Source organism: Delphinus delphis, chromosome 2, assembly GCF_949987515.2.
Source record: "Delphinus delphis chromosome 2, mDelDel1.2, whole genome shotgun sequence".
NCBI lineage: Eukaryota > Metazoa > Chordata > Mammalia > Artiodactyla > Delphinidae > Delphinus > Delphinus delphis.
In genome coordinates, this window is record NC_082684.1 from 42,521,777 (window position 1) to 42,593,865 (window position 72,089).

Consider the following 72,089-nt stretch of genomic DNA (forward strand, 5'->3'; position numbering starts at 1 on the left):
AGCTACTAGACCTCATCAATGAATTCAGGAAAGTTGCAGGATACAAAATTAATATACAGAAATCTGTTGCATTTCTATACACTATCAACAAACTATCAGAAAGAGAAATTAAGGATACAATCTCATTTACCATTGCATCAAAAAGAATAAAATACCTAGGAATATACCTACCTAGGAAAGTAAAAGACCTGTACTCGGAAAAATATAAGATACTGATGAATGAATTGAAGACAACACAAACAGATGGAAAGATATACCATGTTCTTAGATTGGCAGAATTAGTATTATTAAAATGGCCATACTACCCAAGGTAATCTACAGATTCAGTAAAATCTCTATCAAAATACCAATGGCATTTTTCACAGAACTAGACAAATAATTTTAATTTTTGTATGGAAAGACAAAAGGCCCCAAATAGCCAAAGCAATCTTGAGAAAGAGGAACAGAGCTGAAGGAACCACTTTCCCTGACTTCAGACTAGAGTACAAAGCTACAGTCATCAAAACAGTATGGTACTGGAACAAAAACAGACACATAGATCAATGGAACAGAATAAGAGAGCCCAGAAATAGACCCATGCATTATGGTCAATTAGTCTATGACAAAGGAGGCAAGAATATACAATGGAGAAAAGATCATCTCTTCAATAAGTGGTGCTGGGAAAACTGGACAGCTGCATGTGAAAGAATGAAATTAGAACATTCTCTAACACCATGTAGAAAAATAAAATCAAAATGGATTAAAGACCTAAATGTAAGACCAGAAACCATAAAACTTCTAGAGGAAAACATAGGCAGAACACACTTTGACATAAAGGTAACAAATTTTGGGAGGATCTATCTCCTAAAACAAAGGAAATAAAAGGAAAAATATCAAATGGAACCTAACTAAACTTAAAACGTTTTGCAAAGCAAAGGAAACCATTGACAAAATGAAAAGACAACCTACCGAATGGGAGAAAATATTTGCAAACGATATGACCAATAAGGGTTTAATATATAAAATAACAAACAGCTCATACAACTCAACGTCAAAAAAACAAACAACCCAATTAAAATATGTGCAGAAGACCTGAACAGACATACTTCCAAAGAGGACATGCAGATGGCCAACAGTCACATGAAAACATGCTCACTGTCGCTAATCATCAGGAAAATTCAAATCAAAACCACAATATCAGGGCTTCCCTGGTGGCGCAGTGGTTGAGAGTCCTGCCGATGCAGGGGACACGGGTTCGTGCCCCAGTCCGGGAAGATCCCACATGCCGCGGAGCAGCTGGGCCCGTGAGCCATGGCCGCTGGGCCTGCGCGTCCGGAACCTGTGCTCCGCAACGGGAGAGGCCACAACAGTGAAAGACCCGCGTACCGCCAAAAAAAACACACAATATCACCTCACACCTGTCAGAACGGCTATCATCAAAAAGACCACAAATAACAAATGTTGGTGAAAATATGAAGAAAAGGGAACACTTGTACACTGTTGGTGGGAACGTAAATTGGTGCAGTCACTGCCTCTTAGGCAGTTCCAGAGTTTTTCCCGGACTCCCTCCTGGCCAGCTGTGGCACACTAACCCCCTTCAGTCTGTGTTCACGCAGCTTACCCGAGTCCTCTCTTGGGATCTGACCTCTGAAACCCAAGCCTCAGCTCCCAGCCCGTACCCATCCTGGCACGTGAGCAGACAAGCCTCTCAGGCTGGTGAGTGCTGGTTGGCACTGATCCTCTGTGCAGCAATCTCTCTGCTTTGCCCTCTGCACCCCTGTTGCTGCGCTCTCCTCCGTGGCTCCAAAGCTTCCCTCAGCCCATCCCCCATCTCCACCAGTGAAGGGGCTTCCTAGTGTGTGGAAAATTTTCCTCTTTCACAGCTCCCTCCCAGAGATGCAGGTCCCTTCCCTATTCTTTTATCTGTTTTTTCTTTTTCTTTTGCCCTACCCAGGTACTTGGGGAGTTTCTTGCCTTTGGGGAAGTCTGAGGTCTTCTGCCAGCGTTCAGTACGTGTTCTGTAGTTGTTCCACGTGTAGATGTATTTCTGATGTATTTGTGGGGAGGAAGGTGATCTCCATGTCTTACTCCTCCACCATCTTGAAGTTCCCCTCATTCTTTATATTTTCTAACTCTGTTAAAAAGTAACTTCTTGCTCTGTGCATCCATTCTTCTCCTAAGTTCTTTGATCTTTACAATCATTACCCTGAACTCTTTCTTGGGTAGATTGCCTATCTCCACTTCTCTTAGTTCTTCTGGGGTTTTATCTTGTACCTTCATTTGGAACATGTTCCTCTGTCACCTTATTTTGCCTAAGTTGCTGTTTGTATTTTTATATATCTGGTTGGTTAGTTATGTTTCCCAACCTTGGAGAAGTGCTCTTCTATAGGAGATGTCCCATGTGTCCTAGCAGTGCACTCCCCCATCATCACCCAAGCTTTATGCTCTAGGGTTCCCCCTATGAGGGCTGCATAGGTCCTTCTCTTGTGGCATGCTGACTATGTGGGTGGTTTGGTAGATTTGGTTGGTCCCTAGTCCAGTTGGCTGCCAGGCTCTGCCTTGTGCAGAAGCTACTGGCTCCTGATTGGCAGGGCCTGGTCATGAGGTGGATGTCTGCTGAACCCCAGAGGGCCCTGAGGCTAGTGCTGGCTCACTGGTCATGGAGTCAGGGTCCAGAAGACTCTGAGACTGTTGCCCACACACTGGTGGGTGCAGCCATGTCCTGGGGTTAGTGCTGGGCTACTGGCAGGCAGATCCAGGCCCTAGAGTCTGGATGCAGGGCTCAGGGATCCCAGAGCTGGTGTCAGATTGCTGGTGGGAGGGGGCCAGTTCCTGACACAGTTTGGTATGGGGTCTGGGGTGTCCCGAAGCTTGTACTGGCCCAGGTCCCGCTGGTCCCAGGGCAGTGTCTGGTCTGCTGTGGACAGGCTGAGGGATTGTGGTTTTCTTGGGTCTGGTGTCTGTCCCCTAGTGGGTAAGACTGATCCAGAGGCTAGAGCACACTTCCTGGAGGGCAGTGCTGGTGCCTGCCCACTGGTGGGTAGAGCTGGGTCCTGGCCCTCTGGTGGGCAGGGCTGTGTCTAGAGGCATGTCTAGAGGTGGGTGTGGGCTCAGGAAGTCTTTAGGCAGCCTGTCTGTTGATGGGTGGGGCTGTGTCCCCACCCAGTTAGTTGCTTGGTCTGAGGCTTCCCAGAATTGGTGTCTATAGGTTATTGGGTGGGGCCAGGTCTTGGCCCTAATGAGCTAGAGGGAGGATCCCACAATGGTACCTGCCAACACCGGTGTCCAGTCCACACGGTAGAAGGAGCTCCCAGGAATGGCTGCCACCAGTGTCTATGTCCCCAGGGTGAGCTTCAGCACCCGCTCTCCCAGCCTCTCCAGGAGCCACTTCAAGAGCAGCCAGTAGGTCTGTCCCAGGCTCCTATCAAATTATTGCTTTTGCCCTGGGTGGTGGAGCATGTGAGATTTTGTGTGCACCCTGTAAGAGTCTATTTCCCAGTCCTGTGGGACTCCTGAAATTAAGCCCCTCTGGCCTTCAAAGACAAATGCTCTGGGGGCTCGTCTTCCCTTTGTAGAACCCCTAGGCTGGGGGGGACCATCATGGGGCTCAGAACTCTCACTCCTGTAGCAGAACCTCTACAATATAACTATTCTCTAGTTTGTGGGTCACCACCTGGGGGTATGGAATTTGACTACACTGTAAATCCACCCTTCCTATCCACCTTATTGTGGTTCTTTATGTCTTTAGTTGTAGAAGATCTTTTATTATAAGTCCTGGTATTTTTCATCAATGTACACTTTCATCGATGTACACTTTCATCGATGGTTGTTTTGCAAATAGTTGTCATTTTGGTGTTCTCATAAGAGGAGGTGAGCTCAGCGTCTTTCTACTCCACCGTCTTATCCGATCCCTCTCAGCTCTTTTCAAAATTGCTTATTAGCACAGCCTTGACCTCTTTTGTCTTTTATATTTTCTATTTCTCTTCTGGTTTTAATTATTTTATTTTCCCTATTATACTTATTTATTCTTAGTTTTATTATGTCATTTTATATGGTGTTTTTTCACATGTACCTGGACTTTTCAAGTTGAAGTATATTCTCTTAGCTATTTTAGTGTGTAGTTTTATAACCTGTATGTCCTATTTACCACTGGAAAGTACAAAGTAACTTCTCTTCTGCCAATATTTTGGTCAAACCGCTAGAGGCCCTATCTTAGTAGTCATTAAAATTGCCTCCTTCCCTTCCTGGGGTTGCTCTTCTACAGATGATCCCCAGCAGTCTTTGTGAAGCATTTCCTGTGCAAAGGACTAATCTTGGTTCTTCTTGCTTTGCCCCCAGAACTGCAACTCAGACATATCCCCTTAAGGCTGTAGGACATCTCACCCCCCACTAGAAAATATATACCAAAGATACACTCAGGGAAGCACCTTTCTGGCCATGGCTGAAGCACTTGTCCTCAGTTGTGTCCAAAGTGACCCCTTTGGTCACTTTGAACTTGCTCTGTTCCCTGCCACAGGCTCCTGTGTGGATTCCTGCCTGAGTTGCAGTAGATCTTCAAAGCTTGGTGGCAAATCAGCCTCATACCTTCCACTTCCACATACTCAGGACTGTGAAGTGATCCAGGGTGAACCTGGCCTGGGCTCTAATATTACATCTCTTTGTGTTCACTTATCCAGATTATTTCTCTCAGTAAAATGGCATCAGGACAAGATCCTCTGTTTCATGCGGTGGGAAAAGATAAAGGAAGGAGTGCTCTAGGTGATATTTCGTCACGTCTGGTGACTTGACCTCTTCTGCTCAGCACTAATTCCTTCCCAGAAAAAAATCCAGTGGGGAATACCGAATGGTACAGGACCTCAGGGCAGTCAACGAAGCCACCGAGGATACACATCCTGTAGTCCCTAATCCACTGTCCACCAGGACGTGGCATTCTGCATTAGATTCAAAAGATGCCTTCTTCTGTATTCCATTAGCCCTGGAGTCACAAGAATTTTTGCTTTTGAGTGCCAAGACCCAAACATGAAACAAAAACGGCAATACTGCTGGAAGTCCTGTCCCAAGGGTTTGAAAAGTTCCCCACCATCTTTGGGGAGACTTTAACTAAAGACTTAAAAGATCTAAATCTGGAGGAGGGAACTCTTCTCCAATAAGTAGACAACACCCTGATTGCTGGCCCTACTAAGCAGGCCTCTGGCAAAAATACTGTTACCACTCTGAACCACCTAGCCAATAAAGGATATAAGCTGTCCAAGAAAAAGTCTCAAATATCACAAACTAGGGTGATACCCTAGTTTGATACCTAGGCTTCTTTCTCACAGAAGGTCGGAGAAACCTACCCCAGGAAAGGAAAGGAGCCATTTGCAGCCTCCCTCCTCCTAAAACGAGAAGACAGTTTAGAGGTTTCCTGGGGATGGCTGGCTTTTGCCACATCTGATCGCTAACTATGGTCTAACAGCTAAGCCTCTATATGAAAAGTTGAAGGGAAAGGATGTTGATCTTTTTGGATGGAATTCAGCACATAAAGGGGCCTTTCAAGAATCAAAAAAGCAATTACTTCAGGCCCCTGCCCTGCCCCTCCCAGATTTAGCTAAACCCTTTGACCTTTACATTGATGGGAGACGTGAAATCACCTTTGGGGTATCAGCTCAAAAACTGGGACCCCTTACTCAGTTGGCTGCTTATTTCTCTAAACAATTAGATCAAATCACTAAGGAATGGCCTCCTTGCCTACAGGCAGTAGCAGCTACTACAACCCTAAAGGAAGCTGAAAAGTTAATGTTTGGTCAGCCAATCACTATATGGACTTCACACCAGGTTCAGGCTTTAGTAAGTTTTAAGGGAACAGAATGGCTATCCCCTGGAATCACGCCATTCCCCTGATTCAAGTTCAAGCTATGCTTTTAGATAACCCAGTGGCTACCAAAAAACCTGTTACATACTAAATCCTGCCACACTGCTACCCACAGAAATGGGGTCCCTGGTGCATGATGGTACAGAAACCACAGACGTGATCTATTCCAGTCACCTTGACAAGGGAAGTGAGCTTCTCCCTAATGCCAAAGAGGAATGGTTCACAGGCAGGAGCAGTTTTAACAGAGAGGGGAAAAGGCTGGCGGGATACACAGCAACCTCCCAGACCCGTCTTAGAAGCAAGAAGCCTACCTCCAGGGATTTCTGCCCAAAGGGCAAAGATGATAGCCTTCACCTGAGCCTTAGAGCTCAGGACAGGGAAGCTTTTAAGTGTTTACACACACTCTCAGTAGGCACATGCCATCCTACATGCACATGGGGCTATTTGGAAGAAAAGAGGTCTGCTTATTGCAGAGAATAAACAGATGAAACATGGTTTAAGCATATTGAAGCTCTTAGAAGCAGTACAGCTTCCAGAAAAGGTGGCAGTGATTCACTGGGGGAGTCACCAAAAGGTGGGTGCAGAGGTAATAAAGGGAAAAACAAGGTAGTTGCAACTGCCAGAAGGGCGGCCCTAGAACCAGTAAAGTAACTTGGCCACTACCCCTCATACCTCCAATTATTCCCCAATCCACACAAGGAAGAATTAGATAAAACCCAAAAATGGTGCTTCCGCAGAGATCTAGGAGGCCATGTGTGGCTAGTTAATGAACATGGGCAATACTTCTTTCCCCAGACTGCAGCTTGTCAAGCCATCAGGGAGGCTCATCAAGAAACTCACTGCAGAAGGGAAGACCTATGTAATTGGTTAGTTGAGGTCATGGTAACTCCTGGCATGAAAAGTATAATCAGTCAGATAGTTGAGACCTGCCCCCCCAGAGACCCTAGATTAGGCCCATTCAGACCAGAGGGACGTCTCCCGGGGAAGACTGGCAGACTGATTTCACATGCCGAGAGTACGGGCAACTTCAGTTATCTCTCGGTGCTAGCAGACACGTGTTCTGAGTGGATAGAAGCATTCCCTGCTACAACTGAAATGGCAGCTGAAGTGGCTAAGACATTACGAAAGGAAATACTCCCCAGTTTGGGGCTCCCAGGATCCCTACAAAGCGGCAATGGTTCAGCATTTGTGTCTCTAGTGAAAAGGGAATAATGAGCGCCCTGGGCTAAACCGGACATTGCACTCAGCCTGGAGGCCCCCAGTCATAGGGGAAAGTAGAGAGATCAAATCAGACCTTGAAACAGGCCTTAGCCAAGCAATGTCAGGAGACTCAAGAAAGTTGGATTAAGTTGCTTCCCATTGTCCTGCTCCGCACGCAGTTAGCCCCAAGGGATAAGTTTAGTGCATTTGACTCATGTATGGTAGACCCATTCCCCAATCCCGAGAGGAGGGACACTTTAACCCCCTTGAAATAGAACAACTCAAGTATGCTCTCCAGATAGGAGCAACCACGAAAGCCCTCACGAATATGGCAACCAGGTGCTGCCTGCACCCACCAACCTGGCTCTGCACCCGTTCCAGTCAGGAGACTGGGTGAACCTAAAACCCTGGAAAACTGGCAGCCGGCAAAATCAGCTCACTCCTAAGCAAATGGACCCCACTTGCCGATCCCAACCGCCTGTTCTGCCCTGAAGCTGGAGGGGTCAGTCCAGGGGTACCTCACACTCGAGTGAAGAGGCCCCAGAACTCCAATCTCCGGAAAGACAACCTGGGGCAATGGACCCCCCGACTGCTGGTGTGAACCTCTCTCTCTCACCTGAAGCTTCTCTTCCAAAAAACAAAAGTGTGACCAGTGATATTCAGGCCAGGGCGGTGAGCCTCGACAACAGGGCACACTTGTGCCTTCAGGCAAAAGAACTAGATACTTTCATGTTTAGGAAAAATTTGACTTGTGACCATTATTCTCTTGCTAGTATATGCGCCAAGCATCTGAAATTGTCTCGTGTCCTTTGTCTCCGAAAGGTTAACTAATGCTGGTCGCTCAGGGATAGAACAGTTTGGACTGAGGCCAAGAGACAATCACACACATCTAAAGGCGGCTGGGGAGAAGGTCTGCTCCTCCACCAGGGGTTACGACGATGCCCAGACTCTGCAGGAAGCAGTTACAGAAGATGAACCTGCGCCCCTCAGCGCCCTCAAGAATGAGGACAAAAGGCACAAGAGAGATGTGTCACTGACAAAGCCCATTAACAATTCCCAGGAAATAAAGATAGAATCTGGGAAAGAAAGTCTAACCTTTTTTTTTTTCTTTTCCTTGGTGCCTCTTCTAGTTTCCTTCGCTCATGGGGTGCTGTGTGCGGAGGTCTGGCACCCGGCCCTTCAGACCAGCGTTCTTGGTGTGAACTGGCTGTGACACCTCAGCGCGGCGGGCCGGGCGCACAAGCACCGCGCCCAGCACTCCGAACTGCAGCGTGAGCAGGGTAGCTGCGCATGTCCTGTGTTAACTCCTCCCCCTCCGCATGCGGATAAGACCCCTATGACGCATCCCCGCCCACAGCCAGGAAGAGCGTGTGCTCTAGGGCGGGAGCTGACACTTCTCCGTTCTCTGATCCAAGAATAAAACTTTCCTTTGCTTCTGAACTGAACTGCCCAAAGAAGAATGCTGGGCTGGGCATCACGAAACAGTCACAGATCTGTAAATATAGGTAGGTCTGGGGACTCCTACCCACCACTGCTCTCCATTTTGAGAGGCTGAATATACAAACAGACAATGGCCAGACCACATATGACAGCAGAACTCTGACCCACAACCTCTGCAGCAAGCAGCCCAGCGTGGTCAGGCTTTGACCAGTGACTGCTAACTTACCTAGTTTTTTTTTTTTAATTAATTTATTTTATTTTATTTATTTTAGTTTTGCTATGTGTAGGCTTTTCTCTAGTTGCGGCGAGCAGGGCCTACTCTTCGTTGCGGTGCACGGGCTTCTCATTGAGGTGGCTTCTCTTGTTGTGGAGCATGGGTTCTAGGTGCACGAGCTTCAGTAGTTGTGGCTCGCGGGCTCTAGAGCACAGGCTCAGTAGTTGTGGTGCACGGGCTTAGTTGCTCTGCAGCATGTGGGATCTTCCCAGGCCAGGGCTCGAACCTGTGTCCCCTGCACTGGCAGGCAGATTCTTAGCCACTGCGCCAGCAGGGAAGCCCCCTTCCCTAGTTTTCCTCCCTCCCTGCTTTCATCTCAGGACCAACCAAAGTAAGCCAAACATGTTCCGCCAAAGCTATCACATGAGATGCCTTGCTTCTATTGCAGGCACCTCCCATGCCTACAATCTTCAATCAGAGCACACCTGAAGTCCTCACCTCTTTTCACTATAAAGCTTCTCCATTTCCCTTGCCTGCCTTTGAGTTTCTGCCAAACACAAGTAATGGTGGATGAGTCCCTTGCTCTAGTAAACTCTGAATAAACAACTCTTGTTTGTTCCCAGTAGAGTGGTGTTCATTTATTTCCACAATTCTTATTGGTTAGGCAAAAGATTCATTTTATTAGTAGAAACAAACAAGTGTGTTTAGGTGCCAGGCATTCTGGCCTTCTATGCAGCCATTTAGGGAGCTGTCTGGGAACCACAGTTGCCTAGTACCTGGAGATGTTGTGGAAAGTTGCAGCCCCTTCTGAAGATGGGGTCGAGGGATAGGAGAGGGAAGCTCTGGTAGAAGGGGAGACCCCCCTATTCCCTGTCGTCTTGGTATCCATGCTACCTGGGCATAAGTTCCCAGGGTCACTGTTGGACAAATTTGGTTATTGTATCATAGTTGCATTCTTGTTATAACGAAGTAGGCAGGGGGAAAAATAGGGCTTTATAAACATTTCTGAAACCAGAAGACAGAAATTTGTTGCTTCTGCTCCCTCTATACCTTACCTGTAAATACCTCCCAAAGCAAAAAGGAGAGGGCTGCACGGCTCCCTCATGGTGCATCACCTGATCCTAGGAATCTGCTTGGGCAAAGAGGCTTCCCTGTTGGCATTCTGGTCAGACTTGACAGGTGTGTTTCAGTCCACTCGGCTGCTACAAAATATCACAGACTGGGTGGCTTATAAACATCGGAAATTTATTTCTCACATTTCTGGAGGCTGGAAGGCTGAGCTCAGGGTGGCAGCATAGCCAGGTGAGGGCCCTCTTCCTGGTTCATAGCTGGCACCTTCTCGCTGTGTCCTCACAAGGTCGAAGTGTTCCCGACCTTTTCGAGCCGGTCCCTAACAAGGGTTCTCCTGACCAGTGTTACTTGAGCCATAGAATAAGACCGAATTTTGTTCAGAAACAAAGGAAAGCTCTATTCTTGGATCAAAGAATGGAGAGGCGCCAGATCGCTTTAGAGCACACACCCAGAGAGGCCGTGGGCAGGGCTGCTTTACAGGGAGCTCAGCAGCGGGGAGGGGGAAAGGATGCGGTTCTGGCGGGGTTGGTGCAGCTGTGCTGCTCAGGCTCCAGCTTGAAGTGCTGGGCGCAGCATCTCTGCACAGGGCCTTCCGAGCTGAGGTGTCAGTGCAGCCATTTCGTACTAGAACTCTGGTCTGAAGTGCCAGGTGCAAGGCCTCTGCATGCAGCACCCTAGAGGCAAGTGAAACTAGACTAAGCACAAAAGAAGTGGTTTGACCTTATCATCTAGATTCCATCTTAATTTTCCCAGGGATCCCAGTGGGCTTTGCCTGTGACAGAAGGGGCCGGGGTTCTCTATGAGTTCTCTTTTACAAGAGCACTTGTAAACGAATCGCCCAAACCAATCACATCCCAAAGGCCTCCCCTACTAATAACATCACCTTTGGGGCTTTGGAGTTCACCATATGAAACTGGGGGAGGGCACAAACATTCAGACCACAGCACCATGATTATAAAGGTCACCTTTGAGGGTGGTTATTAAACAAGGCCAACAATTATGGTTGTGCATCTGCGCCAAGCCCAGAATAGGAGTAGGCAAAAGGCAGGCCAAGAAACCCAAATAAGATTCTACTGGGCTCTGAGGTTTAGAAGGCCAAGGAGTGTTTGGGATGCTCACTGCCTCTTTCAGCATCAGTGATTCCTTTGGGGCAGCAGAGGTGGACTGAACCCGAGCCTAAGTCCTCCTCTGGGCCAAAGGAACCCAGATGCCAGTAGGGGGGTTTCTGAGACCTGTGTCAGAACCGGCCTTGCTGGCAGCACAGGAGTCCTTGGGGATTTTCTTTAAGCAATTTCGAAATGTGGTTTCCAATCATTCTCTGAGTTTTTGACTCAGAGGATTTGGAGACTCTGGGCCCTGGGGACTAGATGAATAGCCCTAGTCTCTAAAGACGATTGAATTTCCTTCTCCCAGGACCTCTTGTCCAATGTCTTTCGGGTGGCTTTCTCTTCCTCTTTGGATGATTTCTAAATGTTTTCTATCCCTAAACTTGCTCTGGCTCTTCTATCTTTCAAGAATTTGTATAGGTCCAACCCTGATCTTTACATTAAGTGTTTTTATGTCTCTGACTCACAAAGGCACTGGTAGATGTCCTGGAAAATATGGCCCATAGCCAGAAACTCATTTTCCGAGAGCTCCTGTGTTCTTTGCAGAGCAGGCTGTCTGTAAGCAGCTACACTCTCACTATGGTTACCAGCGGGGAGAGGGAAGGGAGGAGGAACCAGGTATGGGTAAGGGATTAGGAGGTACAAACTATTATGTATAAACTAAATAAGCTACAAGGATATATTTTATAACACAGGGAATAGAGCCAATATTTTATAATAGCTATAAATGGAGTATAACCTTTAAAATTGTGAATCACTATGTTGTACACCTGAAACTTATATAATACTGTACATCAACTATACCTCAAAACAAAACAAAACCTAATGCTGCTCTTTCCTCCACAGACTAAAGACTGGGATCTAAGGGATGGTGGTGGCATTTCTCAAAATTATGTGGAAGGATCCACCCACAAATTTTTTGCTTCTCATCTCTATCACCCTGGCTGTACTGGATGCAGATTTTATTACCCAAGGGAGAAACTCTTCCTCTAGAGGACACCTACTTCCCTTAATGTCTTCATTCCTTCCTCTGCCGTCTCCTACCATTTTTTAGCTAATTCAAGCATTTTTCCCTTTTTCATGCAGTGCTTGCCATCTATGTATGTTTATATCGATATCTATACTCATATGTCTTTATAGAGATAATTCATACTTTGGTTTTTAAAAAACGTCATAATAAGCAATATTTTATAATGTCAAAGGCTAAATTTCTTTGATTTCCATAAAAAGATATTGCTATAATATATGGATCATACCTTTGAAAAAAACAAATCTCTCAAGCCATTCTTTTGGGTTAATGTATTTTTTGTTTGATAGGGCTAAAAATGTATAAAATATTAAGAAGCACTGGATTGCTAATTAGAAATAATGTGTACAAGAATCAGAACCCAATGAAATTAGCTCTATATACATGGACATTTTGTACATGCACACTTCTTTTACTGAAATACATGGTAGAAAAAAAAAAAGGGAAACACAGCTTTCAGAATAAGATTCTACTGTATACAATTGCCAGCATGAAACCAAACAGGGCATGAGACTGGTGTGGGGAAGGATAAGTGAAGTTGAGATTTGCATTATATTTTAAAATTATTTTTTAATGACAATACAAAATTAAAATAAATAAATTTCAATATGGAAATGGAACTCACACAAGAGATTTATGGAGAAACACCTGATTGTTCTTCTTTTCCTCCTTCCTATTCTGACACTTCTAAAAGGGCTCTGTGGAAACTCTCTGCAGTTCAGATGGAGGAAACCTACTAAAAGTACTGCTATTCAGAGCCTGACTCCTTTTCTTCTTCAGCTTCTGTTTCAGATGTGTATTTAGTTAGCTTTGATTCCATTTCTTGAAAAAAGCTGGCTATCAAATTAAATAGAAGAGCAATCCAGGCAAGACCATGGAGATCCCAAATTAATAATAAGATTGAGTAAGTGATGTCCTGATTGTCTTGCATAGGATTTGAAACTAAAGACAGGAAGCAAATAACATGCAAATAATTAAATGGTGACTTTTCTCCATAACATATTCTTTCGTTCATTAATACCTAGAAACATGCCTCCTTTTAGAATCTGATCCTGAGAACAAATTAGAAATTAAAATAAAGCATATCTAAAATTATCACTGCTTTTAAGGAAAGAATATAATTTAAATTATAAATATTCAGATTCTATTCACTTTTAGAGCACATCTGGAGGTTGAAAAATTCTCTTCCCCTTTGAACATTATCCTTTTTTAATATCCCAGTAAGTATAATATTTTGCAATGAGGTAATATTTTTTATCATTGCTACAGCTAGGAAACCTTTAAAACAAGAGAAGAAAAAGATAAATATATAACACAAAATCACTTAAGATGGGATTCAGATTTTGTTAACAAAGATACAATGTGTTTCATTGTGTCAGGTCTCTGTATTTCTATGTTTAAAATTCTATGAATTCATTACCTTTGTCTTTAGAAATCTTGAGAGAACTCTTTGCAGAAGGAAAAGAAAATCACTCATAATTAAATCATCCTAATACTGTAATACTATAACTTTTACACTACCTTCAGGTCTTGTCATTTGTATTTCATGATTGTAGTCTACTTGTATAAGGAAGTGTAGCTGAAAGTGCATGAAATTTGAAGTCAAAGAGAAGTAACCAGAGACAAATAACACAATAAACATGTTGTGATTTATCACAAGAATACAATTTAACTGTGCTTATTAGAGCATGAAATAACAAGAAATATTTAAAATTATCAGACACGAAATGATTAGATATTTATCTATAATTTAATAAATTAACCAACATTTATGAAGCATAATGATCAGAGAATAAATTGAATAAGTATAACTGGAGGGCTACACTCACTTTGGATTTAAGATGACACTTGGTTAACTATCTCTGATGCAGCTTCTTCCAAACACTGCCTCTCAAAACACATGTGCGCAGACACACACACACACACACCAATAAAAGCAAAATCCTAAGCTGAGATTCTATTGACACAATCTGAGTGTGTATTTTACTAACTAAAAAGCAAAGTACGGACCTTCTATTTTAGTATGTAAAAAAACACAAGAGATGGTCATACCCACACTAACACAGAGAAAAAACTGGATACACTACAAAATCACAGTTTTATCACAAAACAAAGTCAGAGAGCTGAGGACATGAAAAAGAATCCTAAATGAACTAAATTTTAGAAAGTGACAAGTCCTTCCTAGGAGAGACGATGTTCATGGCTGCTTGCTTACCTAGAGAATGATACCCACTGTGGGTACCCCAACTGCAAGCGAGGTTGTCCACTGAAGTCTGGAGGCAGGGCAGGGCAACTGAATGAATCTGCCTACTGCACACTGGGTCTTCACTGCGTGAAGGCAGCAGCTGGCAAAGGGGAGAAGCTGGGGGCTGGAGAGCAAAGAGAATACCCAGGAACCCAAATAACTATAACCAGGCTGTAAACTAGAGATCTCCCGTGATTGTTTAGATCCTCACTGGTACTCAGCTCCCAAGCCTGGCTGAAGGGTAGTATATCTGACCTCAAAATAGTCCAAGCCCGTGATGGACCGAATCTAACTAAAGCTGCAACAAAGTCGAGACCCAGATCATCTAAAGAGTCAATAGCTTCACCCCACTCCTGACACTACCAGCCCATACCAGTAGCCTAGAAAACTCAAACTATTTCATATCCAGTTGTTTCAATAATAGCTCAAATAAGCAGAGTTTTAGCCATTTAGAGCCTGCCTGCTTTGCACATCCTATGAAATTGCGTCTAACATCTGGGAGCCATAGATAAGATAAACACTATAGCTGTAAAAGACTCCAAGCCACTGCTGCTGTTTGGAGCTCTCTGACCCAGAGACTCCCTGTCAGGTTGCTGAGCGATACTACCTAGACCCATAAGCCCCTCTGATTGTCCTCTGCCTCCCGAAGTTCCCTAACCCTCCTCTCCTTCTGGTAGTTTCCCCCATGCTATAACCTCTGGATGGCCTCATGCTATGAGGGATTTACCCCACGTGCAAACCTGTCAAAGTGTAACCCAAATAAAGCTCATGCATGCTACTGCAACCTCATGGTCGTATCCTTTTCCTTGATCAGCTCTGAGATCTCCTGAACTCAGTACGGGAATTGACTGTAAAGGATCATAAGGGTACTTTTGAGGTGGTGCCATGTAATAAAGTCTGATTTTATTTTTGGTATTTGACTGCTGACAGTTTCCAAGCCTCATCCCTCCTTCTTTCCCTCATCTGGGCAAACAAGCTCACACACTCCCTCAGTGACTGTGGGAAATTCAACCATGCAAGCCCTGGTCCAAACATGGGAGCTCTGATGCCTTTCCCACACTCTAATCACATAAAAGGCAAAGCCAGTCACTGCTCTTGCTCTCTCAAGAAATTTTCAGACCTGCTTGAAAGTCACCCTGCTCTGCTCAGAAAGCCTCATTATGTGAGTAATAAATCTCTTTTTACCACTACTACACAAAACTCTACATACCATACTACACCACTACTACACACATACATTCTTGGGGTGTGTGTGTGTGTGTGTGTGTGTGTGTGTATGTGACCATCTCAACATCCAGACCAATTTTGGTTGCAAGGTCTATCCTGCCTCTGTAGAATGATCACAACATGGACATATTCTGTTTTCTCAGTGCTTGCCCTGAGGCATGTTAATCAAATCTCATCAAACTAAATACTATGATCTGTATACTTCACTCTAAGTAAATCTGTTTCAAAAGAGAGCATATTTTAAAAATCCCGTTTATGGTATTGGCAGTCAAGGATATTTGGACAAGTTATCCTTGCAGAAAACAAATAAGTAGATGTGATTACATGTTTGAAAATTATGTTAAAGTCATCAGAAAACATAAATGTTTGGGAAAATACTAGACCACATTATAAGCACAAGAGTACCTAAGCCACTTTTTCCTTAAAGGCATTTTCCTATTCTAAAACACTAGGGCTTTGGCTTTGGTAGCCTCCTGTGGTGTGGTGAAAGCAACATAAATCAGTCTCCAATATGAAACGCCCCTCACATTAAGCTGGGATCCCAACGGGCTATAACTCTGGGGAATATTTGAATCAGAAATAGTCTCACCAGGCATGCAAAGAAATTTTAGAAAGCATGGCTAGGTGTAAATAAACAGGAGAAAAATCATAATATGATCTTAGTAGTTTCTGTTATCATGTTATCTGAATTCTATGCCTTTTAAAAAATGTTCACCTACTTGACATCATTAGTATATATTATTTTGTATCCTGTAATGTAGCCTTATGTTAACAGGCTTCCCCTAAGTCATTAAAAGCTCTTCATAAATTGACATGCCATGCTTTCTAAAATTTCTTCAGTGAGCACTGGAAATGTTTATTTCTTTAAAAATATTTTCATTTTAAATTATCATTCTTTTTACTAATAAGAGAAGATAATTTTTAAAGAGATGAGTAGTGAGCTTCATAATGTAAGATGAAATTTTCTGTTGTCAAATTAGAAGCAGATTTCTATGAGAAGGCCAAGGAAGTACTATCTCTACTCTGGGAATCCAGAAAAATGTAACAGAGACTCTTCTGAGTGATATTTAAAAATAGTTCTTAGATTTTTAGGTATGTATCCTCAAAATATGCTTATTTATATAAAATTATCAATCTATATATTAAATATTAATTATTTAATTATTAGTCCTATTTAGACTAAAAATAAATATAATAGGGACACTTTCATTTCTGGGTAGGATGCAGTGGTTTGTGATGGAACAATGTTCCAGCTGAGAACAACCAGAAAAGTCAGATTAATTAAAAGCAAATAAAACACAATCATGTTTAAAGGCACTAGAGAGCTACTAAAGCAATCAAGACTAGAAGGCTAATATTCCAGGTAGGAGAGATAGGCAGAAAGTCTGAAACTGCTTTTCCCCTTGGGTTTTTTTTTTTTTTTTCCAGAGTCTGGGCATAGGCAAAAGTCTGTTGATCTGGGATAAGCAGAAGAGCATTTTAAGGAACAGAGAAAGTGGCAGAGCTTCTGGTAGTCCTTCCAGGTTGTATTGACACATTGGAGATCTGAAGGATTTCAAACCTATAGCTTGTTTTCCCCTCCAATGCATTGCCAAATTCTGAAGCCACATGAGGTTGAAGGCTAAAAAGGGTAAGCTAAAAACCTTTTAAAAAGCAGAGCAGAGTTTCCAGTAGATTCAAGTGCAAGAAAACAAAGAATTGACTTCAAGAACAAACTAGGAGTGGTTTTGTGAACATACCAGGCTTTCATCATTTGAAGTTTGTAAAGAACTATGATTTAGGAACAGGAAGAATCAAAGGGAAACTAAGTCTTTACCAAATCTGCAATCTAGTCTCAAATCATATAATTCCCTGACCGGATTAGGTGTTCAGTTGCCCTCTGTACTTCTGTATCTCTATTTGCCTAGCAGAGGAAAGAGTAAAACCTCTCTGGATGAAGATAACATTACCTGAAGCATCTATAATTTTTAAAATATACAACATCCAGCATGCAACCCAAAATTATCAGGCATGTCAAGAGACAGAACTATATGACCAAAAACCAAAGGAAGAAAAAAGACTATAAAATAGACCTACAGGTGTTCCAGATATGGAAATAAGTAAATAAGAACTTTCAAATAACTATGAATATTATGTTTTTAAAAATATAACATGGAAAAAGAGATGAAAAGATGAAGGCTTTCACCAGAGAACTGGAATTTACAAAAGAAAGCCGGGGGGGGGATTAAATGGACATTTTATAATTTAAAAAATATGATATTAACATTAAAAACTCATTAAATGAATCTGAAATCACATTACATACAGCAGAAGTTACAATTAGTAAACTAGAAGACAGGTTAATAGAAAATCTCCTAAGTGAAGTCAGAGAAACAAAATGGAAAATACAGAAAGTCATTAGAACATGCGAAACCCAGTGAGGAAGTCTTACGTTAGAAGTAGGAGAGAGAAAACAAGGAATAATTTGTATTTGAATAGATAGTAGCTGAGAATTTTTCAAACACATGAAAGATTTCAATTCCTCACTTCAATAATTTCTGTGGTCTCCAAGCAGAATCAATACAAAGCAAACCACACTGAAGTAGGTAATAGTTAAATTGCTGAAAACCAAAGACAAAGATAAAAGTTTAAAAGCAGGTGGAGTGGGGATTGGGGGGAATGCAAGGGGTCGGCTCCTTACCTCAAAGGATCAACAATTAAACTAACAGCTGACTTGTCATCAGAAATGAAGGAAGCCAGAGACAATGGAATAGCATCTTTAAAATACTGTAAGAAAATAACTTCCAATTTAGAATTCTATACCCCCAATAATTTAGGAATTATTTTAACTTGATTCACAGGTGTTTATGAAAAAAAACCCTAATGTCTATGATTCTATCCCTCTCCTTTCTCCATCTTTATTTTAGGGAGGAATCTGAAATACATTCGGAAAAGTTATATATAAGGTATGGGATATAGGGTTCATCACTTAAGTCTAGTGTTTTGATTGCATATGCCTTTTGCTTACCATGTGTGATCAAGCAGAGATATTTAGTTTAAGTGGAATTACTCTGTATCTTATTCCCATAGTCAGTGATCACTGTGGGGTGAGGAGAGAGGGAGGTGATGATGTTGGGTTTATTTATACAGTGAGTTTTTATTTAAAAGGGCTTGAACTTTATCTTATCTCTCAAAGAAATCTGTTAACATTTCCATTTGATTCTTTATTTCTTTATTTTCTTTATTTTATTTTTTTGCAGTACGCGGGCCTCTCCCGTTGAGGAGCACAGGCTCCGGACACGCAGGCTCAGCGGCCATGGCTCACAGGCCCAGCCACTCCGCGGCATGTGGGATCTTCCCAGACCGGGGCACAAACCCGTGTCCCCTGCATTGGCAGGTGGACTCTCAACCACTGCGCCACTAGGGAAGCCCTGATTCTTTATTTTATATCCTGTTTCAATCTGTTGCTCTGATAGTGAATCTTATTTCAGGATTATTAAGACTCACCTACTGTAGAGTCTCCAAAACCAACAGCACTTATGGTGTTGAATGAATAATAAATTCCTTCAATATAACTCCAATTCTCTAATGACATGAAAACAAATGGTGGTAATACCAGAAAAAAAAGTGATCCAATTACGACGAAAAATAAGTTCTTCCAGAGGTAAACATTTTTCTAAAATATATTAGAAAAAGAGATATAATATTAGCAGTTATATCATAAACGAGCAACATTAAAAAATACTATTTGTTTGCTCCACTAGTTCAGTGTTCTTATCTACTTCTTCATTGCTCAAAGGCTTGAAGCCCTATAAAGGGATCCTTCTTATGAATAATCCTGCCCCTGGGAGTATGTCCAGGCTCTACAGCTCTACCTCCTGTTGTCCTTTGTCCTGCCATCTTCGGTTTTCTCTCCTGTTCATTCTTTCCTATTATCTGCATCTAGACCTTGATTTAAGATTAATTTCCATGTGACACTTTACCCCCAATGCCTTCTAAGATTACCCTTGCCAAGATATCAGGCTACAATTCCTCATTGTTTTGGGCTTTGCCCACATATCCCAGACTTAGCTTGGACTCCCAATCTGGACACAGCCCCAAGCCTTCTGGCCTGCTTGCATAATAAGGTAAGTTAGATAACTGCTACTGGAAGATCAGAGCACTACTTGGCCTCGAAAAAATACCATTTACTGTATAGAGAGCCCCACAGAACAAAATCAAGACAGATTTATATAGTTTCAAACAAAATTAAGACATTCATCTTATAATTTAATTTCTTATTTATCAATTTCTTTTTATCATATAATTCAAGTCTCTACTCATTTATTATAAAGTCATCATTTATCATTTATCCAGCATCATTTGCTCTTACTACTGGCCAGCACTATATGAGATAGAAGGCAAAGGGAAAAGACATATTTTATGCCTTCATCAAGCTTTGATAAGTAAATAAACATTTAGAAAATTTGTTTATTATTTATATATGTATTATTTACTTATATTTACATATAATTTACTTCACAACACCAGGGACTGTGAATTCTAAGTACCACAATATCAGAGCTGAATTTTTAAAAATGCTATTGCATAAGGACATTTATATTTTGATGGTAATTTGTTGTAGTGGTCACATTAGAGCCTGGAGTGTACTGTATTTTCTTTTGTGGCAGTAGAATATTCTAATCTAACCTTGTACATTATCCTGAATACTGAAAAGGGGGACACATGAGGAACCTGACTTTGGAATCACTCGATATTGGAGGGGTCCTGACTTGGAATCCCCCAAAAAACCCTCCTGGATGAGACTGAGAAAAATTGAAAGAAAAAGGCAGTGACAGACATTTGGTATACTTTTTGTGAATTTTATTTTCTGTGGAATCAAGGCAGAATTGTGTTAAAGCATTCATTTCTCTGTGAGCATAATAAGAATATTCTGATTTAATTAAAAAATCACATTCAGACAGAAGTTGAGCATTTAAAATGGTTGGGAATGTCTGGGCTCTCTATTCTATTTTATTGATCTATGTGTCTGTTTTTGTGCCAGTACCATACTGTTTTGATGACTGTAGCTTTGTACTATAGTCTGAAGTCTGGGAGTGTGATTCCTCCAACTCTGTTCTTCTTTCTCAAAATTGTTTGGGCTATTTGGGGTCTTTTGTGTTTCCATACAAGTTTAAAAATTATTCATTCTAGTTCTGTGAAAAATGCCATTGGTATTTTGATAGTGATTGCACTGAATCTGTAGATTTCCTTGGGTAGTATGGCCATTTTAATAAGACTAATTCTGCCAATCCAAGAACATGGTAAATCTTTCCATCTGTTTGTGTTGTCTTCAATTTCTTTCATCATTGTCTTATAGTTTTCGGAGTACAGGTCTTTTACTTTCCTAGATAGGTTTATTCCTAGGTATTTTATTCTTTTTGATGCAATGGTAAATGAGATTGTATCCTTAATTTCTATTTCTGATTTGTTGATAGTGTATAGAAATGCAACAGATTTCTGTATATTAATTTTGTATCCTGCAACTTTCCTGAATTCACTGATGAGGTCTAGTAGCTTTGTGGTGGCATCTTTAGAATTTTCTATGTATAGTATCGTGTCATCTGCAAGCAGTGACAGTTTTACTTCTTCCTTTCCAATTTGGGTTCTTTTTATTTCTTTTTGTTTTCTCATTGCTGTGGCTAGAGCTTCCAGTACTACGTTGAATAAGAGTAGCAAGAGTGGGGCATCTTTGTCTTGTTCCTGATCTTAGAGGAAATGCTTTCAGCATTTCACCGTTGAGTATGATGTTAGCTGTGGGTTTGTCATAGAGGCTTTATAATGCTGAACTATGTTGCCTTTATGCTTAATTTCTGGAGAGTATTTTTTATCATTAATGGGTGTTGAATTTTTTCAAAAGCTTTTCCTATATCTACTAAGATGATCATATGGTTTTATTCTTTAACTTCTTAATGCGGTCTATCACATTGAATGATTTGCAGATATCAAAAAATTTTTGCATCCCTGGGATAAATCCCACTTGATCATGGTATAAGATCATTTTAATATATTGTTTGATTTGGTTTGCTAATATTTTATTAAGGATTTTTGCATCTATATTCATCACTGATATTGGCCTGTAATTTTCTTTTTTTGTGGTATCTTTGTCTGGTTTTGGCATCAGGGTGATGCAGGGTGAAAAGAGAACACAGAAAAAGACCCCCACACACTTATGGCCAATTAATCTATGACAAAGGAGACAAGAATATACAATGAAGAAAAGACAGTCTCTACAATAAGTGGTGCTGGGAAAACTGGACAGCTACAGGTAAAAGAATGAAATCAGATCATTCTCTAACAGCATTTACAAAAATAAATTCAAAATGGATTACAGAGGAAAGCTCCTAGAGGAAAACATAAGTGGAACACTCTTTGACATAAATCATAACTATATTTTTTGGATCTGTTTCCTAAAGCAAAGGAAATAAAAACAAAAATAAATGGGACCTAATTAAACTCAAAAACTTTTGTACAGCAAAGGAAACCATCAACAAAATGAAAAGACAACCTATGGATGAGAGAAAATATTTGCAAATGATATGATTGATAAGGGATTAATATCCAAAATATATAAACAGCTCATACAACTCAACATCAAAAAAACAAACAACCTATGAAAAAATAGGAAGAAGACCTGAATAGATATATTTCCAAAGAGGACATGCAGATGGTCAACAGGCACATGAAAAGATGCTCAACATCGCTAATCATCAGAAAAATGCAAATCAAACCACAATGAGATATCACCTCACACCTGTCAGAATGGCTATTATCAAAAAGACCACAAATAACAAATGTTGGTGAAGATATGGAGAAAAGGGAACTCACATACACTGTTGGTGGGAATGTAAATCGGTGCAACCACTGTGGAAAACAGTATGGAGGTTTCTCAAAATAAATAAAAATAGAACTACCGTATGAGCCAGCAATTCCACTCCTAGGTATATATCCCCCCAAAACCAAAAACACTAATTCAAAAACAGTAATTTTATCACATCATTAGAACATAAGAAAGAAGTTAATGAGAGGGGCTTCAATTTCTGGAAAGTCTAAAATACACAGAATTCTTCTGATGAAAGAACCTCGGCCAAAAACTTCACAGTCTACACAGCAATAGTAATGATCTGCTCAAGATAGTGATGTCTTTATTCCCTAAACAACCCCCTCCCCCAAGAAACTTCAAGTACAGAGTCAGAAGGAAAGGAAGATGGGAGTAGAAAGTAGCACAATGAGCAGAATAATTAAAAGATTTTTTTCTATGCTTCTTGATTCTTTATAGAATTCTGGAATGAATCTGGTACTAATATATCAAAACCAGACATGAATAGCACAGGGTTAAGGAAGGAAGGAAGAAAGGAAAGAAGGAGGGAGGGCGGGACGGAGGGAATTACAGAATGCCTATAAATATAGAATCCCCAATTATAAATAAAATATTAATCAAATCTAGCAGAGTTATAAAAGAATACATTATGACTAAAGGAATGCATTGTTAGTAAGAAATCACACAAAAAAATAATAAAGATGAAAACTCATATTGACCACTTCAATAAGTACAAAAATAGGGCTTCCCTGGTGGCACAGTGGTTGAGAGTCCGCCTGCCGATGCAGGGGACACGGGTTCGTGCCCTGGTCTGGGAAGATCCCACATGCTGCGGAGTGGCTGGGCCCGTGAGCCATGGCCGCTGAGCCTGCGCGTCGCGAGCCTGTGCTCCGCAACGGGAGAGGCCACAACAGTGAGAGGCCCGTGTACCGCCAAAAAACAAAAACAAAAACAAATAAGTACAAAAATAGATAAAATGAAATAATTTTAGGGAAATATTTTGTAAGTTAGAAATAGGAAAAAAATGTTTTAATTTGATATAGAGTAACCATAATAAACCCCAGCAGCTTCAAGCTTAATAGTGAAACATTAGAGGCATTCTAATTAAAGTCAAGAGCAACATAGGAATGTCACTATGAGAGTCACAGAAAAATCTTACAGCAGAATTAAAATCCTAAAGGCTTCAAATATTGAGTAATTGGACACAGAATATAAAATATGTTTAAAATGTTCATGAACCACACACATTTTAAAAGGATAAAGAGATCTTTTAAAGGATAAGGAAAGGATAAGAGATAGAAAGGATAAAGGATAAGAGAAAGAAAAAATAAAACCTTCGAAATTAAAAGTTCAAAACTCAGAAAAAATGGGGCCAAAGAGAAAATAAGTAAATGAAAGCTATGTCTTAATGTATTACTCAAAATACGCCAAAAAGGGTACAATAGTGGAGAATATAAAAAAGAAGTGTTAAGAGATACAGAAGATAGAAATAATAGGTCAACCATATTGGTCATTTTTAAGGAATTAATAACCCAGAATTTCCTAGAACTGATATGAGAAACAAATACAAAGATTCAGGAAGAAAACCCCAAGCAAAATAAAAACAAAAGTCACATCTATACTGTTGAATTAAATAGTAAAACAACAGAGATGAAGAGAAGATCATAGAATCAGAGAAGGCCTCAGATGCCAGAGAGAAAAGATAAATTATTTACAGAGGAGAGGCAATTAGATTGACAGAAAAGTTCTTAGAAGCAGCTGAAGGAAGCCACAAAACAGTGGAATAATGTCTCCCATGTTCTAAAAGAAAACAATTCTCAACCTAGCATTGCATACTCTGCTAACATATCTTTCAAGAAAGAAGATGAACATATTTTTAGATTAAAACAAAACAAAACCAAAAAGGGAGAGTGTTTTCAGAAGCAGACTGTCATGAAATAAATTTATTACAGATATGTTTTGCAAGAAGGAAAATTATCTCTGAGAGAAACTCTGAGATGAAGAAAGAAAGAATAAAGAAGTCAATAAAATGTGGATAGATAAAAAGCTAAACACATAATAATATATATGGGAGTTTTAAAAATGAGATTGAACAGAAACACTCTTGGATGACATGTTAAATGAGGACAGGGGTGATGGTAATTAAAAGTAAAATATTTCAAGAGACAGACTGCTGCTTCCAGTCATGATGGAGTAACACAGTCCAAAATTATCCTCCCACAGTAAACAACTAGAAAACTGGACAAAATATGAGAAACAACTGTTTCTAGACAGCAGACAAGAGAAAATGCAGAACTGTAATTACTGAGAGAAGGAAAGCAAATGAGGTAAGTACTACCATTGCCCAGACTGGCAATTTCTGGCAATTTCTAGACTGTTGCGTAGGAAGAGGGACCCCCAAAGAGAGCATGGTGATTTTGCTGAGCTGAGGAAACAGATTGGATTTCAGTAAAGCTGAGGCGGCTACAATTTGTGGGCAGAGTTCCACAGAGGACAAAGCTACCCAGAGAAAGAACTATAGAAATCTACATAGAGGTATCTTTGAATCTTTGGCTCAATGACATTCTGCACATGAAAAGAATAAAACTTTATGAGACTGGTCAAAAACAATTTCCTGAGCATGGCAGACAGTCTCTCAAAGTGGCCCCTATGGTCTGGAGTTCATGCCCTTGTGTGACTCCCTCTCTCTCTGAGTGTGACTTATCTCTAGCAACATATGTGGCTATGAATATATCAAAGGTGATAGGATGTACATGACTCCATGTATGTGATTAGGTTAAATAAGACTGTAGTGGTGACCTTGCTAGAGTCGCTTTCTCCGTTGCTGGCTTTGAAGAAGGAGGCTACCATGTTATGATATGCCTATGGGAAGGGCCATGTGGCAGGAACCTGAATGTAGTCTCTGGGCAACAGCCAGTGTGAAACTGGGGTCCTTGGTCTGACAGCCTTAAGGAACCAAATGCTGCTAAAAGCCACGAGTTTGCAGGCAGATTTTCCCTCAGTTGAGCCTCAGGTGAGACCACAGCCCTGTTTGACACCTTGATTGCAGTCCTGCAGAAGACCCACCTAAGCTGTGCTCAGACTCCTAACCTACAGAAACTGAGATAATAAATGTTTTAAGCGACTAAGTTTGTGGAATGTTGTTATGTAGCAACAGCTAACTAATATATTGGGAGAAAAATAATAACTATGGCCTGTAAGATGAACAATTCCCACAGCTCACACCAGTTTAAAAACCATTTGAGTTTCTGGCTAGAGTGCAGAAGCCCTATTATATGTTCATGACATTCAGTGGAGAATGACCATAACTGAGAAGTGCAGCAAAATTAACCCTAGAAAAAAAGGCTACTTTAAGCCTGGAAGGAGTTTAAAACAAATCTTGAAATGGTTAAAGTAACGTTTAAGTAACTTACTTAATTGCCTGTCAGAGAAGTCCAAGCATCCCCAAATAATTCATAATGTCCATTATCCAATTTAAAAAAATTAACAGACATACAAAGAATCAAGAAAATGTAACCCATTACCAGGAGACAAATCAGTTAAAAGAAACAAACTCATAAATAACAATTCCATTAAAATGATGGAGTTAGCAGAAAATGATCTTAAAAGGGCTATTATAAATATGCTCAAAGAGGTAAGGAGGCATTAACATAATGAGGAGAGAAATGGAATATGTAAGATACAAGCAAGTGGAAATTCTAGAAATGAAAAATATAATATCCAGAAAGGAATAGACAAGATTATCAACAGAAGAAAAGAATAAATTAAAGATACAGTAGTAGATTATATCCAAACTGAAGCACACAGAGGAAAAACATTGAAAAAAAATCAGATATCAAGTATGTGTGTTGGGAGAAAGAAGCCAAAGGAGGGGCAGAATAATGACTGAAAATTTTCAAATTTGATGAAAATGAGACACACAGAGTAACAAGGAGCTCAGTGAATCATAAGCAGGAAAAACACATATACACATGAAACATATACACCATAATCACATTACTAAAAACTAGTGATCTAAAGTGTAACCAGAGGGAAAAAAAGACATAGTATGTAAAGAGCAACAAATCTAAGAATAATACCAGGCTTCCTATCATAAGCAATGCAAACCAGAAGCCTGTGGAACAATGTTTTTAAAGTATCAGACTAGAATTATATATCCAATGAGAATGTCCTTTTTAAAAAAGGCAAAACAAACTTTTTCAGACAAAATCTGAGAGGATTCATCATCAGATTTGTGTGGTTCTTCATATGCTGAGTCCTTTTGGACCGTATCCTCTACATTTTGAATACTAACTCATCTGCAAGACGCTGAGTCTTATTTAAATCCCATGGATAATGTTATTTTCAGTTTAGCAGGCAATCTGTCTGTTTGCATTCAGACTGCAAGTTCCAGCTCACATTCTGTGGGATGGGGTTCTGGTGTCGGTTCAGCTCTCACAGCCTCTGCAGTAGCATCTGGACCTGTTCCTCATGTCCATCACTCAGAGGTCAGTCTGGGACCTAGATTCAGGTCTGCCCACTAGTTCAGTTCTCAAAGTCTTTGTTGTGAAAATTAGGATCAGATCCATGCATCTGCAAGTCAGCGGTGAACCCAGGAGATTTTAAGCAATTTTATAGGGTGACTTCCCAAACAGCTCCCTCTCTGTGATCTCCTCATTACTTTCTTCTTCCTGGGGGCTCCCCTTTTTAGTCTTTTAGCCAGAAAACAACCACTACTTCCGTGATTGTGCCATATCTAGGGCTAAGTGGTAGGAGGAGAGAAAGAAGGAAAAAAAGCATAAGGGTTTGGCCCTAGCTTTGAAACTACTGCTTCAGGGAACAGAGGATGAGTTCCTTCTCCCTTAGAATTGTGTGGGTTCCTATTGCTTCCACTGTTGATGCTGACACTGCTGCCACAACCACAGGATTGCTTGGGAACTGAGGTGCAAGACAACGAAGAAAAGGAATAAAAGGAAGGATTTCCACACTCTCTCTGAGCATTATAAGTTCCCTTTCCTACTCCTAGAGCCAGAACTAGAGGATGTCTCCCAGGGCTCTCTAACTGTGTTATGTCTGAGTTTCCAGCTACATTAAGATCAGGCTGGGGGGGCTTCCCTGGTGGCGCAGTGGTTAAGAATCCACCTGCCAAAGCAGGGGACACAGGTTCGAGCCGTGGTCCAGGAATATCCCACATGCTGCGGAGCAACTAAGGCCACACACCACAACTACTGAGCCTGTGCTCTAGAGTAGCGAGCCACAACTACTGAAGCCCGTGCGCCTAGAGCCCGTGCTCCGCAACAAGAGAAGCCACTGCAATGAGAAGCCCACGTACCGCAACGAAGAGTAGCCCCCGCTCGCCACTACTAGAGAAAGCCTGCACGCAGCAACGAAGACCCAATGCAGCCAAAAATAAATAAATAAGTAAAATTAAAAAAAAAAAATCAGGCTGGGAGATACCAGAGGAGTACAAGAGTGCGTAACTCACCACCACTTCAATACTTCAAATCGTGAAGTTCTTCCTTATATTGCTGCTATTTACTTTTCAGATTCCTCAAATACCTGATCCATATATTCTTTCCAGGTTTTAGAGTTACATTCAATGGGAGAGAAAGAGTGGAGTGTGCTTACCCTCCCTTACACGTAACTGGAGCCTGGTCAATTGGCTTTGGACAAAGTTGAAATGGTAATTCCATGAAAAAATGATAGTCTTTCCACAAATGATTCTGAAGTAACAGGACATCTGTATTAAAAATAACAACAACAAATCTTGATGCTTACCTCTCACAATTCATCAAAATTAACTTCAAATGTATCCAATAAATAAATATAAAAGCTAAACTAGAAAACTTCTAGAAATCTTTGTGACTTTGGTTTAGCAGAAGATTTCTTAGAACACAAAAAGCACAATCCATAAAAATTTATAAACTAGAATTTATAGAAAACAAAATTCTCTTCAAGAGAAACCATGAATAAAAGGAAAATCAATCCACCATCAAGGAGAAAATATTGGCAACACATATGCGTGACAAAGTACTTTTCTCCGGAATATATAAAAAATACTTGTAACTCTGCATTAAGTAGACAAATGAAAAAAACAGGCAAAAGATTTGAACAGATAATTCACAAGAGATAATATAAAAATGGTCAATAAGCTCATAAAAATGCTCAACATGATTAGTCATCAGGAAAATACAAATTAAAATCACAATGAGATATCATTAGATTGGCTAAAATAAAAACACCTTACAACATCCAATTCTGGCAGGGATGTAGAGCAGCTAGAGCTCTGAGATAGTGTTGAAGGGTGTGTAAAATGATATAACCACTCTGGAGAACTCTGTCGGGCAGTTTCTCGCAGAGTTATACATACTTACTGTTTCACATAGCAATTCCACTTCTAGGCATTTACCAAAAGAAATAAAAACATGTTTCCCAACAAAGAAAATATTTGTAGCAATTTCACCTATGATAGACATAAACCTGAAGACGACTCAGAGCTCATCAATGTGAATGGATAAGGAAATTTTTGTGTAGATATACCATAGACTACTACTCAGTAATAAAAAGAAACGACATACTGACAAATGCAACAATACAGCGGAACGTCAAAAACATCATGCTAAGTGGGAGGAGCCACTCACAAAAGACTATGTATTATATGATTTGAACATACTAACTGATTCCATTTTGTGTTTAAGAATGCTCAATATCATGACATAAAAATTCTTCCCAAATTCAAAGAAATTTCCGTCAAAACCCCAGCAGAGTATATTATGAAATATGATAATCTGATCTCAAAATTCATACAAAAGGATAGGAAAGTTCATTCCAGGACTTATTGCAAGGTTATTTTAATTCAAACAGAATGGAACAGAATCAAAAGCCCAGAAACAAATTTATGGACATAAGAGAACCTGTAATATGATAAAGATAACCCTAAAAATTAATGAGGAAATAATGAATGAATCAATAAACTGTTCTGGAACAATGGGCTCTCTACATGGAAAAATACATAAATTTAGAACCTACTTTACATGGACACATACGTACACACACACACACACACACACACACACACACACACACGTAATCCAGGATGGATTAATTACTTAAATGTAAAAAAGCAAAATTTAAAAACTTCTAGAAGAAAGTTTAAGAAAAAGTCTCTATGACCTCAAAGTTGGAAAAGACTAGCATAAGTTGTACAAACCCTAAAGGAAAAGAATAACAAGAATAACTACATTAAAATTAACTTTCCTCAACTATGATATTACAAGGGAATATTTCAGGACAACATGTCCAGAGTTTAGAGCATGACAACATCTGGAAAAAGTGGAAGGGAAATAAGCCACATTTTCTGCCAGATTCTCATCTCCTTTGCAGATAAGAAGATATTTCTGAACTTCATATGGAATAATGAAAAGGATCACTTCAATCAGAACATTTTTAGTTTTTTTTTTAAATCTTTATTGGAGTATAATTGCTTTACAATGTGTGTTGGTTTCTGCTTTATAACAAAGTGAATCAGTTATACATATACATATGTTCCCATATCTCTTCCCTCTTGCGTCTCCCTCCCTCCCACCCTCCTTATCCCACCCCTTCAGGTGGTCACAAAGCACCGAGCTGATCTCCCTGTGCTATGTGGCTGCTTCCCACTAGCTATCTACCTTAGGTTTGGTAGTGTATATATGTCCATGCCTCTCTCTCACTTTGTCACAGCTTACCCTTCCCCCTCCCCATATCCTCAAGTCCATTCTCTAGTAGGTCTGTGTCTTTATTCCTGTCTTATCCCAAGGTTCTTCGTGACATTTTTTTTCTTAAATTCCATATATATGTGTTAGCATACAGTATTTGTCTTTCTCTTTCTGACTTACTTCACTCTGTATGACAGACTCTAGTTCTATCCACCTCATTACAAATAGCTCAATTTCATTTCTTTTTATGGCTGAGTAATATTCCATTGTATATATGTGCCACATCTTCTTTATCCATTCATCCGATGATGGACACTTAGGTTGCTTCCACCTCCTGGCTATTGTAAATAGAGCTGCAATGAACATTTTGACATTTTTAGTTTTTAATACTCATCTAGTGATTGGGTTGTAATTTGTCCCTTCTCTGCCTTTTACCTCCTTCCACCATGTTATCCTCTGCTGCCTTCCTTTTTCTTCCCAGTCTGCATGATCTCCTTATTTTCCTCCTGCTAACCAGAAATATCTTGCTTAGGTAAACTATATTTAGTCTCAATGAAGGAAATTATTTCATAGAATTTTCACACTAAATGGCTTCTCTGCATAGATAGCAGTATTATAACTCTGAAAATACCCACTTCTCCATCTCTTACCTGCACAAACCTTTGGACATCTTCCCTAGTCATATTAGAACGATTTTTCAGAAAATCAGTTTTCGCCTTAACCGCCAAACATTGCTGCTGTACCTCAAAGTCTCTCTCCAAGGCTCCAAATATCACCGCCCCAAGCACGATGTATGATACGTAGGCAAGCAATAGGAAGCCCTTCTGGACTTTGGTGCCTGTCTTATCTTTATCTAGTGGAATGAAGTTCAGAGAAATCAAATCACTGTAATGCAAAATGTAGCGTTCTCTCGAAAGAAACCCAATGTATTTGCTTTGCTGTAACAAAACAGAACAAAATTCCCAGATACAGAATGTGAACTCTCTCTTATTTCTTAACCTACCTTTAAACAACTATACAAAAGAGACCAATTCCTAAATAGTCAGGGAAGCAGCAAAATAACTCTATTTCACTCCTGACTATAAATTTCCTTATTTTTTAAAAAAATAATGAATTGTGCTATTTGGGGAGACAGGGAAATATTGCAAGGTCAAAGTCAGCCAAATGATTCACTCACGCACGCAATTTCCTTAGCGGAGATTTTATTACAGAGTTACACTTTGGCATACGTTCAGTGAATATTTTTAATCAGTGAATATTTTTAAAAGAGTACAATGTTAACATTTTAACCAGAGGATAAAATGGATTCATTAGACCATTTACACTCTCCAGTTACTAGCAGTGTGAATTTAGGCCAGTCAGGTATCTGGCTGTGTTTCAGATCCTTCATCTACATTTTATAAAATGAAATTAATAATAGCTACTTGATAAGGTTGTTGTAAAGATTAAATGAATTATATATTTAAGTTCTTAGGAAGAGGCCTAGCAAATAGGAAATACCCAACAAATCCTAGCCAAGTAGTCAAAGAAGCAGTAGGGTTTGTAGTAGCAGCAGTAATAGCAATAGTAGTATAGGTGGAGGAGGTGGAAAAGCTCTCTCTCTCAATTTCTCTACGCCTCTGTCCTGCAAGCATGGGGCAGAAACAAACAGCATGGCTGCTGACACAATGAAAGAGACTCTTATCTTGATGAGGTCAGATTCTGATACTAAGAAAGGTGAAGGCCTGCGTGTTTCACAGGACTCTGGGATGATGCTTTGAGGAAGGCATTTAACTGAAGTAGCAGTGCTCTCCACTTGAATCTGCCCCCTCACAGCCTCTTCCACTTTAGAGAACAGGGCAAATCTCAGTAGCAGTGATGCTCATCACTTGGGTGAACTTTCCCAATGGGATTTTAAAAATGAAAGCACATGGTTATAGGTATTATATGTGACATTCAAAACTGCAAGAAATAGTTGCCTAAGAACAAACATGTTTTATAGCCAATAGGGTTAAAGTATCTAAAATCCACCTTAATAAAACATGATACAATTAAATGTCATAGTCACAGTTATTAATGTACATTTCCAGTGTTAAGTAATAAATTTAACCATACTACATGTAAATAATTCAGAATAGTAATAATGCAGTACAGTCTCACCTAAGGAGCCCTTTTACTTTGAATTTCTACCAGGATAATAATATGCCTTTATTATTTTCTATTTCTATGTTTAAACTAACAATAAATACTAAGTAAACAAAAAAAGATATCTGAGTTAAACCTCCATAGAATCTTTCTTAGGTTTCCCTGGCTTCAGTAAAACCCTGAATAGGGAGCAATCAAATCATTATGTTGTCTACCTAAAAATAATACAATGTTCCATGTCAATTATATATTAATTAAGAAGAAAAAGAAAAAAATACTTTCAGGAGCCATTCGTCAGTTGAGCATTAAAAACAAATGCATCTGATTTAGCCACATTTTGCGAAAGGGTCTTCATTGATATGTTGGGGTAAGATGTTACTCTAGGAAGATTTAAAATTTTTTCACTAACACTCCAGCATTTGGGGGTACATTCTCCAGTCATACCACTAACCCAAGACTGTTCCTCACCATCATGGTCACCAAAGACCATACCCCCCTCTACTGAAGGCTTTTCAAAGTAATCTTACCTCTTAAACATAAGTTTTGGAAATCAAAACTATAGGATCGTTGGCTGGAAAGGGACATTTTGAAGCTGTCTAAATGATCTTATTACCACTCCAAGTTCCATCTGGAACCTTGGGGATGGCTAGTTCTACACACAGTCATCTCCGCATTATTACCACATCCCTCCAGCATGTATGATTCAGTCATTCTGCACCCAAACCCCTCCAACCTGCTACATTTTTGCTGTGATCTCCTTCAGCTCCACCTTCCTGTCCCGTCAGTCCCCCACTGATCCCGGCAATGACGTGACTCCCAGTCTGTAGTTAGCAAACCTCTTTATGTTGCCCCTTCAAGCTACTTGCTGCTTCAGCTCTTGTCCCTTTAGACTCACGCTCAATACTACGTGAGGCCTCTGAAACTTAGCTATGTTCTTCACATTGCCTCTCCACTGACTCGATACCTGATATCAACTGTGATCCCCTCTGATCCTCTCTAATCAGAAATACAGCTGACAGCAAAGCATTTTTCTAACCGAATCTTAAAGAAAGAGGAGTCTCTGATGTTAATTCCATTATAGCATTTATTTGTACTATATTCGAGCACAATCCCCTAGGGAAGATATAGATAGACTCTATCTTATCCGAGTTGTTATACCTTCTTTGAACACCTAACAGGGCTTTACATTCTCAATAAATGCTTGTTGGATTTACTGAGTAATTTCCATAAAACTTGTATTATTGACAAACTTTATATTTTCCACTCTAGATTATATTATCCAGAGATAATATATACTCTTGCAAAAATCGTAGGTTTCAGAGTTCTGTGGCACTGGGTTTGAGTCCTGGATCAGTCACTATCTAGTTTGTGACCTTGGATAGCTAATCTCGGTGAATTTCTGTTTTTTTATTTGTAACGTAAATTTCATCATCTCCTTGCACTGTTATCATTTTGGATTTGAGTTCCTGTGTAGATTGCCTGACACCAGATAAATTCTCAATAAACAGCTATTATGACTTTTATAGCTAGTTGTAATAATTGTCTTTAGGCTGAACGAGTCTTCATGGCACATTTTATGATGGCTTCCCCCTAGTATTTATTTATTTTTTAAAATGTTTGTTGCATGAATGGAAAACATGGCAATGAACGAACAGAGTCTTGGCCAGAAGAAGTTCCTGGGAGTTAGTCTGTGAGAAGTATGAATGAGTCATTTCCTCTTCTCTTGAATCCCAAGGAGCCATATGGGATTCTTCCCTCACTCTAATGTAATCCTTGGCCACTATGAACTAAGAATGAGATAGCTGTTTTGAGTATGAACCAAGAGTATAGCTCCCAAATACTGAGGGAAACATTGTAGCTGTTCCAGATTCCAGGTTTTTGTGAACATGAGTGACTCTACACTTGGACCACTCCCTAGGGCTGTCCCAAACAGTGTAGAAGTAGGCTACAATGTCTCTGTATTCGAACAATTGCCCTAGTGCCTCATGACCCTGGTAGAGCAAAGCAGCGCAGTGCTGGTTGAGTTGGAGTGTAACCTGCATTGTAATGCTAGGATTCATGGGCTGCTGAGTCACTTGCTGCACACGGAGGCTCCAGGATGCTCTGTGTGCTGAGCAGCAAGTTGGAATGCTAAGAAAGAAAAATAACAAGCTATGCTTTTTACTTTAAAATAGCAATGAGAGAAAAGAAAGAAACGGAGGAAGGGGAGGGCGAGGGGAGGGGGTAAGGAAAGGAAGCTTTGTTAAGTGCTTATGTACCAGGTACTGTTCTAAACACTTGACCATGACAGAACCTCTCTGAGTCATAACACCCTACAAAGCAATTACTTTTTTAATTAAAAAAAATTTTTTAACATTTTTATTTGAGTATAATTGCTTTATAATGGTGTGTTAGTTTCTGCTTTATAACAAAGTATATCAGTTATACATATACACATATCCCCATATCTCCTCCCTCTTGCGTCTCCCTACCCCACCCCTCTAGGTGGTCACAAAGCACCGAGCTGATCTCCCTGTGCTATGTGGCTGCTTCCCGCTAGCTATTTTACATTTGGTGGTATTTATAAGTCCATGCCACTCTCTCACTTCATCCCAGCTTACCCTTCCCCCTCCCCGTGTCCTCAAGTCCATTCTCTACATCTGTGCCTTTTTCCTGTCCTGCCCCTAGGTTCTTCATTTTTTTTTCCTAGATTCCAAGAAACACTTTTTTTTCTAGATTCCATATATATGTGTTAGCATACGGTATTTACCTTTCTCTTTCTGACTTACTTCACTCTGTATGACAGACTCTAGGTCCATCCACCTCACTACAAATAACTCAATTTCGTTTCTTTTTATGGCTGAGTAATATTCCATTGTATATCTGTGCCACATCTTCTTTATCCATTCATCTGTCGATGGACACTTAGGTTGCTTCCATGTCCTGGCTATTGTAAACAGAGCTACAATGAACATTGTGGTACATGACTCTTTTTGAATTATGGCTTTCTCAGGGTATATGACCAGTAATGGGATTGCTGGGTCGTATGGTAGTTCTAGTTTTAGTTTTTTAAGGAACCTCCATACTGTTCTCCAAAGTGGCTGTATCAATTTACATTCCAACCAACAGTGCAAGAGTGTTCCCTTTTCTCCACACCCTCTCCAGCATTTATTGTTTGTAGATTTTTTGATGATGGCCATTCTGACCAGTGTGAGGTGATACCTCATTGTAGTTTTGATTTGCATTTCTCTAATGGTTAGTGATGTTGAGCATCCTTTCATGTGTTTGTTGGCAGTCTGTATATCTTCTTTGGAGAAATGTCTATTTAGGTCTTCTGCCCATTTTTGGATTGGGCTGTTTGTTTTTTTGATATTGAGCTGCATGAGCGGCTTGTAAATTCTGGAGATTAATCCTTTGTCAGTTGCTTCACTTGCAAATATTTTCTCCCATGCTGAGGATTGTCTTTTCATCCTGTTTATGGTTTCTTTTGCTGTGCAAAAGCTTTTAAGTTTCATTAGGTCCCATTTATTTATTTTTGTTTTTATATCCATTTCTCTAGGAGGTGGGTCAAAAAGGATCTTGCTGTGATTTATGTCATAGAGCGTTCTGCCTATGTTTTCTTCTAAGAGTTTTATAGTGTCTGGCCTTACATTTAGGTCTTTAATCCATTTTGAGTTTATTTTTGTGTATGGTGTTAGGGAGTGTTCTAATTTCATTCTTTTACATGTACCTGTCCAGTTTTCCCAGCACCACTTACTGAAGAGGCAGTCTTTTCTCCATTGTATATTCTTGCCTCCTTTATCAAAAATAAGGTGACCATATGCGCATGAGTTTATCTCTGGGCTTTCTATCCTGTTCCACTGAAAGCAATTACTTTTAATTCCTCTCTTCTACAGATGAAGAAACTCAAGCCTAGATAAATTTTAAAAATTGTCCAATATCACACAGCTATTGGGACCTTAACAAGCTGAGATTCAAACTAGTGTCTAATTAGCTTCAAACTTATTTGTGCCCTTCACTGCTGTTCACTAATTTATTAAATAAAGATTAATTGAGCACTTATTTATTATATGTTAATAACTGATCTAGCACTGAGGACATAACAGTGGACAAAACAGACAAAAATTCCTGCTCTCATGGGGCTTACATCCTAGCAGGGGATTCAAATAATAAACAAATGGGTGAGATGTAGAATGCCAGGTGGTGGAGAGTGCCCTGGAAGACAGTAGAACCAAGAAGGGAGATGGGACTGGGGGCTGCCATTTTAAATGGAGTGATTAGGGAATACCTCACTGAGAAGATAAAAGTTGGGCCAAGACCTAAAGGATTAAGGGAGGGAGCTACGAGAATCCAGGGATAAGCTTTCCAGGCAGAGGCAAAGGCAAGTGCAAAGGCCCTGAAGCTGGAACATTTTTAATTCATTTTAACCTGTGTGAGGAACAACAGGGAAGCCAGAGTAGCTGGAGCAGGTTTAGTGGTGGAAGAGTGGGACTCCTAAAACTCAGGGCGTGGTTGCAAAGGAGAGACAGCAGGGACGCTATGTGGTGCATGTAGGATCTGCGGAGGAAATTCATAAGAGAAATAAATGCACAGGGAATGTGTGCTATTTACCTCCAAAGAGTTGAAGTGGGGGTAGAAAGAAAGGATAGCATGGAACTGACACTTTTCATTTAATACACTTCTCTACTTATTTTTAAACAAAGCATGCATTTCAATTTTAAAATCTAATTAAAGGAATTAATGTTCTATAAATGTGCCTAAGTACACGCACAAGAATGTTTATTGCTTTACTGTTCATAATAACAAACAGTAGGGACCTGCTTTTAAATATTGGACTATCTATACAAGGAAATCTAAAGATATTCAAAAAGCAGATCTACATATTGACTTAGAAAGAGGTCTATGATCTAGGACTCAACACACTGGAGTATGAAGTGTACCTTATGGGTATAATTGAATACATGTGTGCATTTATTTATGTGCTATTATACAAAGTTCCTTCAAAAAGCAGTTTATACAATAATAGCAAAAAACAATAGAAACCATCTGTTTACAATTATGGAGCATTCAAATGCTAAACTATTAGTCATTTAAAATTACTGCATACATCTATATTTAGCAAGAAAATGTATATTTTAAATTGTATAATGTATATTTTAAATTGTATAAATGTATATTTAAAATTGATAAAACGCAGTCTTTTAAATTACAGGTGTGGAATGATCTCATTTTTTGGTAAAAGATACTAGAACATAATGCCACGAAAGGAGGGACTTATTTTCTTCAGTGCTATATTCTCTGAAAAATACCTGGTTCCTAGGGCATGGCCCGCACACAATATCTGTTGAGCATTAAAACAATGAATAAAAGTGTATAACCACACACGAAAACACAAAACCCAAAGGGCCAATCACAATATGTTAACAGAATTTATCTTTAGGCAATAACATTTAAATGTTTTTATTTTTCTTCATACTTACCTGTACTTCCATCTTTTAAAATGAACATATATCATGTAACAAAAATAATACTTTCACTTAATGCTTATTTAAAAAGTTATAAGTGTCAGTACATTTCAAGGCTAAGAGTTTAGAAAATATCTGTTATCAGGGATAACTATAATTCATCATTACCTAGCTCAGGGCTAAGGGTTGAAGTGCCTCGGCAGGGCCATCCGCTTTTCCTAGGTAGAAATGGTAGTTCTTGCGGGAGGCTGATAAAGAGAGACTGAACAAATGAAAGTTACCAAGGCAGAGTTTTAAGCCTGTAGAGTTTACAGAGGGCTGCAGTATCCTCGAAGGCACATGGGGAGCAGAGAGTCCAATCATTTGGGAATTTGAATCATGCCTACTCGTGATTTATTTTTGGATGCTGCACTTGCAAATTGGGTAGCTGCCCTTTGAGGACTACACAGTTAGGATTCCCCAGGCGTGGGTGTGATTTGCACGTGATTCAGTCAGTAATGCATTTTCTCTGGAAAATGATGCCTTCATTAAAAGGGAGAACAAAATGTGGACTTGTAGGTCTGCCTGAGCAGGAATAAGGCAGAAGCTTTGCATTTCCACTGGGGCTGGGAAGAAGAACAGTTGGAACTGGCCCAAAGCTAGTTGGCAGTTTCTTTACCACAAGGTTAAAAGAAAAAGTCGGGAGATACCTACCTTCAACATAAGGCTATAGAGACTCCCTTTCTTACATTTTAGAAGTATGCAAGAAATTTAAGATATTTGCTGGCCTTCCATAACTATCACAACCTGAAGAGCTGGAAACTAAAGTCATATAAACCCAAGATTTCTGAAGCTGTTTCTTCTACTTTTTTTCATCTTGTTTTAAGTATGTTCACTTAACTGAATTTGTTATATCACCATCTTTGATCTTTTTGTTCTTCTGTTATTTCCTTTTATTCCTTACTCATGTACCTGCTGGTATTGTTTATTTTCTTCCTCCATCTTGCAGCTTTTATTGTCTTATTTATGTATTATATTTATTCTTTATATTATCTTATTTAAAAACGATTATATCTTACCATATCAGCTTAGATAATTTTATCCTTCTGCTTTGTAAAAAGTAATCACCACATCCCATTTTATCAGCATGATGTATGGTCACATTTCTTTTAAATATTCCTGTTAAATCACTTGAATCCCACCTGGGCTTTCTCTCCAGTGATACCCGCAAGTGTTGGAAATGCTTTATCTCGTCCAGGAGGTCAATCCCCGACCCTCACCCTGACTCATTGCTATGCTCATCCCAGGTACTCCACACCAAATCTACCTGGGACTCCCAATTTACAATGTTGCAGCTCTTTGAACACACAACTGTGTCACCCAAAGGACCAGGTCAAGTTCTACTATTTACTACATCACCCAGAAGCACTTGTGCAGACAGTATTCATTGCCTAACAACGGCCATTCCCCCTGCCCTACTCTCTTGCTGGTATGCATGCCTGACCAATAAGGATGAATGGGAAGTATATCAAGAGTAAGAAGAAATGCATAGAGGAAAAACAACTTTTCGTATATGTTGAATGTTATTATGTCTACACGTGATGCCTGGAACTACTGCAGCCCTCATGAGACAGTGAGGGGAGATACTGTCAACAAACTGAGGATGGTGAGGGGAAAAATAGGAAAGTACCGGAGTTCATCACTGCATTGGGTTATTGAACCAAACCTGGAACCACTTTGCCTCTGGAATTCTTATTATGGGAGATAATAAGTACCCTTATTACTTAAGTCAATTTTAGTTGGGTATTGTGCACCCATTGTCAAAAGCATTGTAACTGGGCCACACTGTCCCTGTGTGAAGGTCCACAACAGGCAGGAGTCACCACACTGTCTTCATCTCTTTTCTGCTCTCATGGTGATTGTCTTTTATAGACCTCCATTACATTTCATTGCTACTTAATTAAAGCCCCACAGTTCTCCCCAACAGTTTCAGTAACTATGAATCACTGATAGAGGAGTCAGATTCTCCTTCATCTCCCACCAAATGTTTGGGCTGCCTATGCAAATTTGCCTACAAAGTCCTAAGCAACTGTCAAATTCATTACACCAGATTTTCTTACAGAATAAAATTGTAAAGTCTTCACTATACACCTGCTATATAATAACTTTCTTCATAATTATAGAAGCAAATCATGTTCATGTAAAGAACTGGAAAATGCCAGAAAATTTTTAAAAAAAGAAATTTCAATCTGCTATCCAGAAATATGTTAACATTTTGGAATATTTCCTTTGAATCTTATACAACTGAGGTCATACTGCATGTATAGTTTGGTACCCTGGCTTATTCACTTAACATATTGTTTCTAATCTTGCATGACTATTCTTCAAAAGCATGATGTTTAAAGACTGGAAAATATCCTATCATGAGGATGTACCAAAATGTATTTAATCGTTTCATTATAGAGAAAGAAACTATATAACATAATGTTAAAGCTATGAATTCTGGAGCAAAAATCTCAACTCCACTTTTCATTAGATGTGTGGTCTTGGGCAAATTGATTAACCTCTTGTAGCCTTGATTTCCTCATATGTAAAATAGGTATAATAATAACACCAATCTGCTAAGCTTGTTGTGAGAAACAATATGAAGGCTTAAAACAGGATCTGGCACAAAGTTAATACTCAATAAAGGCTTATTATTGTTATGAAAATATTGGGTTTTTTTCATTTTCTCAAACATAAAGAACTCATGTCTTAAAACATCATTGAACATAAATTACTTTTTGCACCTTTGATTATTTTGGGGAATCCTATCCTAGGAAGGGAATTCCTGGTTAATGCCTATTAGTTTCTGATATTTTATCAGAATTTTATAAAAAATGAAAAAGCAGGGAATTCAGGCCTCAAGAGACAATAGTGAGAGGAATACATTCCCTGAACAAAATAAGTATTTTCCATTTTAGTTAGTTTTCCAGTAACCCTCCCAACATCATAGGGTAGATTCACCTATTTCCTCCAAATTTGAGCTTTTTGTCCTTAAATTGAAGCAATCCAGTCCATTCACAGGTCACTAACATAACAGCACGTCTATTCTGGGGACCACTCAGATGACATAGTAGGAGGGTATCATCTTTTACAGTTATGAATTCTCATTTTCCTTTTTAAAGAGAAATGGGATTTAAATAAAAATCTAGGTGTTTTCCACCATACAATTTTTGAAAACTCATGGGAGTACAAAGAATGAGTAAGGAATCCTTTCTGAAGGGAGCCTCATTGTAGCCCTCAGGTATAATTTTAATTAAGTAGTTTAATTAACTACTTAATTAGGCAATTAAGTAGTTTCATCAACCGTCAATTTCCTCAGATACACTTTTATTCATCCTATGTTCTTATTGAAGATGTTAGTATACCTTTAGCTGCCTGCTTGCCACCATTTCAAAGAAAGGCCATAGCATCTGTCCTAATTTCTTAGTTATTAGTCTTAGAATTCTCTATCCATCATGGCAGACAAAGAGACAATAATGAAAGCAAGAATGCATCTTGTTTTTACCGCACTCAGAAAATCCTTTCACCAGAATCACTTCTCCTACTTATTCTTTGAATCTTTAAATTGAATATAAAAGTTCCTTTGGATTAAATTACATGAGTCATTAAGAAATATTTTGCTGACTCCAGCAGTGTTGAGTCCAGATTCTGTGACAGATTCGTATCTTTAAAAACTTGTGGTTCTTTAAGGGACGCTCGGGAGTTACATGTGTGGTGCTTTTGCTGCCCTCCAGTGGCCATCCCGGATCCTAACAACTTGTACCGCCTTTTGTCCAGATTCCCGGTCTCACTCTTTGTCTTCTGCTTTCTCTGCTCTTTAGCCTCCTCTTACTCTCATCTATAATATCTGAAGGAATTCAGCCCCTCAGTGACTCATCCAAATTCATGACTCCATTTTGACCCCAAGACCGCAATATTATCCTCTGCTAGACTCTTATCTCCCTTCCGGCATCGGTTCTCCCATGTGTGACTAAACGCTCCCTTCCTCTTTGATGGGGAGTGTACATTCTTAGAAATGGTGCATTCAGTTAAGTGATCATTTGTTTAAAAGTTGTATTCTCAATCCTTGCTTGTTATACGGCCCTTCATCAGCCAGATGATCAGGCTGGGCACATCTGTTAGCAAAGCTTGATTTGTTCACTGAGCGTTTTAGGGGCATTTCTGGGTCTACTCATTCTAGGGGGCCCTTTTTCCTATATTTCTGTCTCTCCTGACCATCCAGTCAAATATGCCTTTTCCTTGTTCAGAGAGCCTCACAAAGGTCTTATCTCCAGAGCAAGGAAGATTTCTAATTCAGAGTCATTTGCCAAAATGAAATGCCTGATGAGCTTTATGCGTAATTAATCATTTAGCTTCTCCTGGCACTTTCTCAAGTTTTTGGAAATGATTTCCTCTCTTCTCCCAGTAGAAACAGCCTTTAAAAACTAAAATTTAAAAATATTTATGACTGAAGATGCCAAATTTCATTAAAAGGTAAAACCAACATTAGGGACTTCCCTGGTGGCACAATGGTTAAGAATCCACCTGCCAATGCAGGGGACACAGGTTTGATCCCTGGTCCAGGAAGATCCCACATGCCGCAAAGCAACTAAGCCCACAGCTACTGAGCCTGCGCTCTAGAGCCTGCGAGCTACAACTACTGATGCCCACGCACCCTAGAGCCAGCATACCACAACTACTGACCCTACATGCCACAACTACTGAAGCCCGCGCCTAGAGCCCAGCCTGTGCTCCACAACAAGAGAAGCCACCACAATAAGAAGCCCGTGCACTGCAATGAAGAGTAGCCCCCACTCGCCACAGCTAGAGAAAGCCTGCACACATCAACGAAGACCCAATGCAGCCAAAAAAAAAACCCCACAAACAAACATTAAAAGTGAGCTAATAAATGGGGTGACATCAAGATCTCAGGTTAAGAACAGTTACTTAACTCATTGTCTCAACACACCAGTACCAAAAATGCAGGTGAACAATGCAAGGTACTGGATATATGACACTGTATAGTGATTTAGTGATTAAAATGAGTATTCTCTAGTATTCTCTACCTCTGTGAGCAGTTCACTTAATTCATCACTGCCTCAGTTTACTCATTTTTAAAATGGAGGTAATAATACATACTTTTCTGGGCTGTTATACTAAACAGATATGATATTTTTACAAAATTTAAATCAAGATGCAAATATCAACTATTATTATTTACACTTTATCTTTTTTAGAATAAAATTAAAAGGAAAACAACATTAAAACAGCCAACCAAGAAAGATGCTTTTCTGATGGGTCCTTTATAAAAATTAAGCATCTAGCAGCTGATAATTCATAAAAATAAATTTTATTCTAAAGATAGTTTCCGCTATTTATCTATCATAAATATGAGAACATTTAAAGTAAATAAATAGCAACAACAATAATAAAACAGTTATTATTTGCTGAGCAGTTCTAAGCACTGAGCTACAAATTGCTAAAAACCATGAATTTCAAACCAGAATTTTAAATGTGGATTTACACTGAATGATGATCTTTAACAAACAACGTGAACATATTCTTCATCATCTGGTGATCTGGTCCTAACACTGAGTATTGCTACTTCATTTTAGCGTTCAAGCTTGCATTAATGCCTGCCATTGTGAAAGCCAAATAATTCAATGGCATCCCACAGCAAGAGAGGTTTCTGGCAGTTCAAATATAAAAATGTAATGAGAGATCTGTGTTCACAGGGCACAGAGTGGTTTGAGAAATCTGCTCAATAAATGCTTGCTGTTGACTGAACACTTAGTTTTGAAAATAATACTTAACTTTTCTTCTAGAATACCAGTTTAGCAGGAAATGTTATTTTAAATATGAAGAAATTGTTTCCATTCCCAGAAATAAATGGATTAAGGTCCCATTTTATGCAGATTTTAATCCCTAAAAATACTAACCTTAGTGCTAATCTTTAGCAGTTAATTAAAATTGGCATGTAAGAATTTCTTGCTGGAAGAATTGTGATAAATTATGTGACTAACCTGAACTATCAAACAAATCCTTGGAGTTTTAAATTGCATTTTGTACAGCATATTTAGGCTAGTAAACCTTTTTTGCATTGGAAACAGTGAAGCCAAAATGCTGAAAGTTATGGAGGCTGACATGAAGCCTCATCGTATTAATATTAAATTCAACATCAGTGATTTATTGTCACAAACAACATTATCTGTCATGTTAAACAAATGCTGTTAACTTATACTATGTTTTTATTTGATTTGTGTGTGCATTTTGATTTTTTTTTTTTTTAATTTTTTATGTGGGACGCGGGCCTCTCACTGTTGTGGCCTCTCCCGTTGCGGAGCACAGGCTCCGGACGCGCAGGCTCAGTGGCCATGGCTCACAGGCCCAGCCGCTCCGCGGCATGTGGGATCCTCCCAGACCGGGGTACGAACCCGCGTCCCCTGCATCGGCAGGCGGACTCTCAACCACTGCGCCACCAGGGAAGCCCCCATTTTGATTTTTAAATATTTATTGTTGAATAAGGCCTGCAAGTGTGAACAACTTATTTCTAAATTTAGGTTTATATGTTTGAATAGTATTATAATAAAATTTTAAATCAATATTGTGGAGGTCTATATGTTTCCTTTAAAGGGGATCTACGTATTACTCAAGTATGAGAAACACTGGTCCAGATTAGCACTGATTAATTTAACAGTATTCTTGAGAAACATTTTTTGTTTTGGTTTGTTTTTTTTTTTTTTGCAGTACGCGGGCCTCTCAGTGTTGCGGCCTATCCCGTTGCGGAGCACAGGCTCCGGACGCGCAGGCTCAGCGGCCATGGCTCAGGGGCCCAGCCGCTCCGCGGCATGTGGGATCTTCCCGGACCGGGACACGAACCCGTGTCCCCTGCATCGGCAGGCGGACTCTCAACCACTGTGCCACCAGGGAAGCCCTTGAGAAACATCTTTGCCACTTAATTATCCAATTTCTTGAGCTTATTTACAAGGATCCCATGACAAAGACTGTCAAATACCTTGATGAAATCAATACATTTTTGGTGCCTTTTTGACATTTTTGGTACATTTTTGGCATTCCTGTGGTCCATTCATTTAGGATGCTATTAAAAAAATAATGAATTTTGGAATAAAGTTTCAGGGTCATTTCATCTATCTGGAGACTCAGAGAAATCCCTATTTGTTCCATCTGATCCACTCTGAAGCCCATTCTTCTCCGTAGAGAAAACAGAAGCCAAAATGAGATTTAAGTAGCTTTAGTACTACATGGCAAGCTTGGGGACTATAGGAGGGCTGCATGCCACTTTGGATCAGAAAGGACTGGAAGGGAGAGAGAAGATCCCAACACTGGGTGGTTTCCATCTCTCACTCTCCTCTTTTTGGTGGAAAGAGTGATGTTGCTTCTGCTGTAGCCCAAGGTCTGTCTGCATCTCAGTCACCAACTACAAGTAGCTGTGTTTCCTGCCTCATTCTGGAAAATGGTCACACCTATCCATCTAGGTCCTGAGACAGGGATTTTATTGCAGATTCAGACTCCAGTCTCTGCCAGTCTCTGGACACAGGCCACGAGGACATGAGGTATCACCTCTGTTTCCTGCTCTCCTTTTGAGGATATAGGTTTCCATCCAAGCAGTCACCCACGGCTGCATATTCTAACTGGCTCACTGACCCTAATTCTGCCCAGCTCCAATCTCAGCCTGTGCCACCCTGTGCCACTCTAAACTTTAGAACTAACAAGTCTCACACAATTTTATCTCAACTAGCTGTAAGGCCTATGAGGGCAAGAAACTTGTTTCTTTTGTTCATCTTTCTGTTTTGAGCATCTAGCTTGGTACTCTGCATATTGTTTACTTTCAAAAACTATTTAGTAAATGAATGAATGAGTAAATGAGTGCAAGCCTTGAAACACACCCTATTCTACTGGTTAAATAGACACGTGAAGCATTTCCTCTCGATTCAGAAACACAAGTGATTTTTTTTTTAAATCCCAGGTGATTTCATTTGTGTGGTCTCCAAATCTAGCACCTCACTCCTTGTGGTCATTCTAGCTTTTAAAGGCCTCAAACAGAAGGCTCTCCTCACACCTTTCTCAATCCTGGAGTGGGAGGAAATGCAAGATTCTCAGGGGCTGGGAGTTGGCAGCCCCTCTCTTCCAAGAGGTTAAGGAGAGAGGGTTCCAGCTGTCCAAACAGTGGAATCAGAGACCTCTCCTTTACCTCAAGAACTAGAGGAATTTTTCTTTGCTCTGCTCAGAAGCCTAGAAGTTCAATGTGAACACAAAATAGGATCTTAAAAAATCAGTTTCTGGGAAAATTTCTGTAGTTACAGTCATTATACTGCTCACTTTCACTCTGCTTCAACAGAAATACTCCTAGGTTACATCTGAGCAAAATGTATCCATCTATGCAAGTATCTTATTTTTGCCTTTGCTTTAAAATGTATCAGTAATATTGCTCATTTTAATTCCCATTTCAAATACATTTTCCAGAATGAAAGGCTGTGATTATAATCAAAGTCTCAAATTTCTGTAGAATTTCAGATTATTCTCCAGGAATCAAGGACCTTCTCACACCAGAAAGAACGTATTTCTTGCTACAGAAGCCCACGCTAATCAAACAATGACATATTTGAGGAGAGGTAGCATAACTAGAAATAGAATGATTAATAACACCTAGCCAACATCCAATCTTAAAAATTGTCAAATTTTCAGTATTCCATTATGTGCCCATATGGCAGGCTGTACTTCCTAAAAAGGCTACAGCAACATTCATGGTCCCACATGTCACTCTTCATCAAGCAGTAGAGTCTATTTTTCCTCCCCTTGAAATTGAATTGACCTTCGTGACTATCTGCCTAAACAAATAGAATATGGTGGAAGCAACACTGCACACTTCCAATGCAAGGTGATAAGAGTTCCACCCAGCTTTCTCTCTTGGAATGTCTACTCTGGGAACCTAAAGATGACGTTATGAGGAAGCCCAGGTCCTACGGAGAGGCCACATGTAGGTGTTCTGGTCCCCAGAGAAAATCTCAACCGTCAGCCTATGAGTCAGCAAGCCTTCAGGTAATTCCAGGCCCCGTCTTCAAGGCACCCCAGATGAAGTTGTGTAGAGCAGGAATAACTATTCCCACCATGACCTGCCCGAACTGTAGCTTGGTGAGCAAAATAATTGTTGTGGTTACTTCAGGCCACTAGGTTTTGGGTTGTTTGTTATGCAACAATAGACAACCAATAACCAAATCCTGTTATCTCACTCAATCCTCTGAAAGGTAGATATGATTAACTTCGTAATGCTGATGAACAAACAGGCACTGTGCTGAGCCGTGGAAATACATGGCAGACATGGTCCCTGCCCTTCAGCAAGCTTTAGGGCAGAGTGACTGTGTTCATTCCCTTTAGAACCATAACGCACAAGCCATCGGAGGCACTGCTGACCCTTCACTATACGTATGAGAACAAAAATCATGTCTTTCCCTAGACACTGTCTTACGCCGTAATATTCTCCAGCAGGAATAAATCAATCATGTGTTTCTTTTGGCTTCACCGTAGTGTGTGCGTGTGTGTGTGTGCGCGCGTGCACGTGTGACAACTGGTCCTGTCCTTGCGTTAGAATGTTATAGACTCTGGGCCTTAAACCATGATGGCTGGCTTTCTTCCATTGGATTCTTTTAAATATTTTTTCTGAAGTTTCTTGTTATTCAAGCAATATGTGTTTAATGGAGGGAAATTAGAAAATATAATTAATAAAATGTAAAATTACCCCAAAACATCAATATAGACAGATAACCTCTATTAAATATTTTAATAAATAGGCTTGCTGGAATTTGCTATGCCTATATGTGCATATCTTGCTGGATCATATGGTAACTCTATTTTTAATTTTTGTTTTTTGTGGGGGTTTTTTGGGTTTTTTTTTTTGCGGTACGCGGGCCTCTCACTGTTGTGGCCTATCCCGTTGTGGAGCACAGGCTCCGGACGTGCAGGCTGAGCGGCCACGGCTCACGGCCCCAGCTGCTCCGCGGCATGTGGGATCTCCCCGGACCGGGGCACAAACCCGTGTCCCCTGCATCGGCAGGTGGACTCTCAACCACTGCGCCACCAGGGAAGCCCACATATCTCCTTTTGTTCCTACTCTTGCTGCTCCACCCTTAAATTTGAGTTGCTGCAACATTTCCATGCTACTGTGCTTCCTTTAGGCAATCACACTCACCGTGCTCCACGCCTCACAGCAAAGCAAGCCTCACTGCATAATTAATTAAACATACTAGCTCCTAAATCAGCTAACTCTGCTAACCTCCTGCATCCTGTCCTGCTTTCCGGGATGGGTATTTTCTGGATAATAATGCTGTTAATTTCTCCATCTCACCTCTGTTTTAATGTATGCCCTTCAATTTTCTAGTTATGGCCTTGGCTCCTACCTACTGCCTCTATCCTTGCAATCCACGCATAACCAGCCCTATCGGCTTGACCTGATCTGAGACACATTCCACCCAGAGAGTGCACCTACCTAACATATCCCTGCCCTGCAGGGACAATCCAGGCATCAGATTCATTCAACCAACCCTGAGCACTAAGGAAGAGGGAAAGTAAAGTAACACACATTAATCAGATGGCAGAATTTTGCTGAGGGCATGCTAGGCTAAACTTTTATAATTTCTTACAAAAACTCCAATTCTAAAAGATTAATGGACCCCTATGTTTACTGCGGCATTATTTATAATAACCAAGACATGGAAGCAACCTAAGTATCCACAGATAGACGAATGGATAAAGAAGAATGGAATATTACTCAGCCATAAAATAATGAAATCTTGCCATTTGTGACAACGTGGATGGACCTAGAGGGTATGATGCTAAGTGAAATAAGTCAGACAGAGAAAGACAAACACCATCTGATTTCACTTACATGTGGAATCTAAAAAAAAAAAAAAAAAAAAAATCAAATGAACTAACATAACCAGACAGAAACAGACTCATACATACAGACAGCAAACAGGTGGTTGCCAGAAAGGGGGTGTAGGGGGAGGAGTGAAATGGGTGAGGGAGATCACGAGGTACAAACTTCCAGTTACAAAATAAATGAGTCGTGGGAATGAATGTACAATGTGGGAAATATCGTCAATAATATTGTGATAACTTTGTATGGTGATCATTTTGTAATGTTTAGAAAGATCAAACCACTATGTCTTACACCTGGAATTAACATAGTGTTGTAGGTAAGTTATACTTCAACAGAAAATTTTTTCAAATAAAATTTTTTTTAACTTTTATAATTTCTTACATTTTAACCTTATTCGCATTGGTACTAGAAGTGAAATGATCACTTACTACGCTTTTCAAACCCAAGCTGATTTTACTTAAAATCAATGTGAGTAAAATCAACTTGGCTTTGAAAAGCATGAGCTTAGAGAGGACTCCCTTCAAAAAACTTTTTATATTCTTTCACTTTAGGAAAGTAAGATCATTTAACAAAATGTGGAGTAACTTTCATGTTTAAGGAGTCCTCAATCTTTGGGCTCACATATGTTCCTGTGTATTTACAATTATCTCAGATATGGTGGTCATTAACACATTGGCTGTGATTTTGAAGCCTTGGCTATGAAGTTGTACTTCTCCCATTAGCAACATCTCACATTCTTGAATAGCTATCTCTGAATCCTGGTTTTAGCTGATTGTGGCAATCTGGGTTTCATTATTTAAGAGAGATAAGATGATATATTGGGCTGGTTCCCACTATCTCAGAATAGCAGTCTCAAGCATTTGGAAAATGTGAACACAAAAGTATTTAGGGATTTGAAGAGTGTAGGTTATTTGCTGACTGGAAGAGAAAGAGCAGATTATCACCCAAATGATTTTGGTATTGGGTTTTATTTTCCTGCAACAAGCAGACTATAGTCTTTTGCCATTTACCACAAAACCGTGGACTTACTCATATCTCTAGCATCTCTTTTATTTTTAGCCTCCTGTTTAGTGAGCAACAGCGGAATCTGTGTGCCAGCATGTTTTTAGCAAATATTGTCCAGAGCTGCCTGTGATTTTAGCTGCTTATGGCCATGTAGCAATACAAAGCAGGAGAAGTGATGAAGAGAAAAGGAGCTTTCAATGAGGGAATGTTCAGAAAGGTTTCATAGGTTAGAGTTCAGCCGCATCTATGAATTTCAGTTTATTGCACCTTTTCTTTTATGTCTGAAGAAATGATCCTGGAAAAGAAGTCATTTTGGATTATCTTATTCATCACATGGAGAGATATTTCCCATAGCCAAAGGGTTCATATTTTGCAATGTTTATTACTAAAAAGACAGACTTCTATTTGCAGCTACCAAACACTGCTCGGCTCCTAAGAGACAGTCTTCCCTCAGTAGCGAACAGGGCTCACGCACATCAGAACTTAGCAGATGCTATAGTGAAGGTCAGTACTCAGGAAGCCTGGATAAGCTGGGTTTCCCAGGCTAGAGTTTTCTGAGCAATTAAAACTGCATTATTGAATGTAGCTTTCACTTGAGGTACCCGTTCTGGCCATCCCTCATATGACATTCTACATTTAAATCAGACCACCCAAATGGAATAGAAATGTGACCAGCAGTTATTGGCATAGTTGAAAATATAAAGCCAGAATTGAATGGCCCAAGAGATATTGGCTGTTTATACTGTCTGCTTCCTCATGTGCATAAAAAGAAGTACCAAAGAAAGGAACAGAAGGCCAGATAGAACAGCTGGGAAACTGTATGACAAATCTACAGTCCATTCACCTTCTAATTTCATTCCAGCTCTTTGCACCAACCAATTCCAGTTCTATTACACTACACAGGCTTACAGAAGACAGTCATTATCTTGCTTTGTAACACTAACTCACATTGGAGTGAAATAGGCAGTGAGATTGCAGGAGGTTACAACAGTTGAACAAAGGGAAGCCAGTCCAATATATTTTTTTCTTATCTGAACGGGCATTTTAATGTCACTGGGAACAAAAGAATTATCTTCCTCTTTCCTTTTCTTACCTCTGACCATCAAGGAAGACTTAGAAATGCTATTGTAATTATGGCTTACATTTCATCATTTCTTGACACTCTTGAGTATATAGAAAATGAAAAGATAATGTTTTACCTTGAAAGACTGAAATGGAAAAAGCTTCTGTTTATGGGATCTCTCTGGAATGTAGTCATTTGTGTGACTGCAATCACAGAATCAGCTAAAATAGCATACGAATTCTCCAATGTCTTCTTTCTGTCAAAAGGAACATTTCCATAAAACTACCTTTATAGACTGGAATGGCTGTCTGCTTTCCAAAAAGAGCTCTAAATAGCTATTAAGCAACCAGTAACTTTACCTAAATGTAGAGCAATTAGAACCATTTTCAAATTTTTGAAAGATTATTATAACCTCCCCCCTTCCTTTACCAAGATTAGATGGAATCAAGAAAATAAGTGGCTTGGAGATGAATGAGACTGAAGCATTTGCTGGAAGTTTCCTTTGATACATAAAGAAGTCAGCTTTATGTCTGAAAGTGAAATGCATCTTTACCTTCAGAGCAATTTTTGACTTTTTAATTATTATGATTAAATGGGGGGAATGGGATGCCATAATCACAGAATACCTCCCTATTTAAAACAAAAACAAAAAACCCTCTCAGGTGCAGAGTTGAACTAACCCTATTTGTCTATGCAGGGCACGTCATTATGCATCCATGCAAGGCTCATCATTTTTTAATTATTTTTCTCTACTTAATTCCTTATTCCCACTCCCATTCTCTACACTATAGCCCCCTTCTCCAAAGTGCTTGATATGTGTCCCTATGTATGAGTAGATACTTACAAATCTACCCTGTGTGTGTGCTAACTCACATAACGGCACTGTTGTATAGATATTGTTTTGTTTCTTACTTTTGGGACAACGCTATGCTTTTAAGATCTACTCCTCTGGCTCAATGAGCATCAAATGCATTGTTTCTGACTACTGCATAGTCCAGGGTGTGCATTTGTCACTTTTTCTTTATCATTCCCCAGTATGGACACTTAAGTGACCTGTAACTCCGTAACCCAATAAGCAACACTGTAATGAATACCCTTATACTGTCCTTCATGGGTCTGTAAGAGTGTTCCCCTAGGATATGGATCCAGGAGTAGGATTTCATGGTCACATATGCGTACCTAGTTTTACTAAGTACTCCAGGACCTACTCTAGTTCTCTAGGACAGCCAGGCCAGTTTACTCTTCCACCAGCAGAGCATGGGACTTTTGGTCTCTCTATATTCTCATTAATATTTGATGGTATCTTTATACCCATTAAATTATCAAAATTAGAAAGACAGTATCTTACTGTTTTAACAATAAGTAGTAAAAAGTAGTATCTTATTGTTTTAACGATGTTGAGGTATTGGCATAGCCTTTTGGGGCAGGTTGAGTACATTTTGTTTGTGTGAGGGTAGTTATATTAGGTAGGAGCCCGTGGTTGCTTCAGAATTTGAGAATGGGGAAGAGCATGTACAGATGCTGAGCTGAGGGGTACTGGAGGTAGACGTAGATGCTCAGCTTCGTCTGTTTTGTCAGCCCTCCCAATGATTCTGTGAACTATACCTACCCTTTAATACAACCCCCTCTGCTCAAAATAGAGAGGGTGCTGTTGCCTGAACGAAGGAGGCTGGTCTATGCAGTAATTGGTACCATCAGTGGTTGCCAACCCTCAAGGAATAAAATGGGAAATTAGGATTGGCTATTCACATAGATTAAGTTTGAAAACAGTGAAAATCTGGTTCCCATTATAAGACAGGTCACTGCAGGATTTTACCTGCAGACTTTTAGTTTTCCATATACATTTTGGAATAGATTTTATGAGAGCCTCAAAAATACTCTACGATTTTTATTAAAATCATATTGAGTTTATTGAATGATTCTGAGATAATTGATATCATTATAATATTGATGTGCCTCGGTGAACATGGAATGGCTCTCTAGTATTTCCTTATTTTATGTCCTATAATAATATTTAAAAAATTTCTCCATAAAAATTTTGTAAGTTCTTGTTTGATTATTTGCACTTCTGGGGGATATTCATTTCTCCTCTAGTTCAATAACAATCCTGCCTTGATATCCAGGAGATTATGAACTATACTGTAATGTTAGCCATTATAACCACATTATACGACCACTATAAAATACAAAGGGAGTGGCAGAAGAAAAATAATAAAATTGTTTATTATGTATAAACATATACTTTTCCGGCTTTTAAATGCTCTTGTGGATGATGCCTGGATTTCTAATATATTTTCTAGTTGGTTGTTCTGGTATAAAGAAACAGTATGGGTGAAGGAAACTTGCTACAGTCTCTTATTAGTTCTCAGTTGATTCAGCTTTTTTTTTAAAAAAAATGTAGATTATCTTATCTTTTTTTTTTTTTTTTTTTTTTTTTTTTGCGGTACGCGGGGCTGTCTCTGTTGTGGCCCCTCCCGTTGCAGAGCACAGGCTCCGGACGCGCAGGCTCAGCGGCCATGGCTCACGGGCCCAGCCACTCCGCAGCATGTGGGATCTTCCCGGACCGGGGCACGAACCCGTGTCCCCTGCATCGGCAGGCGGACTCTCAACCACTGTGCCGCCAGGGAAGCCCTATCTTATCATTTTCAAATGATGACTGTTAGTTTCTCCCCTTTCAATCTTTAACCTGCTACTTACTTCATTGCCATATTTTGCTAATCAGGACTCCAATACTATGTTGAGCATAATCAATGTTAGAGAAAGTCTATTCTTGCCCCAGTCTTGAAGGGGATGCATAAAAGGAGAAAGTTGAAAGACTAGCAGTCTGGCTTCCCAATTTGCCACCAGTCCCCTCTCTGCCACCTGCCCATCCCTGTACTCCACAATTCTCCTTTTCTGAGAGCTGTTTCCCTCAGTTGCAGCTAATAGTTCTTGGGGTGTGCAGTGGGAGAGAGGTTGGGGAGGCGGAAAAATGCAGGGCCTGCTTAATTGTCTGTATTTAGTTTATTCCTCCCTATCTTCCCTGGGCTCAAAGATTATGGTTGTGTTACTCACACTAACCTGGGCTTCTCTTTTCCTGCCTCAAGTTGCGACAGAGGAAGCAAGACCCATTCAGGGCTCTCCTTTACACCCATGCTATCTTCCACCTGTGGCTCCTTGCCCCTTCCTTTCCTAGGCTGTCATTTCAGGGGGAACCTGGAACCCAGCGAACTTCTGTCTCTCCAGAGACTTCTCAGTCTTTTCAGTATTAAAAAAAATTCATCATTTTCTCCCTCACTCTGTGGCATCTTTAGGATTGGATTTAGCGTAGAGATCCAGAAATTCTTTCAAGTAACATCTTACATTTTTCTACCTGGGACTGTTGTCTACAAATGAAAACAACAGAGATGAAACTGATTGACAATGTAATTAGGATGTACTCACATGGCCTCCTATGGCCTCCTGTATGACCAACTGTGAAGCATTATCTAGGAAATACTGTGGAAGCTGGCCAAAGACTAGAAAGGAAGCTGAGCGCTAGCCCATAACTCTGCATACCTTTGAGCTAAAAATAGATTTCTCCAAAAGCTGGTGTCATAATCCTGAAAGGCATATTCCAATCCTTCTTAGAGGGAGAATAACAGGGGAGCTGGTTGCAGCTGAAGAGGAAGAGGTACTCATAGTCTATTCCCACATGACTAAAATCTAACTTTTAGTCTATGGAGCTAGCGGTTGTGAAATTGGGTAGAAGAAGAAGAGAAGGTGGCAACAGACAGATCATAGTGCAGAAAAACGGTGGCCAGACATCTTTGCTTTTGAACACCAAAAGCTGAGAGACATACTCCCAAGGCAAAGAACACCAATCGATGAGATGGCACTTAAACCTCAAGCAAAGCTCTGGCCTGCCCATCTCATGCCTCTTGCTTCATCTTCACATTACTCTCTAATAGAAAATTAGTACTTCTCAAATATAAGCAATGATCTGAAAAGTGCTGACATTGGACTTGTGCACAGATATTAGATATAAGTGGACAGGAGGAGGGGAACATAAACAAAAGACAGATTAAAAAACTAACCTCACAAACAGGAACTTTTAAAAATGAAAACATAATTGAGGGAATAGTTCATTATCTCAAAGCAGTTACAAATAATGGGCCATTCCTCACAGACTTTTGCCTTTGGAGTCCCTCATTTTATGGAACTCCAGGTCATCTTTCTCTTGCTGGATCCACATTTGCTCCAGGGGGAATACCCTCCTTGCCCAGCTCTTGGTGGGAGCCTGGTTACCTCCCAATCTCAGGCTTTCTGCCCCTTCCTGGGTGTGAACCAGCCACTGGTCCAGTGTGTTTGCCAGCTGCAGGGCACATATCAGACCCTTGAAAAGTCCAAATGATGTTGACCTCCCACCTCTCCCATCAAATTCTCTTTTGGAAGTAGAAGAGTTACCAAATAAATATTTTGTATGAAAAGAAAAGGTTACATGTAAAATTTGACTTTATGTAAGCAATATATAACCACAATTGTTATGAATTTAAAAACCAGAAGGATTCTTATTTATCTATAGGCAAATAGATTTTTTCCATAACATTCACCTTCCTTTTTTAAAATTGTGGTAAAACATACATACCACAAATTTTACCATTTTAACCATTTTTAACTGTATAGTTCAGTGGCGTTAGGTACATTCCCATTGTTGTGCTACCATCAGCACTGACCATCTCCAGAACTTTTTCTTCTTTCCAAACTTCTATCCATTAAACAATAACTCTCAATAGCCCTTTCCCTCCAACCCCTGAAAACCATTATTCTATTTTCTATCTTAATGAACTTGAGTACTTTAAGCACCTCATATAATCAGCCTTTAACATTCTTTTAGCATTCATTTAGCATTCTTAAAATCAAATAAATCACATTTTATAGGGGTCTTCTACTTGCCTCTACTTCGCACATTCTTATTTTCCAAGCTGATTCAAGCAAGATTCATTTTAAGCCATAACTTGTTTGGATGTAACCATGTTATATTGTTTTTGTTTTTTGTTTTTCCTGGGATAAATAAGTAATATCTCTAAACTTTAATGCTAGTATAAAAACATATTCTATATAGAGAAATAACACTGAAGGAGAAAGTGAGAAAACAGAGTTACACACAGAGAAAAGGATCCCAGAGAAGATCCAGCTGACAGAATTCAGTGACTCAGTGGGTTGTGTGAGTTTAATTCAATCAATAAGTAAGTGTACCCGTTGGTTTGAAACCATAGGGCTGAGCATACATGTCCTGGACTGAAATAGAAGGCAAGGTGTTTGGCTTTGGTTCACCACATAAGCACATTCATTATTCAGAAAAAGAAAATATGGTCAGACATTTGTTCTGATTCTTGGTTTGGAAACTTTCAAATGCTGAAATTGTTAAGAGCCAGTAAGATAATATTCCTGAAATTTAAAATTGATTCACTGGCTCTTTATAACAGATAATGACTTCATATTTATTATTCCAGGGTTGCATTTTGTAATTGAACTTTGCTTAGATAAAATTCTGAAAGACATCGTTCACTAATCATCTGTCCTTGAATGAATCTCTACCATGCTTCAGGTGCTGCTGGGCACTGGGGAATAAAAGATACTACGTTCAAATTGTTCATGAGGGAATAGATGACAGATAGGTAGATAGGTAAGTAACTAGTTAGATAGTTAGCTAGTGATAAGGGGGAGGAAAAGAGGGAGAGCCATAGGAAGAAAGACAAAGAGAGAATGAAAAAATAATGTGGCAAACTAAGAGATTTAGGTAAAGGGTAAATAGGAGTCCTTTGTACTTTTTTTACAAGTTTTATATAAGCACAAAGTAATTTTTTAAAGGTTTTGCAAAAAGAATAAGAAAATAGAATATATGTGACCCTAACTGTTCATTTAGAAAGTTATGTTATAAAAGGGTCTTCCAGTCTTATTTTTTAAAGGAATGATTCTTCATCATGTTAATGGGTATTCTGAGAAAAATAGTGTTCCATGGTAGTCAGTTTGCAAAATATGTACTATTCACCTCTCCTAGATAGTCTAGTGTATATTTTAGCATATTCAAGGATCAGAGAAGTCCCCTAGGAAAGAAAGCCAACTACTTTATTCTGTTTAACACAGGATATCCCAATGTATTTGACCATAGAATTCTTTTTTTTTTAGAGTAACACATTAAAATAGAGAATTCAGAAATATCACTGTAGGATAAGGAACATTATCTCAGTTTGGATGCATTCAAATTCACGTGCAAGGAAGCTACTTGTAATGCTATATGTGTTGCTGGGTTTATGCAGATACAGTTCCAGTTGGTTCTCAGATACCTTTGTGCACAGGTATAGACATGTGGTGCCCCTTTAATTAGAAACCCTTACCCTTAATGTGGTATTTATTGAATCTCATGCTGAGATAAATAGTTTCTGTTTACACAATTTCCCAGGACTAACTGTCAAGTTTTTAGAACAGCCTTTCACTAAGCTTTGATTAGTACAATTAAATGAACCACTAAGATAAAACAAATCATCAATTCAGCCACCTATAGTGAATCAGTTGATCTTGGAGTACATGATGTAAATGTAAGATCATTGGCTTCTTGCCTGAGATTGCTAAAGGCAAGATTACCAAATAATTTCTTGTTCCCTTTGAGTCCTTCCTCAAAATTCCTCAAGAGTAGAGGATGACTTTGGAAATGTAACATCAGGTTTTTCTCTTCACCAGTAATGAAACCCTGGTTACACATACTCTCACTCTATGTTTCTTTAGTAGAAAAAGGTTGCATTTAATACTTTGAAAAGTTCTAAGAAGCAGTTAAAAATAATTTTTCTTTCATTGAAAAAAATTTCAGTAAAAATCTTGAATAAGATGTCTTATTTCTTAAGTGACAAAAAGACTTCGTCGAAGTGAAATTAGAGAATGCTAATTTGTTAAAGTGCCTAAATTAAATGTGCGTTCAGGTGTTATTGATTAACTCCAACATTCTGCTTCCTTCTGTATGTACATTTAGGACACATGGCCAACACTGTAACAAAATTGGAAAATACTAATTCAGTTTTATAAGGAATATAATGAATTGTCTCCACAATACTATGTAATTGCTAGTAATTGTAAAAATATTTCCTAACTAAAGTAGGTTTTCTTCATAATTATACTTGTAATTTCAAAGAACAGAATACAGTGATTCTTAATGAGCAGGTATCATCTATTAATGCACCATTTCTTAATTAATCGACTACATTGCTAAAAAAGTAAGTGCATTAATGTAAAACATTAAATAGATAAAAGTAAGAGAGAGATGATGCCAAATAGACAAAGCTTCAAAATGTCAAACTGTCATTTTTCATGATATTCCTAAGGGGCATATTCATTGTTCTTTACGCCTATGCTCAGCGCACTACGTAGATTGTCATTTAACCATGTTAATTAATTATCTTGATGTCTTTGACTAACCTTGTGCCTTAGATTATATGAAATAATAAAAAGTAAGAAAAGAAAGACAGAAGGACTAAGTGAAGATAGACAAAGAAGAACCTAACATCTCCGGCTGACCCAAGAGACAGTTTCTGTATTAAAATATAAAATGATATAATTTTTATTTCTGATGATAGGTTGTTATGTGGAAAATGCTTAGTACTTTTTCTTGGTTAGACCAAAGGTAGAGAAAATAAGTTTAAATTATTTACAAAAGAACTACAGGTTAGAGTTTAGTTCAATTCATTAAAACATTTCCTCATCAACTATCATGCATTCATTCACTCATTCATTTAATCCTGGAATTTGTAAACTACAGCCCGTGGCCAGCCACCAGGTTTTATAAATAAACTTTTACTGGAACGAAGCCTATGCCTCTTCCTTATATTTTCTCCGGCTGCTTTCACACTAAAATAGCAGAGTTGAGTAGTTATAACAGAGACTTTATGGTCCACAAAGCCTAAAATATTTACTACCTGGCTGTTTACAGAAAAAGTTTTCTGACTCCTGATTTAATTAGGCATTTAGTCATTTGTTATCATTTAATAAGTGTTTTGCAGAATCTTAGTCATTGGTCTCAGTGGTAAGAATAAATCAAAGAACATTCAGCGGTAGTCTGTGCACCCATGAAGTTTATAGTCTAGTGGAGGAAACGATTAAACAGCAATGACATCAATAGTGTGATCCAGTCTAGAAAAGGGAAAGTAAAGCACTATGGGAACAAAGATCAAAGGCACCAAAACCTAGAATGGAGAGGGGTAAAGGAAGGATGTTCCTAGAAGGAAATGATGTCTAAACTTAAATCTGAAGGATGAATAGGAGTCAGCAGAAAAATAAGAGCTGGGCTGGGAGGAGAAGGAAAGAGTCGGGGGTGGCTTGTGAGTGTTAGAAGGAGAAAGTCACATGCTGCGTGTAGGCATAAAAGAAAGTGTGGCATGGGTGAGATCCAGTCTGGTCAGACCAAAGACTTCTAGGGAAAAGAGGTAAAAAGAAAGCTAGAAAAGCAAGAAGGACGCAGATTATGCTGAGTCTTATAAGGAGTTCATTCTAAGGAAAATGGAAAGCCATGGAAGGCTTTAAATTATGGGAAAGATACGACCATATTAGTGTCTTAGAATGATCACTTAGATTTCATCATGGAGCTTGGAGGGAGCTATTGTAGAGATAGAATCCCTGGCTGTGGCCAAGTGAGGAGACTGGAAAATCCTTTCCCCGAAAAGCAATTATAAATCTGGACAAAATAGTCTGAAAAAAAAGAAAAATCATTTTTCAACTGTCTGGAAATGAACGAGACCAGGTAACAATCTGAAAAGCATTTTTACTTAAAAATCTGCTTAACCTCCCAGGTAGAAACACTGGGAATCTGTAGTGCTCTGGCCCCGGGCTGCTCTCCCTTCCGCCCCCCACAGCCCAGCTGACAAGGAGATTTTCCAGGGCAGGGCAGGTCTTAAGGACCAGCAGCTTCTCTCTGACTGGCAAAGGGGCTCCCTCAATTTGGTGTGGTGGGAAAAGCCCGCACCCAGCAGTGTGGTCGGTGGAAGTGATAATCACAATGGTGGTTTGAGTAGGGAAGGCCCACAGCTCTAGTAGCCTGAGGTTGCAGTCATCGTTGGAGAAGGCATACGTCTCGCTAGACTGTGTGAATGTGCAGCAGACACTGGAGAAAACCCAAACCAGTGACAGATACCTGGCCAGCCCCGGAGCAGAACACATGTGCAGAGGAGACACAAAAGGGTCCAGCAGAAAGTAAAAGACTGGTCATACTTGAAAATGGCATGAATTTTGAATGCCACCCCCCTTACCCACATACCTATCTATCAGCAGAGAACAGAAGCCTTACTGGTTTGAAGTGGTTGAGCACAACCTCTGTCCAACCTAGATCTGACTGAAGCAATGCAAACACAGGGCTGACGTCAAGGAATGAACGCAAGACTATTTTAAAAAACAAATATGTATATGTATGGCTGATTCGCTTTGTTATAGAGCAGAAACTAACACACCATTGTAAAGCAATTATACTCCAATAAAGATGTAAAAAAAAAAAAAGACCATAAGCAGAGACATCAGCAATCACAAACCACAGAGGAGACGGATTTCACAGACCTAGCCAGGTAGACTCCTAACAGAGAAATAAATTAACAAAACTGCAACAATAACAATCTTCAGGGGGAAGAAAAATCAGAATCCAGAACTGCTTTAATATATTACCTATCATGGGGCTTCCCTGGTGGCGCGGTGGTTGAGAGTCCGCCTGCCGATGCAGGGGACTCGGGTTCGTGCCCCGGTCCGGGAAGATCCCACATGACGTGGAGCGGCTGGGCGCGTGAGTCATGGCCGCTGAGCCTGTGCGTCCGGAGCCTGTGCTCCGCAACGGGAGAAGCCACAACAGTGAGAGGCCCGCGTACAGAAAAAAAAAAAAAAAAATATATATATATATATATATATATATATATATATATATATATATATATTACCTATCATGTCCAGGTTTCAACAAAAACTACTAGACACAAGAAGAAACAGGAAAATGTGACCAATACTCAGGAAACAAAGTAGTCAATAAAAATTTGTCACATGTCACTGAGGTACGAGTTTTGGCAGTTCACAAGGTCCGAGAAGCAGACCAACTCGAGATCAGACATGCCAAGAGATTCACTGGGAGAAATGCTTGAGAAGGACGAAGGGAGAAGGGAGCCTTCAGATCACAGTGCAGATCTGCAACCTATGAAATGAGGGAGGAAAAGGAGGGACTGGGTAGGAAGATGCTTAACTGCAGTGCAGTTCTGAGAACGTCTCGGCTATACCAAAAAGTCTCTGAGTAAAGAGTGCCTAACAGAGGAGGCCAGCATTGGGCCAGCTCAACTCTGGTACCCACACTACATACACTTAGTTATTGGCTGGAAACAACCCGAGCGAGGTGTGGCCTCAGTGTGAATAGAGAGATCTGAAGATGCAGCAGCTCAAACATAAAATCTTCCATCTTCCCATAATACATCCACTCCTGCACACTCACCTCCATCAGCCCCTTCATGCTGTTTTGTTCTCCTCTTTGGCTTGCCAGAACAACTCAGGCCTTTACACTTTACTTAGCATCAGCCATCACTTTCTCTAGCCTTCTAAGACCCACCTGACAGTGAGTTTGCCTGATCTTCTGGGGCCTCACCGGAGTATTAAATGATGTGTCATAAGAGAGAGCCCCAAAGTTAATGAATTCTTGCTTAACCATTCTTTTGTTCCAGCCCTCCTGATCAGGCACTCTCAAAATCCAATTCTAGGGGCAGTCCTCTCATTCTTCATGGTACATGCTAGCTACTTCTTAAAACTCTTACAGAGTGTAATTTCTCCCATTCAGCCTCAGCACATCCCCAGCCAGGTCCTGCGGAGATTTAACCCTAGTTATGGCTCCAGCAGCCAGGAAAGGAAGTAGGAGCAGCTCCTGAGGGCAGCACCTGTCGCCCTGCAGGTGAAAGGTCTCTTCTTTGCAGCAAGGAGTGACATCTCCCTCTCAAGGAAGGGTGGGCCACCTCTGCAAGCCCTGAGCATTCAGGGTCCCAGGTTTTTCCAACCAGGGCCCTGGCTTGAGCATTTAGACATCGCCAGAGCTCTTGCCTCTACCACAGGCTCTCTCTGCTGCTCAGCTGTTTTTACTCTTCCATTTCAGAAGATAAAGATCCCTTCTTAAGCTGTCAAAGAGGCCCTCTGGCTCTCACAATTAGCCTTTAATAGTTTGTTAACTGCTCTCAATTTCTCATTATCCCATCATAGGATGTCAATATAGCTTGTTAATAATAAGGCAACTCCACTCTTCCTAGGCATTAGTCCCCAGCATCTTTCACATGCCAGAATCACTGCGCTGTCCAGAGCATTTCTCACCACTGGGACATTTTCCAAGGTCACCGCTGGGGAAATCTTCAGTGGGCTCTCACCTGTGCCAGAGACTTATCATGCCTTCCCCACACCACTCATGAAACAGTTCTTTGTGTTGGCCAGACAGTGAGTGAGCCAGACCCAAGCCCAATCTTACTGTCAGCTTTCTCAGTCCCCACTCTTGATACCACCTGTCTCCATTTAGGACCTCCAAGAAACAGACACTAAGGGGTATTAGACATTCGAGATTTCCTGGGGCAAGGATAAAGGGCAGGGAACAGGAGCAGGTATGGGGAACCTTCAGACTGCAATGCAGGTGCAGGTGTGACTCTTGCAAAAGGAGAGAGGAAAGGAAGGATTGGGTAGGAAGAGGCTCAGACCTCAGGGCAGTCCACAGAAAGTCTTGGCAACACTGAAGGAGCCCCACTAGTGTGGGGATGCCCTGAGCCAGAGGTCAGGCGCAAGGGGTGGTGACCCTTGAGCACAGGTGAGAAAAGGTTACCATTAGAAGTGTCCCGCATCAGGAAGGCATGGCCCAGTTCAAGCACCCATACCATGTTCAGTCACTGGCTCAGTCAGTGGCTGGGAGCAGCCAGGGAAGCACGGGTGGGGTGTGATTGCCATGTGGCTCTAAGCTGTAAGTCAACCGTGACCCATAACAGTTCCCGTTGAATGATGATGTGGGCAGTGCAATTCCATCACTGCTACCTGTGTCCTTCCCCTGGATTTCTGAGGACCCCTGGACTAGAGTGTTTGTGTTCAAAGGTCTCCTTTTGTTTTGAATTCCTGCTCCTAGTTAAGTACTCTGTCTTTTTCAGTGCTCTCACTACCACTTCTGGCTTCCTCAATGCCCTCTTGGCATCTATGCCCCAAATTTGAAGACCTCCATTCCACAAAGTAGCCCTATCACAGCACTATGATAGGTATTTGACATATGAAAGATTTGGTGATAATGCTGAAAATTCCAAGAGAGAGAAAGGAAGAACTTAAATTTTAATTTTTGATGTCATCATGTTTAAAGTCCACTGGCCCTTCTCTGCCACAAGGAATTTTTTACTTTTTTTCCCATTCATTTCTTACCTTGGTCTCAATTCTCAAAATTCCCCTTCTCCTGGGTTGTCAGGAAGGAAAAACCATAATCACTATTCCTCTCTTTTGCATCCCTATATGTAGCGTGTGGCCAATCTCTCTTTTATCTCTACTGTTATCTAAGATGAGGTTCTGGAGTCTAATCGGGCATAACCAAATATGGGTTAATTAAGGTGTTTATAGTAAATATTGTAGTTAATCCTGGATTTCTGGTACTTTCTCATATCTTAGTTTTGGCTACTTCTGACTATTTTTATTTGTTAACAAATTATTAAAAACTCAATCTCAGATTAAACAGAAGGTTATGATAAACCTAATGCAAAAATATAAGAAAACAAATTACGATAACCCACAGCCTTGTCTATGCGATTCTTTATCTCAAGTTCATTTTCCAATCTATTGATATTTTTATTTTTGAAAATGTTCAGTAATGTCAAAGGTACATAAAAAAAGACTACGTATCAATTTACGAACAGATGTAGGCATGTAGCCAACATGTATAAAAGGAAAATGGTTTAAGAAGCTGATTCTTTGATGTGAAGTTTTCTTTTATAAGAATTTTTCTTTATCTCTCCCTTAATAAAAAAAAAGTAAGAGCCTAGTTCAAAGCACAATCAGTCTTTCATGGTAAGGACAATGGATGGAAGCAATTTGAAGCAAATGCCCTTTGATTAAATAGATGACTATTTGACTTCTTAATAAATAATCAACAGCAAAATGAAAGTCTAGAAATTTTCAAGTTCACATGGTTATGGTTTATTTTAGCAGAACTGAAATAGTATACGCACTTTGAACTCTATAGCTTAAATATTTTAAAAAGACTCCTTGGAAATAATTTTAAAATAACCCAACTACATTCATTCACCAAAGCATGGAAAATTGAAAGCAAATTAAGATCCCGAGAATATATATTTGGCTTTCAGCATCACGTTGTACCTGTACTTTTGATTCCAAAACTGCCCTGGCATGTGTTTGTTTTGAAGTCACTTTTGATGGGGGAGGTATGTGCTGCAGTACACAAATAAGGAGAAAATGAACCATGGAAGAAAAATCTGTTAGTTTCAAAACTCAAAGAGAGTAACTGCCCCAGCATTGCATGCTTTTCCCTTTTCCAGTTTAAAATTTTCTCTATTCCAAATAATGCCATATACAATTGCCCCAGTTTTGAACCAGCTTATTCGGCACTTGCACGAGTTGATTGGTACACATAATTTTTTTTTTCTTACCTACAAGTTCCAAAGAAAAACTATCATTTTTCACAGGTGTTCTCTGCTGGGATGCCCCAGCAATGGCAGCTCTGGTCCTGCAGCAGGAAGACTGGTTGCTCTTCTATTGACAGTGCCTGCTGGCCCTTCCTCCCAACCTGGTTGTCCCTTTAAAAGTCAGAGTTGGGGCTTCCCTGGTGGTGCAGTGGTTGGGGGTCCGCCTGCCGATGCAGGGGACATGGGTTCATGCCCCGGTCCGGGAAGATCCCACATGCCGCGGAGCGGCTGGGCCCGTGAGCCATGGCCGCTGAGCCTGCGCGTCCAGAGCCTGTGCTCCGCAATGGGAGAGGCCACAACAGTGAGAGGCCCTCGAACCACAAAAATAAATAAATAAATAAATAGAAGTCAGAGTTGTGTTTTCTTCCTCAGGGTCAGGACAAGGTGTCCTTCTCAGTGAGTTGGAGATCCTTTCTCCTTAAACACAAAGCATAAAAATACGAAACAATAGTTCTGCCACACCCAAGTTTAATTCTCATTAAGTAGTTCTCTAAATAGGAGTTAGCTGATTTAAAAAATAAAAGACTCCCTGTGCAGTATATCTGCTCACAATCTACTTGTCCTTTGCTTATGGCAAAGAAGAGAGATTTCTTAAGTGATGAAAATTATTGCAATCAACTATTCACATCCACCTGGAACCTCAGAATATGATCCTATGTGGAATAGGGACTTTGCAGATGTGACTAAGGTAAGGAGCTTGAGATGACATCATCCTGGAAGAGAGAGAGCCCTAAATTCAACGATGAGTTCCCTTATAAGAGACAAAAAAGAAGACACAGACACAGAGAGAGAAAGCCATGTGAAGACAGGGCAGGAACGAGAATGATGTATCCATAAGCCAAGGCACACTAAAGATTGTCTGCAGCCACCTGAAAAAAGGCATGGAACAGATTCTCCCTCAGAGCCTCTGGAGGGAACCAATCCTGCTGACACCTTGATCTCAGATTTCTGGCCTCCAGAACAGTAAGAGAATAAATTTCTGTTGATTTAAGCCAACAAGTTTATGGTAATTTGTTATGGCAGCCCTAGGGAACAGATACGGTACATAATTATTTATACACACACACACACTAACACACTATTAATACCTTGGAAAGTTTCCCTAAGGATCAGTGGTTCTCACTGAAGGCCGTACTGCCCATATGGAAATATACGATGGTGGTGGTTTGGGTTTCAGGTGATTGGAGGATGCTACAGGCATTGAGTGGGCAGCATTCATACTGGTCCCACACAGTGAAACACTGTTCAGCCTTTTGCACGACCTTTGAATACTCTCACCAGTCATTTATGTAGGTGGAAAACTGATTCATAATTATTTGAGGCAAGAACCTAATGTTGGTGAACACAAAGTATTTTTTGCATAGTTTCAATATACACGCATTTCAGGAAATACAATTACTGTAAAGCGAGGGAAGTTTGCATTTTCTTTTGTTTGAATCATACTGATGCAGCTGTGTTGGTCTGCATTTGTAGATTTTGCCTCAAAGCACTGACAGTACTATCTTACCTGCTAATTTCATTGTGCCTGAAGGTTTACATAATTAAATAGATATTGTATTAATCAGGCTTCTCCTGAATAATATGAAGAGATTTATTATAAGGGATTGATTTGCATGATTATGGAAGCTGAAGAGTCCCAAGATCTGCAGGGTAAGTTGGCAGGCAGGAGACCAAGGAGAGCCAATGGTGCAGTTTCAACCTGAAGACCAGGAAGAACTGATGTTTCAGTTCCAGTTTGAAGGCAGGAACAAAACCATGTCCTAGTTTAAAGGCAGCCAAGCAGGAAGAATTGCTTCTTACTCAGTAGGAGGTCAGCCTTTTGGATCTATTCAAGCCTTCAACTGATTGGATGAGGCCCACCCACATTAGAGAGCACAATTTTGTCACTCAGTCTACTGATTTATGCATTAATCTCATTAAAAATCACAGACACAGCCAGAGTAATGTTTGACCAAATACTTGGGCACCTTCTGGCCCAGTCAAAATGACTCATAACATCAATCATCATAGATATTAATATATAAGTTGTTTTTCTTCTATTTCTACCTCACATTTTAATTAAAACAGTATATTGGTTTCTAAAAATATAATCGTATAAGAAGGTTATATTATTTATGAATTTCATTTTCAATAGTAAAGAGGTCGTTAAAAAATATTCATTACAAAGAGGAGTCACTGGCTATTAGAGGGCTGAGCAAAACTAACCTAGGTGTGCTGCATTCTATCGTGATGGCTTAATAGTTCTCCATATATGGACACACAATAATACATTGAACTAATGAACACTTTGGTTTTTTTTTTTTTTACTATTACTAAAAATCTCATGGAGAACACCCTCATACATGTATCTTTGCACATTTTACAATATTTCTGTATAATAGATTCCTCAAGAAAGAATTCCTCGGAAGAGTATGCACATTTAAAATGTTGATAGACACTTTAGCAGTGGGTTTCAAGACAAGAACTTTTTCTTCAAGGGAAATTATATACTGTGGATGAAAACTGTTGCCTGCCATATCGGTAAACAAAGGATGTTGCAGCCGTCAAGCCATCAGCCATTGTAGCCACCCCCAACCGTGCATCCTGAGGGGACTCAGGATGGAGAAAAGCAGGCTACTGGCCCTAGAGAGTTAAGGTGCATATCAAAGGAACGATTTCAGTGAGCCCAGACTCTTGCATCCTCCTATGCATAGAAAAGCTCTCTAGAATCATTTACTTGAGATGTCTGGTTTTCTTTCATTAACAGTAATCTTTTGATGGTCCCACTACCTGTTTTTTGTTGTGAAACTCCTATATATACCAGCTCCTCCCTTACCTCTTCAGGGCAGTCCCTCAGAGCTGTCTGACAGGCTGTCTTCTGGGCTTAAGTCCTCAGTCTTGCCTGCCAGATAAAACATAATTCTCAACTTTTAGGTTCTGCATTTTTTTTTTCAGTCGACAATACCAAAGACTATATAAAACAGATATAAGTAGAGCTGCTTTTGAAAAAGGATAGAGATCCAGAAGCCCTGCCCATTCCTTTCTCGGCTAAGGCAATCCCTGGGCATCTCCACAGAGCTCCTCAGGCTTCAGGAGCATAGCTTGAAAACACTGGCCTGAGATGCAATTTATCCCTTTCTTGGTGGCTCAGGCTTTGTAAGGCTGGCCCTCCCTGGGAGACTCTCGATAGCTTCTCCTCACTCTCCCTGACATCTAGGTGGTGATCAGCAGGTTGTATAAGGCCAACCAGGTAGAATCCCCATGCTGCCTTCATTATTATTATTTACTTTTTTGAAATGTTTTAAATACATGTACTGAAAAGTCCATAAAAGGTAAACACGCAGCTTAATAAAACAGCATAATGCATATACAGACATAGCCGTTACCCCAATAAAGAAATAAAAGAGCACCCCAGACACACCCACCTCACTCCTCACCAAAGCGAATCACCGTACTGACATTTATAGCTATCATTCCCTTGTTTTTCTTTGTACTTTTACTCTAGCATATACTAGAGTACAAGTATACACTATACTATACACTAAATACACTATAGTTTCTTTTTCGCCTGTTTGGGAACTTCATATCAAAGGAATAATATAGTTTGTATTTTCTGTTCTTTGGTGCAATACTATTTTTGTGAAATCTGTACATGCTGGTGCATATGGCTGTAGTTTTTAAAAATTTTTATTCCTATGTTGCATTTAATTCTATGAATATACCACAATTTATTGATCCATTCCATTGTTGATGAGCGTTTGGTTGTTTTTCAGTTTAAGGCTATTATAAATAATGCTGCTAAGAACTTTCTTACACATATCTTCTGATTCCCATAGTCTTACATTTCCATTTCACATATTACTACAGATAAAATTGCTGGGACATATGATATGAACCCGAGCTTTCCATTCTAGGTTGTTTTACTTATATAAACGAACAACTCTACTGCTTGGTTTTAAAGAGTATTTGTTCTGTAGACTACCTGATAACCATGTGTAATTGCAATCATTATTGTCTCAGATATCTTCCACAATATTTTATAAAATGTAGGATTGTATGGGGTTTCTTTTGGGGGTGATGAAAATATTTTAAAATTAAATAGTGGTTATGGTTGCACAACTCTAAATACACTAAACCCCTCTGAATTGTACACTTTGAAGGGATGGATTTTGTGGCATGGGGATTATATTTCAATTAGGCTGTTATAAATAAACAAGTTAAAAAAACCAAATGACAATAAAAATTCAGGATTGTCACTGGCAGAAGCAGTGTAATGGGGGACTCTCCCTCCAACCATCCTACCAGGAATTATGTGCGAAGGGAGGGGACAGGCAAGGAGCAGGAGAATGGGATGGGGACGTAACGAAGGACAGAGGACAGTATGAAAGTGGTAGGTTTAGACGGGAGCTTAGGAAATATTATGGTAGCCTGATGTATTATTTGATTATGGGAAATGAGGACAAGGAAATGGAATAGAGTTGATGGAGTACTTTAAGCAATGACTATGTTTAAATACACATGATTTTCTGATCTGCACGTATCAGCTCTCCACATGCCAAAGAGTGTTAATATGTTCATGGAATACATGAGGGAAAGTAAGTTGCAGGGATGGAACTCAGGGTCACAGGGCTAATATATAGAGATAACAATAATAGTAACATCCTAGCTAACACTAGTATTTCATATTTATTTTGTATTTATTGTAAGGTTTCAAATCCTGGCTATACCACTTACTATCTGTGTAACATTGAGCAAGTTACTTAGCTTTCATTGACCTTACTTTCTTCATCCAATAAGCTACCATTGTGCATTTCAGTTCCAGAAACGGTGTCACGGGAATTGCCTCTGTCTCCCCACTTTAAAGGAGGATGCACAGTAGCAGGTATGCCAGTTAGAAGGAGTGCACACTTGCCCTGCTGCCCACACACACCCCTGACATAACCACATAAATGAGGTAAGTCTGTTGGCACCAGACGGGAACATCCCGTGTGTCAAGAGAACACAGAAAACTGCCTTTCTGCTTGAAACTAGAGAAAAGGGAAAAATAATGTCTCAACAAATCATCCTGTCACACAAGCACCCTACTAACTGAAGAATTTTAAGCAGTATAACTACCAAAGCCCTTTGCTCAAATTGTGTGTGGTATTCTGTGCCTCTTAAGTTATGGAATGAGAAACAATTTTTTTAAATCTACAAATGATTCTTTGAAATAACATCTTTTTATTTACACATACGTATTTTTGGATAACGTGGGGAGTAGCTCATTTTGGTTAACAAATACATAACACAACTTATACATCCGTTTTGTTCATTGAGAAGGTTTGGGGATATGTAAAGAGCCCAGAAAATTCCAACAGGCTGTTGTTATCAAATGAATCAGTACGGCTTCTTCAGCAGTTGAATATCACTCTCTATAACACTTTTCTTCTATAAATGAAGGCCTTGTTTTATAACTGGCCTGGATGCTTCTGATTTTATTGGAACTATACTAAGAAGCTGGTTTGCTGTGAATTCCCTCCTTGTGGCTAAATGTGCATGAATTCAATACAGCATCTGAGCCGACACTAGGTCTCACACCACCCACGTCCCAGGTGGAATTAAATGTCCTCGAGTAGGCTGCTTTGAAATTCAAGTTTTTAAAGCACGCTTTTCAGAGCAGCAAAGCACAAATGACTGTGTGTATATTTACTGCACTTTATGCATCCTGTGTATAAAAGCTGTATTGAACATTTATGAGGGTTCTCCTCTGAAAAACTGCAGATCATAATAGAAAGTATGTTTTTGCATTTTTACCAAAACCTCAGACTCCAATAGACGGAGGACTTGATGGAGCTAAGAAACAAAAAGAGGGAGCTGCTTACCACAACATATAGTGTTCCTGGCACAAACAGATCTGTTTCACTCACTCAGGCCTTGAGGCGCGGGAACAAAAGAACCCGAGCAGTTCCAGCACCCTTTGCCCACATGCGCCCAGGCCCTGCCCTTTTTCTCCACAGAGAGCAAGGGAGGGGAAGAAGTGAGGCAGGCAGTGCCCATGAGTTCTGAAAAACAGGGTAAAGAGAGATGCTGGGAGCCCTTTTCATCTTTTCCCACGAAATATCTAGTACATTTTCCTTGACTTTCAAATTTTTAAATGGCTGTACATCGTTCAAACAGCAGAGGTCTAACGATAATGGCCTCCAAATGTTTGCATTAAGTAAGTTGACTTATTTCCAAGGTAATCTAGAAACAAACATTGACTGTGTTCATTGTTTGAAAAGTATTTAACTATGCCTGATTTCCTCCCAACTGCCTACATGTAGCAGTCCGGGGCCAACAAGGAAACCACTTTACCATTTTTTAATCAAGAGAAATCAATGCAGGGAATTGGGTACAAGGGTGACAGAAGAGCTGGAAGCCAGACAGGAGGTAGCATGGCAACCGGAGATGAACAATGGCAGAGAGAACCAAAGGCTGTTGTGGGGTTTTCAGAGCCCAGAGCCAAGGTCACAGGACAGTAGCTGGCACCTCAATGGACCTGTCGTGGCGGGAGTGGGGGGAAATGAGCCACAGGGGATATGCAGCCGTGCTGGAGAAACACCCAAAGCAGAGAGCAGCCCTGTGTTCTCCCTTCCGCCTGCAACCCCCAACGTCTCACCAGTTCTCACGTTGCCCAAAGCCAGAAGCCAGCGGACACAGGAGGCTGGGAATCAGCCTGTAGGCAGGGGTCAGCCCCACTGCCATAGAGAGCAGAGCAAGGGAAGAGAAATGAATCTGAGAAACTGAGATCACATCTTTCTTGACCATTTCTCTGACTCCCCAAACTAAAGAAAAAAATATATCTGAAATGAAATCTCTAGCTTATTGGACAATGGGAAAGACTAGGTGCTGAAGGCTGCGGCAACCGAAGAAACTCCACCTTACCCTGACCTATGAGCTCAATACCACTCACCTAGGGTAGCATCAGTCTCTACATTGCTTCCAGCCGAGGCTCTAGGCAATAGGACCCATTGCAGACTCATACAGGGGAACAGTTGCCTTTTTCTTGATTTTCTTGACATTGTTTCAGTATTTTCTCATACATATTCACACAGAAATGATTATGCAGCATTTTATGAGCTGTCACAAGGGAAAATGGCTGTGGCATGAGTCCACGGCTGACAGGGTGCTCTTGCCACCTGTCATCCAGAGCTTTGAGGTGCAGGGAGAAAAAAAGGAGAGAAAATAAAATGTGAATGGGTGGTGAGTGACATCTCCTGACTTTCGGGGAAGTAACTAGAGTAGAGTCACCCTTCCCTTTCTTATTCTTTTCTTCTCTTTTTTAAGAAGAAATAAATATATCTAAGAGAAACATTCTGGCTATCTAAGGGTGGGGAACAAGAGTAGTTAGAAGAAAACAGCTGGAATGTATCTGCAAAAGGAACGGACAAAAACGCTCTTTCTGTGCCATCAGTGAATCGCTGCTGTGAGAAAGCCAAAATAGCAACTTCTTTACCGCCAAAACAATTCTCCCTGAGGCCAGTTCCCAGCTTCCCATGCATATGCAGGACACTTCCCAGCTGTTTGGCAGTGCTGAGTGCTTCCTGACTGACCAGAGCCTCAGATCACAATGGAACCTGCCATGTCTAAGGGACCTTCACATCACATGCAATGGAGGGGCACAGGGGGTCTGGGCAAGTCCCATGGAGACAGGACACTACACTGGTCGGTGTGACTAAAGAGAGGAAACTATTGTCTTTAATATAAGTGACATTACTGGCATCTATCGAGCCCTTTGTGTATGCCAGGCTCTCTGTTACCTTGCTGAATCTTCACAAGAACCCTCTGTGGTCACCATTCTGATTTTCCCCATTTCACAGATGAGGACCCTGAGGCTCTGAGGTTGGGTTATTTGTCCAGTGTCACACAGCTAGTAAATGGAGATTTGAGACTCAAATCTAGGTCTGTCTGTCTCCTCAGACCCAAAGCTCTTCATCACTATGCTATTCTGTATATCAACTCTAACGGAAACTCAGTGGACAGTTTGTATGTTCAGTGCAAACAGTCACTGA